At 41.7% G+C, this 72,089-nt stretch overlaps 3 protein-coding genes across 21 annotated transcripts in view; 1 reads left to right on the top strand and 2 right to left on the bottom strand.

The window, feature by feature from the left end:
- abhd12 (abhydrolase domain containing 12, lysophospholipase) overlaps window positions 1-3,718 on the bottom strand; it is a 28,328-nt gene extending 24,610 nt beyond the window's left edge. Inside the window, exons 1-2 of one of the 2 annotated variants that reach the window (XM_081721432.1) lie at window positions 3,600-3,718; window positions 2,460-2,616 (exon numbers count right to left, since the gene is read on the bottom strand). In XM_081721432.1, the coding sequence (XP_081577558.1) occupies window positions 2,460-2,614 (155 nt within the window). In that variant the 5' untranslated portion in view covers window positions 2,615-2,616; window positions 3,600-3,718. Of the gene's footprint in view, window positions 1-2,459; window positions 2,908-3,599 lie in introns of those variants that run through there. The other variant, XM_027024591.3, reaches the window with a different exon arrangement.
- An 11,978-nt stretch (window positions 3,719-15,696) lies between these two features.
- On the bottom strand, window positions 15,697-53,365 carry hspa12a (heat shock protein 12A). Of its 8 annotated transcripts, XM_027024581.3 has the most exons (13): window positions 53,107-53,365; window positions 52,960-53,013; window positions 41,030-41,106; window positions 39,826-39,953; window positions 36,806-36,992; window positions 36,585-36,689; window positions 36,081-36,197; window positions 33,399-33,570; window positions 27,712-27,798; window positions 23,932-24,036; window positions 23,196-23,454; window positions 21,098-21,201; window positions 15,697-20,516 (listed from the first exon to the last, which is right to left on the bottom strand). In XM_027024581.3, the coding sequence occupies exons 2-13, from the start codon at window positions 52,997-52,999 to the stop codon at window positions 19,885-19,887; spliced, it is 2,013 nt and encodes a 670-aa protein (XP_026880382.2). In that variant the 5' UTR covers window positions 53,000-53,013; window positions 53,107-53,365; the 3' UTR covers window positions 15,697-19,884. The 8 variants fall into 8 exon arrangements, with proteins under 8 accessions (XP_026880382.2, XP_035388449.1, XP_026880383.2 ...); XM_035532556.2 differs by having other exon boundaries at window positions 52,960-53,364; XM_027024582.3 differs by lacking the exons at window positions 52,960-53,013; window positions 53,107-53,365 and adding an exon at window positions 52,415-52,813.
- Window positions 53,366-68,289: 14,924 nt separating this feature from the next.
- Window positions 68,290-72,089, top strand: part of eno4 (enolase 4) — a 12,842-nt gene continuing 9,042 nt past the window's right edge. For 6 of the 11 annotated variants that reach the window (XR_014125584.1, XR_014125583.1, XM_081721700.1 and 3 more), the window contains exons 1-4: window positions 68,290-68,542; window positions 68,798-68,926; window positions 70,776-70,960; window positions 71,146-71,333. Coding sequence is in view for 9 of the 11 variants with exons in the window: in XM_081721700.1 (XP_081577826.1) it covers window positions 68,351-68,542; window positions 68,798-68,926; window positions 70,776-70,960; window positions 71,146-71,333 (694 nt within the window). In the remaining 2 variants the exon portion in view is untranslated. The remainder of the gene's footprint in view (window positions 68,543-68,797; window positions 68,927-70,775; window positions 70,961-71,145; window positions 71,334-72,089) is intronic. The other 5 variants (XM_035532951.2, XM_081721697.1, XM_081721698.1 and 2 more) reach the window with 5 other exon arrangements.

Genomic DNA, 72,089 nt, shown 5'->3' with positions numbered 1-72,089 from the left:
TATACATATTTCCATTATACTACAGCCAATTATTTTTGCTATATAGGATATAGAGGGGATAGAATATTTATATTATATACAAATATTCAAGATGTGGGTAGAGACATACAAGATATGGTTGTATCTGTACAAGGTTACATGTACCAGCTTGGCAAGGTATGATCAGTTCAAGCTCCTAAGACGTCCAGGATTTATTGTACCATACATGAGCCAGCATGGAGGTGAGTGTAGTGAAAGGTCTGTGGTGGTAGACAGTGCAGTGAGCTGTATCGTTAAAGTTCACGTAAGTAAAGTGCAGAGTGAGGGTGTGTTGAAGATTGTCTACTGGAGATGAGATGTGGGAGTGACGGGCCAAGACCTCTTTGAAGCTGCATTGTGAAAATGACCAAGATCAGAAGAATTACCCAAATAAAACTAAATGCAGATGGCCTTCCTACTATTTAATTTTTTTTTATTTCTGTGTAATATTCCATTTGAAGGCGCTACAGTGTTTTGGGTTTTTTTCTTCTACAAAGGCTGTGTGCACAAGGAAGACAATACCACCAATATGGTCACGTGATGTTTTATGCAGATGAAATTTCAATGGTTAAAATCAGGTCACGTTACTTTCCACCCTAACGTCTTGTTTCTCTCAAAAATGTCACAATCCAGACAGAACGTTTGTAGTGATGTCCATTACCCATGAACTATATTAAGACTTTTGCTGTGTTTTTTATGTTACTCAAGGGTGGCACTTTTGTTCCTGTTATTTTTAGTAAATTCCGAATGTGGGTTCTTCCCACCTGGCCTGTAATTCCTGACTGGGCTGTTTCACAAATCCACATCCCTCACGTAGCACACTGCTGCCAACTCCAGCAGAGCCCCTCCTGCAGGGCCCATGTGCAGGCTCTGCCCAATCAAAGGAGAGGATTTAACAAGAGCAGCAGGAACCATGATGCCAGCGTTTATGCTGAGTAAGCAAACTTGAGCAGCCATACTGAAATAGCAGACAGTACCATTCTCTCGTTCTCTCTCCTTATCCTCTTTAATTAATTGATGAGACCAGTCAGGCATACTGGGGGACAGAATGCATTGCTGTGGTCTTGAGAACTAGAGTCCTAGTGCAAAGCCACAGTGGTATGGTGCATGCAGTCGTGCCACCTTAGTGGTATGGTGCATGCAGTCGTGCCACCTTACTGGTATGGTGCATGCAGTCGTGCCACCTTACTGGTATGGTGCATGCAGTCGTGCCACCTTACTGGTATGGTCCATGCAGTCGTGCCACCTTACTGGTATGGTCCATGCAGTCGTGCCACCTTACTGGTATGGTCCATGCAGTCGTGCCACCTTACTGGTATGGTCCATGCAGTCGTGTCAGTAAAGCTCTGTAATGTCTATCTGCTGCTAAAATCTCCTGCTAAATTAACACTCATGCCATTAAAGTCTGGAAGACTGAGCCATCAGATTAAAGAGACAGACAAAGGACCCCCTTTCTTGCCCAACATATTGAGCTCATAACGAGAAACAACAAAATCTTTGATTTAGTGGAATCTATTTGCAGAGAGATAAAATGAATAACTACATGTTTTATATGTTTGCGGACAAATTAAATGAATAATATACAAACAACTATGGTAAATTATGAATAAACAAGATAATTGAATCAGTTTCTGGTCATCATGTCAATTTAGACAATAAATTTAGAAAGTCAGTTTGCTAATTCCAAATTCCTTTAGATTAAAACAATTATTAAAACATTATTTAGTGCTGCAAAAGTACATGTATATGATAATCACATTGTAATTTCACAAATTTTGATTTTTTTTTTTTAAGAAAAACTATTTTGAAATTTAAATTGAACATTTCCAATGACAACCAAAAAGGAATTATCTTCAGCAACCTGGACATCAAAAAAAGATTTAATATTTTTGCAAAATACTGTTTCGTATCACAGGACAAGCACACTCCTGTGGGGCTACAATTCTGCTTCTTTCAGTTTCAGTACTACTGAGAAACCCAATTACAACTATTTAGATTTTTTTCCTTTTGAATCCTGACTGTACCTGGACTAGACATCACACAGCAAGCATTCAAAACAAGCTTGCTTTATCCGGCAACCTTTAAACACAGCATTCAAATCATTTGACCCTCAACCCCACCCCCTCCCAACAACTTGCTGAACTCGCTCTCTCAAAATTGGGAAAACCAGTCAAGTGTCTGTGAAAAGTAGATAAAATCACTGACCCTACCAATTCAGCATAATATATGGCCACCCATGTCAAAGCTACAGAAACCTGTTCTCTGGAGAAACTGGTAACTATTGGAACTGAGAAAATTGTGAATAACCAAAACAACGTGTGATGTAATTTCAGCGCCACAAGATCAAGAGACACATCTTATACAACACTACTGCCAACTCAGTAATATGACTAATCGAACAGCATTCAAGATGGTCGTGTTTGTGCTTTGGCCGTCATTACCTTCCGAATTTTCTTCGCATGGTTTTGTCAGAATCTCCCGGTTCCGTGCTAGCGTCTCCCTTGTGACACTGCTTTAATTTCGGACTGCTGTCCACCAGTGTCTTCGTAGCGGAGCTGTCATGGTCTGCGTTGGGCGAGTTATTTCGCCTTCGCATCACTGAAATTTTGAAGGAGCGGAAGAGATAAAGATCAGATTAAAACTGGAAAACAATAACAACTGTCTAAAGGCAGTCAATCTGCGTAGATGATCGGGAAAGAAGCAGGTGGCGATTTCAAACTGGATGACTCGCCACCCTCTGACAATGATACAGCCGGTTAGTACGTCTAAATGGCTCTGCCTCCTCCACAGAGAAGCCGACACTCAGTACTTTGCTATCTGGCTACATTGTTATCTAGCAGAAGTCCGACATCTGCAGCGACCAGCTGATCAAAGTAACCTTTCCCTTAGGTTCCCGAACAGCCAATCAGCGCTGACCATCTGATCAACGTAACCTTTCCCTTAGGTTCCCGAACAGCCAATCAGCGCTGACCAGCTGATCAACGTAACCTTTCCCTTAGGTTCCCGAACAGCCAATCAGCGTTGAGATGTGGCGGCTATGCTGGAGAGTGTAACCTAGCAATAGCGGTTGGTTCCACGAAAAGAGACAAATGGTAAACAAAGTTGGACACGTCAATCTACTGATTTTCAGTCCATTAAACATTAGGCACGAAACGTAGCTAGGATAACTACCTTACTAGTTGACGAGTGTAAACTAACAAATTTACGAGCCGACAACCGATGCTAGCTAGCTAGCATCGAGCTAAGTTAACTGCTTTCTTAGACAAGATGGTCATATTCGTGGAACAGCAGTAGAAGTAAGCTGTTGGCTTGGTTAGCTAACTAGGTGATTCAATAAACATTAGCTGTTATTGGTTAGTGTTTTGTTTCCTGACGTGAGGCCTTTCCCCTAAAACAAGATAGATTACCTGCTAGCTAGCTAGTTAGCTAACTACGTTTGGACGAAAACGTCTTATCGTAACGTTTCGTTTGCTAGCGAGGATATACGGCTTATCTTGTTAAGTGTAAGATCTTTAAACGTATAAATAGACATTTAATGAAGTATAAAGTCAATGTTTCTGCAAATAAACTAAAAACCAAACCTGTTTCATTTGGTTAGATTTCATCGTTTGCTTTTGTTTGTCCAACAAGTTGTACCATAGTTTCCTCTCACGTGACAAGTTCTGTCATTGATATGTGTTGTCGTCTGCTTTCAGCGCATTTATAAATGCTGATATCCAATTGTGACAAGCATGGAAAATCCAAAATAAATAGTGTTAAGGCCTAAACATAATTAAATAGAGGAAAAAAAATAAAACGTATAACACACTTTGTCCCATTTCATGCTTAGGAGATATTTTATTTCAGCCTGTGTCCTTTGGAGAATATAGAAAAACGTTAGCCCGGTTAGGTTTGTTTTACTATGTTTACACACAGCTAATTTGGATAGGTATGCAATTTAAAAAACTAGAAACAATTCAAAAGGTGTTTCGGATAACTAAATATTGAAAAATATGTTTGTTTTTTCAAGCGTGAGCCATACTAAACCCCAGCCTAGCAGACGGAAGTGTCTACATCAAACGAGACAGATAATAAATAAGTTTATATTTCACCGTTGCTGAATACAAGAATGGGTTATGTTATTTTTATAAGCTTTTAAATAACAAGCTGACTTTGTCATTCTCTTGAATAACTCATTACTCTTCTCATTACTTTAGCTCAGTGTCACAAAGATAAAAATAATAGCTATCTATTTACAGCAAGACACTTTTGTCCAGAGAATCTTACAACAGAACTTGTAAAGTTCTTTGCAACAGAAATCCTTATGTTGCTACATTAGGTTAGAGTCTAGGGATATCATTAAGCAAGAACATTGTCAGAGAGAATACACACAAGGAAAGTACATACATGAGCTGTTTGTTTGATTTGTTAAATTCCCCACTCACCATCCAGGCTTTTTCCTTCAAGTTCCCACGACTGCACTCTTCTGGACGGAGATCTTGGATGTTCTTCTTGGGATGCTTGCGCCATTCATTCCAGTTTGGGAGTCACAGTCCCTAATGCTCAAATTACAGTGAGAACCACAATTGACTTCACTCTCCACATCTTTTCTAACGCTTCTTTCAGCCTTTGGTATTTCTTGAGCTTTACATGTTCCTGATGTTGCTATCACTTGGGATTGCCACATCTATCACTACAGCCCTCCTTTGTTCGGTTTGGTTAGCCATTACCATCTCTTCTGTATGTATCTGTAAGTCCCATGGGTTTTTAGCATGGTCATTTTCCATTACCTTTCGGGGTGTATCCGACTTAGACCTTGGAACTTCCAGAACATTCTGTATACTATGCCAGCCCTTGGTTATGGCATTCCCTGTATGCCCTGTCTACTAGTATCACCAGGACATCTTTGTACAGCCTGCATCTGGGGGTCCTGCCTGCTGGGGTAGATCCCACACTCTACTGATCTCTTATCCAAGGCTTTATCCTGTGCTGCCATGATTAGTGCCTCTGTGCTGTCTTTCAACACAGCCTTTTCCAACCATTTGTAGGATTTCTTCATATCAGCCACTTCCACTATTTGCCATTGGTACATAATGTGCCAGGGTTTATCCTCCCATGATGGTCCCTGCTTCTCCTCATTTCCATCCTCCTCTGGTTTCTACTGTCTCAGGTACTCACTAAGCACTTTGTCACTTTGGACCATTATCTTGGTGTATTCCTGGCTCTTGGTTGTTTCATCCTGGATAGTGGCTCTGATGCTCATTAGTCCTTGGCTCCTCTCCTTCCACTTAATTATCTTGGTGTATTCCTGGATCTTGTTTTTTTCATCCTGGAAAGTGGCTCTGATGCTCACTAGTCCTTGGCTGCCCTCCTTCCACTTAGAGTAGTCTCAGAGTGCTGAATTTGGGATGAAACCCTCTGTGCATTGTGAGGAGTTTCCAGGTCTTGATGTCAGTGGCTTCTATCTCCTCCTTAGGCCAGTTTATTGTGCCAGCATGGTATCTGGTGACTGGCAGAGTGTAGGTGCTGATAGCTCGGCTCTTGTTTCTTCCATTCAGCTGACTTTTCAGGACTTGCCTCACTCTTTGTAGGTACAAGTTACCTTCTTGTAGTGCAAATCCCTCTGTTCGAGCTACTTTCCCTGTCCTTGTAACCATACGACCACACTTACCCTATCCAAATGACATTCCAATGTCTTTGCTGTATATCCTAGTGAGATGGATTAGTGAGTCGATGTCTTGTTCCCTTCTGGCATACAGCTTGATGTCTTCCATGTAGAGGAGGTATCCATGGCTACTCATGGTGAAGATCCTGCACTTGATGGTGACTTGTGCTATTAGCTTGAAGTTGGCCTCTATGGTTGTCTTCCACAGCCCCATTGAGTTCTTGATGAAGGTTCTTAGAAGTCTGTTGATGTTATACAGCCTCAGGCAATCCAGGATCCATGTGTGGGGCATTGAATCATATATTTTCTTGTCGTAAATCCAGTTGGTACACAGCTTAGTCTGTCTGGTCTTATAGTCTCAAATGAATGTTTTCTCCACCAGTAGATGGTGCTTAGCTCCTCTGGTGTTCTTTCCAGTGCCTTTCTGGGCCCTGCTCCTGTATTGAGCCATGTGCCCACTCATCTTAACTGCAATTATACCCGACCAGATCTTCCATGTTGTATAGAGGCTGGTCCCTTTAGTAACATATGCACAGAAAGGTAGCTGGTTGTCCAAGCCAGATTTCTGGAATTTTTAGACAGAGTGATCAGAGTTCTCAGGACAGGTCCAGATCTTGATGTGGAGCAATATCAACAGGAATATGTAATAACATTATTTTGATTCAGTGTTGGATAATTGGCTGCCATCCATTACAAGACATTAGGCATGCCAACAAGTTATTTAACCTTAATGCAATGAGTAGCTTCTTATTTGTTAAACAACCATGTTGAAAGACACAGCCTGTGGTCGTGGAAAAGATGTTAATCTGTTTCAGAAGGGTCAAATTATTGGCATGCATTAAGCAGAGAAAACATCTAAGGAGATGCTGAAACTACTAAAATTAGGCTAAGAACTGCCCAACATATTATTAAAAAGTGGAAGGACAGTGGGGAAACGATCGTGATCGGCGATCACTTAAACGTGTGGTGAAATCAAATCGTAGAAAAACAACAGTAGAACTCATGGATATGTTTGATATTGAAAGTAAGAGCATTTCCACACGCACAATGTGAAGGGAACTCAAGGGATTGGGACTAAACAGCTGTGTAGCCTTAAGAAAACCACTTGTCAGTGAGGCTAACCGGCAAAAACAGTTTCAGTTTGCTGGGGAGCATAAAGCTTGGACTCTGGAGCAATGGAAGAAGGCCATGTGGTCAGATTTACCCTGTTCCAGAGTGATGGGTGCTCCATCATGCCTAGTGCCTACCATACAAGCCTGTGGGGGCAGTGCTATGATCTGGGGTTGCTGCAGTTGGTCAGGTCTAGGTTCAGCAACGTTATGTGCCCAAAGAATGAGGTCAGCTGACTACCTGAATATACTGAAGGACCAGGTTATTCCATCAATGGATTTTTTTTCTTCCCTGATGACACGGGCATATTCCAAGATGACAATGGCAGGATTCATCAGGCTCAAATTGTGAAAGAGTGGTTCAGGGAGCATGAGACATCATTTTCACACATGGATTGGCCACCACAGAATCCAGACCTGAACCCCATTGAGAATCTTTGAGATGTGCTGGAGAAGACTTTGCGCAGTGGTCCGAATCTCCCATCATCAATACAAGCACTTGGGGGGAAAAATGAATGCAACTCTGGACAGAAATAAATGTTGTGACATTGCAGAAGCTTGTGGAAATGATGCCACTGCGAATGCATGCCATAATCAAAGATAAAGGTGGTCCAACAAAATATTAGAGTGTATGACCTTTTTTTTTGGCCAGGGGGTGTCATCCTCCTCTGGCCCAGTTACAGTCTATACTCAGTCTTAAACACGTTGCGTAGCTGTTCGTTTTCCAGGCAATAGATGGCAGCATGACCCAATTTTCTCTTGTATACCCGCGTTGGTCATGTTTTCTTTATTTTTAAAAACGGGGCCGATGTATAATAATTTTACGTGTGAGTTTCAACTCTTGGTATACACAGCTCAGATCAGATTTAATATCTGGCATGCCTGTTACAATTTTTAAAAGAATCTTCAATAGCAAAATCCAAATATATATCACTGGCACAAGAGAAATGAAAAGCAGCTCGAATGAACGGTGTAGAACCGCTAATATAGCAACTTGCACATAGGCTGTAAACTATCCGTATATCTCTGTATCATTCTGTTCCTAAGATCATATTTTGTGTTATGGTGTGCCGTCGTGTACTTTTGTCATATTTTCCAGATTTAGCCTGCTATTTAATTCTCCTTCTTTGATCTTCTTTGAGGGCTGGTAATCAAAATATCTAATGGACATATACAATTCCCTCACAGTGACAGTGATATTTCTGTTTTTGAAGTGACAAAATGATCTTGCTGTCATGCCAATACCATATAATTATGTTGTGGATCCAAATCAAAAGCAGTCCTGCTAAGTGGAGGAAGATGGGATCTGATTGAGGTGACCGATAAGGAAGAATACGACAATAACCTACTCTACTAAGTGTAATTTTGCTATTTTAATACTTCTTTACTGAATTCCAAAAACATAACACCTCTTGCCATGTTCCATGGCCCTATTCATCCATCCATTCATTCGTTCATTCCCAGATTCCCCCTTTCAAACTTATTTCCCCGGAGTTTCGCTGACTTTGGAGTGATTCTCTGATACGGTACTTAATCAAACCGAGGATGCTACACATGTCACCAGCGAGTTTGTGCATCATCCCTCTTCATCACCAATTCCATCTCCTCCGCCGCCGCCGCCTGCTGACAGCTGGCATTGTACAGCCCTGACATGTTTCCCTCTATTGCCGATGACGGGGGCGGCGCTCGCTTTTGTGCCAGCACCAGTCGGCGTTAATTTACATATTAAGATTATGCCACTTCGCTTCACATCTCGGCGCAAAGTGCAAGCCCTGCCTAATGTGTCACGCATGTGAGTGTCATTTCAAAAGGCTCCGCGCGGGCGCGCCGGCGCGCGCGCGTCCGCGTGTTTTGAGCTCCCTCATTATTCTGTCGCGAGCGTTTCACCGCTCTATGAAGTGCTGATTGCCCGTTCTTTGTTTTCACATTCATTTATTTGAATACCCACCCTGTAATCAAGGTCCCGAAAATAAGATATTAAAAAGGCGCGCTGGCATTTTCACGGTGACGCTAACAAAGTGCATTCATGTGAGCGATGACTTTTACTCAGTCTAACCATCAGAGCTTACAATACCCATCGGAGCAGTAACAAGTCCACGGCGCCGACTAGAACCGTATTATAGCATTAAAACCCGAATTAAACACGGACACGCAGTGAGGAGGGGGAGTTTCACATCTGATCAGTCATCTCTCTCGCTCTCTCTCTCGTTCGGAGTCATGCTAATGATAAAATAGCTCACTAATTCCAGTAATTACAGCGGTCACTTTGTGGGAAATGTAAGACTGACAGCATCTCATTGTCGAGTTCTTTGGCTTCCTGAGACATTTGTGAAAACAAACCCCGGAACTGAGCTTCGAGAGAGAGAGAGAGAGAGAGAGAGAGAGAGAGAGAGAGAGAGAGAGAGAGAGAGAGAGAGAGAGAGAGAACAGCGAACCAACTCAAGATCATAAAAAAAAAATTTAAAAACAGCGTGTTGAAATGACCCCTCATGACCGATAGAGAAACTTCGTGTGTAGAACTGAGTTGTCAAAACCATACAACAAAGCTTACTATGTAGCACTGACTCCGTAAGACAATTCTGCAAAATGTGGGGTATAGAAGTGACTCCAGGGAAATATTTCTGAACAGTTCTGAGGACAGTTTGTTTTGTAAGCATTCTGTAAAATCCAAAGACTGAAAGCGTTGAGACTGGGGTGAAAAATGAGACTGAGGTGAGTAATTCAAATGCCCACTATGAACTATGAGGAGACAGGACCCCATATCCTGTCAAAAGAATCATGGGCTGCTGAAAAGTCTTCCTTTATGGAATCGAGGATCACTTATATGCAGTTTTTCTATTAGCAAAAGTACTTGTGACTACGGTTGTGAAAAAATAAGTACACCCACAGTGTGTGTGTGTGTGTGTGTGTGTGTGAGAGAGAGAGAGAGAGAGAGAGAGAGAGAGAGAGAGAGAGAGAGAGAGAGAGAGCGCTATTTATTGAGATATTCAGTTTTCCAAAAAGACACATTATTTCTAGAAGTGGAAAATAACTGAAAAAAGACCGACTCCAGGTGAAAAGGGGAGGAGAATAATTAGACATAAAAACATATCGCCATGATGGTGAAACACACTTTGCACTAATTAATAAAAAAAATAAATAAAATAAAAACATGTTGGTGAAACACACCTAGCACTAATAAACTAAACAAAGAACCACAACTATCTGAACAAATCAAAAACACTTAATGTGAAACTTAAATGTGAGCATACACCAACTAGAACATTTAATATAATTAAATATAATCTTCAGAGATGCACAGCTTTATGGGAGCTTTCATTGTGCCCCTCTCCTGTTACCCGGACTGGTCCACAGCCCGTAGTCGGAGGCAGATGTCAAGATATGGTTACTTACTAATACATGATCTTCATTAATATGTACAGGCAGATAAAAGTGATGTAACTGATGAAAAAAAACCAAACCAAAACAATGTATAGCAAACTTTGCAATAATTTATTCATCCACAAATGAACAGAAATACAATTTCCTTCTTCAGGGAAAATGAAGTACAGCCTTGGTTCTAATAGCTGGTATTACTCTTTTGGCGGAAACTAATTCATGTGGGTATTTTTGTCTACCTGTCTGATACTGACTAAGAAACATTTTTGTTCTTTTCTCTGTGCAAAATGTTTTTAGCTGTGAGAAGTTTGAGGGGTTTTTTGTGTACACAAGAAGTAATTAATGTAATCAAATAAAATAATCAAATAATGTACACCATGAGCTTTCATGTATAAATAGTCCTGTGAAACTGTGAAAGTCAATCTGATTGGAAGGAAAAATGTTGTAAACCCATCCATCTTTTTACCAAAAATTACAACCAACTTGTATTTGAACTACTCGTCATCTTTGTCAACTGTTTCGTGGTGTTACTGTGGTGTCACTCTGCAGGTAATCTATTCTCCTGGACATTGAGTCTAGAAAGAGTCCAGATATTGCTGCCTGGTGCATGATGTGAACATGCTGGTATACAATGTGATGTGTTTTTAGCTTCTGGGTCAGTCAGCAATGCTAAGCTATTTGGCTTTCATCTTAACACACTGTAAAAAGGGTTTGTGTTAAACCAGCAATCATAAAAAAAAAAAGTCATTTCAGGGTTAACTAATAAAAAGGTGAGAAATGTATGCTTGAAACTGCTGGAAATGTGTCAAGCAGCCACTTTGGAAGACCATCATGCTATTGGTGGATAGAGGTGTGTGTGGTGGAAGGCCATAATGCTATTGGTGGATAGAGGTGTGTGTGGTGGAAGGCCATAATGCCATTGGTGGACAAAGGTGTGGGTGGTTGAAGCCTCTTAAAGGCCGTTTGCAGAGTGATGACCTCTTCCTGTCACCGTAGCAACAAGGCCCAGTTTCTGTTGTGATGTTCTGTTCTGATGTGATGATCTCATCTCATCAGTTCCTCACCCACCCTTTACCTTATGTATCTCTCTCTCTCTCTCTCTCACATATCTTCAAAACCCTGAACCCCATGCGCACACATTCACATTTGCACATGCATTACACATGCATGTACACACAGAGACATGGCCGCGCACACAAGCACACACTCACCGAGCCCTAACCTGTTTGGAGGTTGAGTGGTCCTCCAGTCGTGCTCTGTTAAAATAACCGAGATGCCTGTGTTGATTGTTTCATCTGAATCTGAGCGTCTATGCTTTCTTCCCCTTCCTGACTGAGGGGGGCGGAGTCCGAGTGAGGGTGCTTCACTCTGCCTCTAATTACTGCAGAGTTTTTACATTAAAGCTTTTCATTAGTATAGAGAGACAAGGCATCACAGGGATTAGTCAGGGAGAAAAGCACTCTCAGCATCTATAAAATGACCCAAAGATAGAGAAAAACAGAGAGAGGATCAGTAGACATTTACTAGCACCCTTGTTCTCTTGTTCTACACACTGATATGAAAGACCAAACAGTCTAATAATGTAAGTGTAGCTTCAGTTGTAAGTTATTAAAGGGTCTTTGACAAAATAACTTACATCATACCTACTGCGTGGTATTTGGTGGGAAGTACACTGGGTATTGGTGGTTTAGAAGGGTAAATGAATGCATAATGAGCTCCAGTTTGCTGAATTTCCAAACACTGTGGGCGGGGAGCTGAACACTGGTCAGGCTGTTCTGCATTGGCCACTGGAGGGCAGTGTTGCCTCACATGCTAATAATAAACTAACGAAAGAGTTCCCTACAGAAACCAAGAAAAGCCTTAGGCTATCTAAGCCATGAAAATATTTGACTCAGATTCTTCACAATTTGAAAATTGCTGTTTCTTTCCTTATTCCCCTGGATTCCAATCTGGACAGGAAGGTCTGTGGCACTGGTTGAATAAACAATAACACATTCCTCTTTAAACTGGGAAATTGTACAGTTCATCTTGCAAATTGAATCACACATTTTTTTTTACAGGACACAGGAGTTAAGTACACCACTTCTGCAGACTACATAAAAACTCCATTGAACGGAGCAGGTTACAGTTCAATGTCTAATACATTACCACTCGCTGGTGAAGAGCCCAAAACACACTCAATGAAAACAATTGAGAACCTGTAGAGACCTCTCATTTTACTTAGGGGGCCATGGTGAATGGAAACACAGCATTTAAACCTTAAAATCCAGTGCAGTTATCCATTTCAGTCTGCCTGTCACTGAACTAAATCAAAGATCAAATCAAACTACAGAAAATGCCTTCTTTTGCTCCGTTATGTCAGAAAAAAGGCAGTATATCTGTTCGATTCAGTTTTGTGTGTGGAGAATTCATATACATTAGAACATTTCCATAAAATTTGCTCCACATTCCTAAAAAGAGAAAAATGTTTCATGTTCAATTTTTAATCTTTTCAAACATATCATTCAGGGTATTAAAAAACTCTATCAACTCAAAAACTGTACTTATGCTCTGATAGCCTGACACCCACCTCCCTGTAACCATGCTGTGGAATCAGCCCATCCATTGAACACGAAGGTTTTTTGTTTTCCAGAAATTCACAGCTATGATGGGAGTGATTCAGAATTTATTAGAGTTTGCAGATTTCCTCTCTAATCTAGATACAGAGAACATCGTCATACTACCCCAGTCTGATGCCATCACAGACCATTCCCTCATTTCATTTGAGCAACATATGAGCCACAATATAGTAACCTTGCCTTGCTACCACACCAGATGCACGATCACGTCAGCCGCTGCGTTTAGATTTATTGCGAATCTCCCAGACCTCAAATGACTGAATGCTTAGAATCAGTATTCTGCTGCACACTCAATGATGTTGCTCCACTTAATAGTAAAAAATTAGGGACAAAGAATCAGTACCTTGATGTAACGATCACATTCACACTCGACCCTAATGGAAAATAACCAAAATAATCCTAGATTTCTATTTAGTAATTGCACATCTAACTAGGTATAAAACTGACACCAATGCTCAGATTACATCACACAGTAGTAATGGGTTATTTAATTTCTTCAATGAAAATTAATCACATTAGAGATAACATTCAGAGTATTAACGTGACATCAGGCAGCTACTTAGAGATCAGAACAACCAAGCCAAAAAAGACTCTAGAATCCTTTACACCTATCCAAGAACCTGAACTTGCATCTCAGATCTCATGCTCAAAATCCTCCACTAGATTCACTGCCCACCCACTTTCTTAAGAAATCTTACTTGAAGTAATTGAACCTTTACTAAATTGAATAAACTTCTCCTTGAACATTGGCTACATACCTAAATTATTCAAATTAGCAGTAATCAGAGCAAAACCAATCTAACCTAGGCCCATGTCAGCTGTTATATTTCAGGCCAATCTCAAACCATTTATTACCAAGATCCTAGAAAAAGATGTAGCTCAGCAGCTAAGCTCATACCTGAATCAGAACCAGATGAAGTCTTTCAGTCAGGGTTTAGGCTTTATTATAGTACAAAAACAGTACAGAGACAGTAGTTAATAACCTGTTGTTGTCTTCTGACAAGGGTTGTCTCTCTGCTTATGTTGCTTGATCTGAGGGCTTATTTGTTCATTTTATTATTGTTTATTTATCTTTATCTTAAAACTATTACTATTGTGGTGACCGTTGTGGCCACAGGAGGACGGGCACCCTCTTTGAGTCTCGAGTCTCGAGGTTTCTTCCTCATGCTCGATTAGTATTGAGGTCAAACTCCACACTTGACCCTGAAGCTCCATCAGCTGTGTTCCATCAGTTCCGTTGATGTCCAGATGGCTTCCTTCATGGGGTTTCTGAGAATATAGGCACCTTTCCTTCTGTGGCTCCCAAGTAAAAGAATCCTGAGATAGACTGTCAACACATTCCAGCAAGTCCTTTGATGTTAACCTGAATACTGGAAAAGATTTTTGTTCACAGCATTGGCTGATGGGGATGGCATGCTCGTAATAATCTAGAATTTTTGTAGTACAGAATTTTTTCTATTTGTCAAATAATCTCCCTTAAAACTCAAAACTCTCAAATTGTAAAAGGTCAGGCTACATGTGTTTGAAAAATAAGGAGACTAGATAATTGCTTTCTAATTCTTCCAAAATCTAACAGTAAATTGATCTAGTTGGATTTACTGCAATTGGCAGTAATGGTTAAGGCCAGACTATCAGTTTGTCATTTTTATGTTTAGCTGTGCTACTGTTCAGTGATCGGCTAATTCAGAGCACCATGGTAACACATGGGTATCACACTGGATTTCTTCACTGGCTCAGACTGTGCTCCCTACTTACTTAAAGAAATCTACTGTTGTAGACTTAAAACAAGAGCTCCAGCATGTTTGAATTACTGACAGTAGCACTTCAAATGCAGCAAATGTTTTGAGAGACTGGTACAAGAGCTCAACTATTCCAGAGACCCAAGATACCCTGCTCCTATCCTCACCTATGCAGTTTACATGCTGACCAATCAGACTCACTGTCCTCTAAGACGCTATGTGACGATGCTGTTTGTTGACTATTGTTTGGCAAAGGTGGTGTGAAAGAGCAAATTAATGCATTATGGATAACGGGTTAACAACCTCTCCCTTAGTGTCGCAAAAACTTGTGGACTTCGGTAAGAAAATGCAAAGGCACTAAAACCGCTTCATCAGAGATAAAACACCATTGTCCACTGTGCGTTTACCCAGACAACTCAGAGGAAGGACTTAACCTGGTCTCACCACACCCACCTGCTCATTAAGATGCAGTAGCTTAACTTTCACTGCAGGTGGAGGGCTTTTAAAATCTCACAAACCTTTACACTAGTACCATAAAGAGTGCACTGGCCGGACACATCACAGTCTGGTATTAGGATCACTACCGAACAGGCCTGCAAAGCATTGAGAAGCGTGGTACGCTCAGATGAAAGCGTTATAGGCAGGATCAGCTTTACCTAGTCTGTAGGCCATCACAAGCAGAGATCATTACTTACCAATGCCACCCACACAATTGTTCCAGCTGCCATTAGATGAACACAGCAGCAGTAGTGTAATAGAGAGTAATAAAGTGATTATGAATGATTCTGAACTACTGTGGAGTATGTTTTTCTACCATGTTTAAATTTCTATTGCACAATTGGGGTCTAAGAATTTCCCTGAGATTTATGTTGTATTTCTGGTATGAAGTGTTTGCAAATAGTAATTTATTAGATAAAAAGGATGAAACTTTTCTGCCTTTGCAGATCACATTTCTGTGCGTTTGGTGAATAAATTCTTCAAGGTTCGTTTCTTTCGCTTTACATTTCAGTTTGGGTCACATTTTATCAACAGTGTTGACATAAAAATGAGGTCCCATCATCGGCCTACTCAAATATGTAATACAAGTCCAAACTTTGGTCGGGGTATGGGCTCGTCACCTCACTGCACAAGAACAGCTGCTGTTAATAAACATTAAACATTACCATTAAAAAAAAATACATGGACAATAATCACTCTTACACATACATTTTATTGGAGGACAGTTTTGGTACTTGGCATTGATTGTAATACAGTTGTTAACTAATTGGGTCCAAATGTTGGGAGAAGTGGCTCTGTGATCATTTAAATCAGAACAGAGAACACAGCATACGAGTCCCCACAGGACACGAAGAGACAAGTAACAGGATTCAGAGCATCCATTTCGGCTTGAGAGGGTAGCGGCCACCGTGCCTCCACCGCCGAGAGAAGTCCAGTGTTGTATCTGTTCAGATCTGTTTTCTGTTGGTAGGTTCTGTTCAAGTTATGTCAAAGCCAGTAGAGCTTTCCATGGTTGTTTGCTGCTGAAATCCAATTACATAAAAACAAATAAAAAACACCCTACTTTAATTTTGCTGTCAGGGACTACGCCTGCCTCTTAATTCAAAGACATTTCAAAGTGTCAGTACATAGTATGGCATTTAAAACAAAATGTAAACATAGGCTTAATAATGCTCTTTAACTATATAGGCTAAATATAGCATTAGCTAGAGTACAAAGAAGCCATACATTGTGTGTTGGCTAAAAATGATAGCATAGTCGCACCATTATCTGGTAATGTGATGAAGAATCTGAGCATCCTTCCTGGAGGTAATCACTTTTAGCTCACACCTTCTGTGTATATACACAGACCTGGATGTGTTGTCAAGCAACAGATGTGCTGCTCGACAGCCTTGCGTACGGTACGTGGGTGTATGTCCATAAGTGTCTGGAATGGGTGTATATGTGCAGGTGTGCGAAACAGGTATACATGCAGGTGTGTGTAATCAGATGTGCAGTTTTCCTCTGCTTACATGCGTGCATGTCCAAGCTAAAGACCTCACTTCTTGTTCAGTCTAACATGCACTGCTGATGGGAAAAGAAGAGGTAATATCTTCCTGTTTTGATTTTTTCAAATTCACACACCCTCCCTTTCTAAAGCATACACAGTTCTTCACACAATGAAAAGGTACATTTTCAGTCTCCTCGTTTTGACCCTTCTTTTCAGTCTCCAATATCACCCATGCAAGTTGTGCCGCGTTGCAAGTCAGATGGCAATAGTGATGTCAGCAAGTGAAGCCTCTGTAAATATGCATCATTTAAGCCAAACGCTAGAAACTGCAAGATGTCAGTGTGATAGTAAGGGAGCTTCCCCATGGTGCAGATTTGACAGATGGAGTTTAGCCAGTAATGTGTTAATAAAACTGTGTGTCTAATTCTTTTTGCCATGGGAGTGTCTACACACATGTACATGGTCCCACCTAATGACAGTTAAGGACTGACGTTAGAAGTTAAGTCAGTTTAGTATAAAATTCTATAATTACAGGCAATATATTGGTCATTAGGCTATATATTCACTTCAAAATGCAGCGATGGTTAGAGGCAGTGGTTCCAAAAAACACTGCAGTCTTGCTTACAATCTAGCAGATACACAAAAATGCAAAAGCAGGAAGCAATATGGTTTGTATCAATACTTCTATCAAATATTTCTTCCTAATTTTTTTTTTGTGAAATATGAAGCTTCACATGCTCAGCATATTGTATCTGATAACTAACGTTTTGTCTTTTAAACTTTTCAATACACAGATTTCTTCAGAACTTCTGATCTTAATATATTTGTATGTGAATGGTTTAAAAACACTGCCAAATCCTCCGTGTCTATTGTCTTTTTTTGTTTTTTTTTAAGGATTGTAATTCTTTTTTTTTTTGCTAAAGCTGGCACAGATATTATACGGGTAGCACATCACAGCTGATCTCAGGGGTGCAGAATGACCTAGAAGCGTCACGTTACGCCTTATTGCTTATGCGTTTAATTAGGCAGCAGGGGGTGTTGTGTGGCTTTGTCACCAAGTGGGGGCGAAAGAGAGCAGCAGTACCCATGTTTCTCCAGTTAAGATATTGCTTCTGTTTTGCTTGTTAACATCTACAGAGCTCACATGCAGCTAATGAAAGGCTTCTGCTGTGCTCCTGACACAAATGCTCCATTAAGTCAGTGATGGTAAACAGCTGCTAAAGCTGTTAAGGTCAAAGGTTTTCAAGTCTTATATTCTGGAGAGACACGGGTTTGGAGACACATGTATTCACTTGTGCATGTGCAATCAGTGTTGGGCTTTGTGTGTTTGTAAGATGCAACGGCTGGTGAGTGAAGGAGTCCACTAAAGCGCACACACACACACACACACACACACACACACACACACACACTCCCTCACTCTCTCTCTCTCTCTCACAAAGCTCTGAAAGCTGCTAAAACAGCACTAAAAGTAACTCTAAAAATCTGTACATTTTAAATACTGTATTTACACAAATTAACATTTTCAGCCGTTTTCTCTCTTCCACTATAATCTGCTGATTATAACAAAATTTGGAAAATAGCAAAAATAAAAGCAAATATCAGTGTCTTTTTGATTAGCAAGGTGCTAAAGGCAACAAGCAAAATTGGGATGGTTTTGAAACCCACATGTATACATGTGGCTAGCAGCTTTCGTCAGACTGCCTCTCCTGAAGGTGTAGGCTTACATATGTTCACATTCAAGGATTCGTGTTTCCCATAATAGGCCAAGTATTGATCTGGTAAGGTAAAGGGTTAGTGACAAAATAAAACACTGAATAGCGCCATATTCTGTGTGTGTGAAAATGGTGTGTGTTTATTAATGGCATTATGTAGAGGCCTGTGTGCAAAGTTGCGGTGTTCTGAGCAACACCGGACATCATACCGACATGAGCTCCGAGTTCTATGCAGGAGAAGATGAGACAAAATCTAAAAATCAAAACAACAACAACAAAGAAAAAATATTGGAAAAAAAATGCTAAAAAAAGCTGTTCTGTCGCCATAGCGTTTCTATGCAGCTGCGTTAGCAGGAGTATGAAGAAAGCTATGGTCATTTTTTCCCCATCCCTTGTTTCCTAGTGCCAATGACACCACACACGTTGAAAAGATAAGCTCACAGTGGTACTAGTGGCTGTTTCTTTAACTGAAATATGGGTGCAGAAGAAAGGCAAGACAAAGCAGCACGAGACCAGACTGGAAAGTTGGTAAGGCTCTGGTGGTTCTGTTTTGGGTTGTTGTTGTTTTTTGTTTACTTGATTCAGGAGCTTAGCTGGTCTGTGGCTGTGCTTCAAAGTTGAAATAAAGTTTCTAACTTTTTAAAATAAAAGTTTAATTAAAACAATTAAAAACTGAAATAACCCAAAGATTCTAGTGTTAAGACTTCTGGGATGGAGGGCAGACTTGCCAGCCTGGCAGAGTGTGGAAGACCATGGGGGACATTTTATGAGTGACCTGAAGGAACCTGAGGACACATCTGATAAGTGCAGATAAAGAACCTTCTCTTAACCTTCTCCAAAGCTTCAATCGATTGTCCCTTCTGCTTCATACAGAGGCAGATAGACTCCCCAATCCATTTTTTTTTACTTATCAGATGCTTTATCATCAGATGCTTTGCTTGTCTGATCTTTTCCATGAAGTCTGAATGGCAAACTAAATTACATGCAAATGTTTTGAAGCACATACACACCCCCCAGTCATTGCAGTGAACACTCAATTGTTTTTAACGGGACTAAAGTGCACAGTTCCGATCAGGTAGGTTTTAAAAAATGCCAAAAAGGGACAAGCCTGCAGCTGTTGGCTGAGTTGTAGACCAGCTGGACACAATTGCATGTGAACTAGAGCTTAGGATGCACGAAACACAGCTCAGACAGAAGCTTGACTAGACAAAGCAAGCCAGAATAAGCATTGCTTTCTTTATAGCAGTAAACTGTTAAAAAGAAGGAATAAAAAAAAATAATTAAAAAAAAAGGCACCGGCACAATGGTCAGGATAGGGTTTATGTCACTGTGTGCTATTTCACAGTAAAATGACCAGTATCAAATACTAACACCTAATACTAACGATCAACATTTGGTAAACTTTCCCCAAATTTCGAACATATACTGCAGGGTGTTGGCTTACTACTGGTCATTTTACTGTGAAGGACTCAAATATCCCAGTGGAAACCAACCTCCTCCTTACCCATCTACTTTCTGACCCTAATCTAATAACTCTTTGACGAGCTGGATCAGGTGTTTTCTCATCAGGCTGATACTAAGCTCTGATGGAAAGTTGATCTCTAGGAGAAGGTTTGCTGACCACTGGAGAATGTGTTACTGTGACCTTCCTCCATCAGCCTCACTCCTCCTCTTCCTCACTGACTGAGGAAGTCGATGCTAGCCTTGACACTGCGTGATGTAGCCACATCGATGGCCATGGCGCGGATCTCCGTGTCGCCGAACTGCATGAGCGTCTGGATCTCCCGGCGTGCCGCCGGACTCTCCGTGCCGCTCACGTCGAGACGTAGCGTGCCGCACTTGCGCACGCCGGCGTCTGAGATGAAGCTCACTGCCTCCTTCTCGGAGCAGTACACGTGTATGACGATGACCTGCTGCGAGGGCCTAGCAGGAGTGTAGCTCCGCTTCACCGTCTCCCCTAGTGCCACCGACTGGTCAGCCGCGATGAAGGTATCGAAGACGTCGGTGCACCAGCGCGTGCCGTCCTTCACCAGCATCTTCTCGGGAGGGTGCTTGCCGTCCACGAAGCGGTTGAGAACGCCCACGCCGTACGTCAACGGGGAGCGACGCACCCTGATGACTCCTGGGTCGAGCCCGAACAGCACCGCCCCCTTCAGGATGGTCAGGCCCACGTCATGTGGGATGATGACGCGACTCCGCTCCTGGAGCATATCCTGGACCGCCTTTTGGAGGAGTGGTGATTCAGCGAACCCACCCACCAGGAAGAGGAACTTGATGTCTGTTACCTCAGGCCTATCAAACAGCTCATCTGAGGAACAAGGGGGGTGTAAACAAGAGGGGGCAGCACAGTATGTTCATGGATTGGTTTATTTCACTCGTCACATCCAAAGTTATTTCAGTATGTAATAAATGTACGAAAGTGTCCCTTGATTTTACCTCTGCTTTACATATACTCCAGGTTAAAGAGGTGCAAAGCAGATGTAAAGAGGTGTTCCTTCCATCATCTTCAGATGGTTTACAGAATGGTCATAAGTGTGCTCACACACACAGGCATGCACCAACACCCACCTCTAGCCAATTCACATACAAGTTACACAAAAATGTTTCGGGAAACGTAGTATTATTGCTACTGCCTGCTTGGATAGAAACTCCGGCCTTGGTTCCTCTAATGCCCATGCTGTGAAGCTCCTCAACATAGATTCAGTGTTGTTGGTGATGGGACATTACTGCAGCATCACTACAAAACATGCTACTGCCCCATTATTCAGGAAATGCAACTTTTACTCTCTGGCATTTAGTTATTTAAGACGAGCGCAGCAGGCTGAGCTTAGGAGGTTGGGCTCAGCTGGGTTTAATAGGAGTCTTAAGGACAGACACGTGAACACTTACTAAGGTGCTGAATGATGTGATCGATGGTGGGCTTGAACAGAGCGTTCATGGCATCTGGGCTCATTCTCAGCATGCCTTGAGAGGACCACTTAACGAAGTCCACACTGAGGAGAGAGAGAGAGAGAGAGAGAGAGACAGAGGATGGGTGTGTGTGTGTGTGTGTGTGTGTAAGGGAGAGAGAGACAGAAAAGGTAAAAAGAGAGAGAGATTTCCACCATTTATAAACACGCAAAAAAAGAGCAGTACATTTCTGGATGCATTTAAAGACCAGTCCCAGAGAAACACTATCTTACTGTACTACAGACCTAAGACCTGAAACCCTGAAGAGAGTCCTCCAAGTCAGTTGGTTCTAAGCAACTACTAATGCAGACCAACCTCTCAGCGCTGCTTTAACACCAAATCTAAAACTAAGTCAGATAAAACATTGGGACATTGGTACTATCAAACTAAAGCTCAAAGTAAATTAGAGTGTTATCGGGCCCTAAACAGTGAGTATGAATTAGCAGAGTATTTCCTTACTGTCAGAGATTCAAAGCAGCGACGCATCCTAACCAAGGAGAAGCTCAGTAATCTTAGTCTAGCTATGGAAAAGAGCAGACGCAGAAAGACCAGGCTGTCCAGGACAGAATACATGGCTGAGACAGAGATGCAATTTCTGTGAAAGATTTAAAAAATCTGAGATATTTTCACAAAAACCCAATCCCAAATTTCAAGAATATGACCCCACACAGAAAAACTACAAGTCTTTTTACCGGACAGGCACACCAACCCTTCTTGCAAAATGTGTAGCAACATGGCATCATCCGAGAGACAGTTAGTGACAACCTCCCCTCTAGACATGCACACCAACCCCTACACAAAGACACACACACAGTCCTCTTTGCCAAGGATGTTTACGTATTAACTCATTATAATTTAGGTAGAGGAACGGACGTGTGTGTGTGTGTGTGTGTGTGTGTGTGTGTGAGTGTGAGAGAGCGAGAGAGAGCGAGAGAGAGGGGGGGGGGGGGGAGCATGCCACCACTCAATAACAACCCAAAGAAGAAATCACACAACATGCACAAGCACTCGCATCATTACCCACTTTAAAGCTTGTTGAGAAATGCGGCAACACTACAAGCTTAACAGCAAATGGAATAACCTTGTGTGTGTGTGTGTGCGCGCGCCATTCTGGCACCAGCTGTTTGAAATGTGAACGCCAGTAGAAAACCCTCCTGTCTGGGTAGATTTTGGTTCCTAGTCTTGATACAGGACTGAGTGCAACACCACTTCTAAAGTGAAACACCACCTAAAGGGCAGCTGTAATACCGCAGTTTTCCAGTAGCACTGCATTCCTGTCTGTCCTCAACTACGCATGTAAAACCTCTCAAAATAAAGGGGAAAAAATAAAATGTGCTTTCGGGTGTTTCAGGTGTGCTTTTAAAAAGCAGAGAATAACTGCTGTTTCTGACTTTCTAAAGTCTTAAAATAAGCGGCATGTCTACCCCGATTGCTTGAGAAAAGAAATGCTACCGTTTCTGTTTTTCTGGCTAGCAGCATTCTAGAACTTCAAAACAGTTCCTTTAAATCACACGGTAGGTCACACTGGAATACTATTTTTACAAATATATTAGGCAAAAACTGCTCAGCTCATTAGCTCATTGTCGAGATGTTCATTGGGTTGATCCCCTAGGACTGCACTTGGAGATGCCTCGTTAGCCTTAAATGGGTGACCAAGGTAGCCTAGTAGACAGCAGCACATGATACCGCTGCCTGCAGTGGATTTCTGATTGTTTGTTTGTTTTATCATGTTGTCCTACTAGCCATCACCATTGGAAGGCCATTGAGGCTTTTCTCATATTAATAATCATTTTTTGATCAGTGAGTCACACTACTAAAAGCAGGAGGAAATGCTTGATGTGATACAGAACAAAATTAAAGAGTCAAAAAACAAAACAATAATAAAAAAAGACTAACTGCACCTTTAATGGTCATGCATTCAAGAAACTTGTGGTCAATATTCAAGTTTAACAGAGCAGAACCAAATGTAAAACGCACTAGGCATTAAAACCGACCCAACTGCCTGTCCTGTCCACTTGCTTGTGACCCACGTACTTACTTGCTCTTGCGAAGGGCATGTTCCACACTGTGGCCTCGGAACTTCTTATAGTAGTCGATGAAGGAGAAGGGTAGATTGATGTTCAGGGGGTTGGTCCTGTCAGGAGCTGCAGCCCTCTTGCGAGACTCAAATGCAATCATCAGGTCCACCCACGCAGCCGGGCGCTTGATCTTAAACTGGTCAATGAAGTCCTGGCCGAAGATCTTGCAAAGCAACTTCTCAAACTCATAATCAATGCCAATTGATCCATATGGTCCTCCTGCGCACGCACGCACGCACACGCACGCACACACACACACACGCACACACAGAGAGAGAGAGAAAGAAAGTAAGAAGATATGAAGGATCAATACCAATTGGCTCACTTAAACAGGATATAGCATAATGCATCAATACAACAAGATGAAACAGAAAAATAGAACAATATGTAGACCTGTATTTAAATCGCTCAAATCATGATATTCCTAATTACTCCACTAGTTTACAAGATTCGTCTTATTGATTAACTTCACTGTCCACCAGTCTTTGGATTCTCCATTTAAATATGGTGATTAAATTACAGATAAAATACAAACATAAAACATTTAATCAGCTAACAATAAACAAATTACCAATAGTGCATGACCCTCACCACCCTCATTCTGGCTGAGTGCTATATATTCTTATTTTATGCTACAACAGCTTGTAGAGCAAAATATGATCCCCATCTGAGTAATGTAAGGTCACCTGTTCTCACCTGAGGCCTTATAGAGCTCCTTCAGGTGACCCTCTGGCATTCGGATCTGATGCACTGTAAGGTCCACTGTGCCTCCTCCACAATCCACCACCACATAGCGATCACCTGGAGACCAGCAACCAACAGCAAACGTGAACCAAAGTCACCAAAGCCAGCCGGGGGAAACTGATCCCCCTTATTGGATCCTGCCACTTCAGACTTGCTGACATTTTGCTACATCCTTGGCACTGTAGAAGCTCTGATGACAAAGTGAGTGAATATGACTGGACCTTCACCTGGCTTTTCCAGGAGTCAGAGCTCTGGGCCTGGAGTCAGCGCTCTGGGCCAGGAGTCAGCGCTCTGGGCCAGGAGTCAGAGCTCTGGGCCAGGAGTCAGAGCTCAGCACAAGGGAACAGGACTGCACTGAACATGAAACAAAGATGTGCACAGCCAAACCTGTCCCTGGCAACACCTGACTGTGTCCATGGCAAAAATAATTTTGGTACCTGAACAAGAGACATTCCCAGATTTTTCATCAGAATAACAAGATAAGACACAGATTAGATTTTTCTTTTTTAACTGCCAAACCCCCAAAGGGATGATTCTGATTGCTGATCATGATATTGAGGACTCCAAAACGATTATCGAAAGTAGGGATTGCAATGACTCATGCCTTAGGGGATGGGGGACACTACCATGGTGATGATCACACGGGATTGGGGACAGTACCGTGGTGATGATGGTCACAGCAGTTGGGGGACACTACCATGGTGATGATGGTCATAGGTGAAGGGGGATAGTACCATGGGGATGGCACTAGTGTGGTGGTGATTGTGGCATTGGGATTTGGGTCTGTCATTCTGCACAGTCAAACACGGTGGTGATGCATGCGGAAACCACAAATATTAACTGATGATGGCAAACCTACAGGAAGTGTGAAACCACCCTAAAATAACTCAATGGCCAAAGTATGTGGACACCCCTCCTAATTACTGAGTTCAGGTGTTTCAGACACATACATTGCTGAGAAATGTAGAAAATCAACCACATAGCCATGTAATCTCTGTAGACAAGCAGTGGCATCGGAATGAGTCATACAGAAGAGCTCAGTGACTACAAGTGTGGCACTGTTATAAGATGCCACCTTTGCCACAAGTTCTGCCCCGCTTGATCTGCTCTGGTCAACTGTAAGAGCCATTATTATGAATTGAGCCTCTGAGCAACAGCAGCTCAGCTACACAGTGGTAGACCACAAAAACTTACAAAGCAGGGTCATTGGGTGGCAAAGCACGTAGCGCATAGAAATTTCATATCCTCTATTGCATAACTACTACAGAGTTCCGAACAGCTTCTGGAAACCAAATCAAAACCTTTCTAAGATCCTAGCTAAGCTGTAGCTCAGCAGCTAAGCTCAGAGAGCACACAACATCATGGGGCCAAAGATCAATATTTTCTCTGATGTGAAACTGCAGTGCAGGTTATCAGAGATGACGCAGTAATTTGACTGCATCAGAACTAGATTTTTTCCACCATGGTTTAGAGCTCCTCGTGGCACTGAGTGTTGTTAGAGTAGTTGGTGACCTGTTGCTGGCTTCTGACGAGGGTTGTCTCAATGCAGTATTTGATACTACAGAGCACATTTTACTAGAGAGGATTGAAAATGTTCTTGGGATCAAGGGGACAGTCCTTTCTTGTTTTAGATCTTACTTAACTGATCATCATCAGTTTGTAAATATAAATGGTGACTTTTCAACGTACATCATGGTTAGTTTTGGTGTCCCACAAGGGTCCGTTGTAGGACACCTGCTTTTTTTCGGGGTCAAATTATTTGTAAACACTATTCTAGTTTCCTCTGCTTTGCTGATAACACACAAGTCTAAGTCAAAACAGAAGACATTTATCAGCTTATTATTATTATTATTATTATTATTATTATTGAGGAATGCGTAAAGGACATCAGATACTGGATGCAGAGAAACGCTCACCCTTAATTCTAACAAAACAGAAGTACGCTTATTAGGGACACAGGTAGCCAGCCAGCAGTAAGCTCTTTGATTATGTAATAAACCTTGATGGTCTCCCAATTACATAATTTCAACAGTTCAAGATTTTGGTGTTATTATGGATCCCAGTCTCTCATTTGAAGTTCATGTAAATAATATTTCATTGACAGCTTTTTTACACCTGGGGAAGATTGGAAAAAATAGAAATATACTAATCTTTACACGATGCATGGTCCGTGCATCCTTTTCTCACGTCCAGATTGGACTACCATGGCTTACCATCTGGTAAGTGCATAAACAAACCTCAGTTTGTTCAAAATGTAGCAACTACTAAACTTAAATTAAAAAGGTTTTGATAATGTCCGTCTTGGCTAAACTGCACTGGCTCCCAGTAAAATTCTTTACTGATTCTAAAATACTTCTTATAACATACAAAGCACTGAATATTCATGCTCCACAGTGCCTTGGTGATCTTTTGGTCTATTATGATCTTCCGTGTCTGCTTCATTCAAGAGTGGTCATCTCTTTATTAGTCCTATAATAAGGAAATCAACCTCAGGGAACAGAGCCTTTTCTTATAAAGCTCCGAAGCTGTGGAATAACCTTCCTGTCAATGTTCAGGAATGAGACATGGTCTCTATATTTCAGACCAAGCTGAAAACCTATTTGTTTATTCAGGCATTTTGTTCAACACCCCTCATTTTACGTAAAGGTACATATCTGGGGGTTATGGGGAACTGAGAGGCGTGGTACACTGGGATACAGCAATGCTGTTATTTCACCTCGGAATGCTGATATTCCAGGGAGCTCTAACGTCTGTGTTGACTTCGGGTACCATCCTTTCAGCTTTACTGCCACAGCGAGATCTCTGGAGGAATAATTATTCTTCACTATATGGCAGCCTGACGAATAAACCTGGGTTTGGTGGACGTCAGGAGGAGGACACCTACCGGAAAGCAGAGTGCCACCGGTAACGTTTAAATGCCGGAGGAATTAAGGTCTGGAGCTGCCTTTCTGCGACGGGCAAAGTTCTTCAGACCCGCTGAAGGCAATGGTTTGGAGAAGACCCTTTACTGTTCCTTCATGATGTTACCCCTGTGCACAAAATGAGCTCCATAAAAGACGTGTGAAGGAATCCCGTGGTCCACAGAGCCCTGACCTCAACCCGACTGAACACCTTTGGGATGAATTTTGACGACGATTTTGAGCCATGCCTTCTCATCCAACATTACGGCCTTATCTAACAGATGCTCTTTTGATTGAATGAGCATGTAATCCCTCTACACACTCTAAGACCTTGTGGAAAGCCTTCTCAGAAGAGTGGAGGCTGCTTTAATTGCAAAAGGGTGGCTAACTCGGTGTTAATGCCCATAGTTTTGGAATGGGATGTCCAACAAGCTCATATATAACGATGGTCATGTGTCCACATACTTTCGGCATTATAATAGATTTTAAAAAAATTTATTTATATCAATCAGTTTATGGGGTATCACTGTCATGGATGTGACAAAAAACAGCATCTACATGCTGTCGAGACTTTAGCTTTGCTTCTTTGACTTAGAACAGAGAGGAATGTGAATATCCTCTGATGTATTCTAGTAAGGCATGAAAGAATCCATTATTACTGAATAATTTATCACTGAATCATCTATTATTGAATCATTTATTATTGTGGGTGGCTACATTTTGTTTTCTATGAGAGCAGCAATAGAAGAAGAATGAGCAAAAACAGTAACTCAGCAAAAGCGTGAGAAGAATGAGAAGCAGAAACAGAGTGAGAGTGTGATGCAGACTCTACCTTCACTGAGTTCGGACCACAGCTCCCCTATGACATTTTCCACCAGAAAGGTGCGACTCTGCCGGTTGCGACGCACATGCTCCTTGGCTGGTTATTGACAGAGAGAGAGAGGAAGTGTGTGTGAGAAGCTGGAAAAGTGATGTGAAGCTTTGCGAGTATGCGCACGTGTGTGTGTGTGTGTGTGTGTGTGTGTGTGTGTGTGTGTGTGTGTGTGTTTGTTTGTTGAGAGAGAGAGTTAGAGACATTAGTAGAAGCAACAGGATGGCAAAGAATTGAGAGCAGACAGGAATTGACATCACTTCCCCTACAGGAGACGGCAGATTTGCCCTCTAACCTAAACCTAGCTACCTAAAACCCACCTTACCTAGCCCTTAGTCTCCAACTCTCTGCACCACAGAGCAGATCAAGAGTACATGCTTCCCTGCATTTCATATTCTTTAAAACTTACATTTTTAGGTTTAGCAGAGGTAGCTCAGAGGTTGAGGTACTTGATTTGTAATTGGAAGGTTGTGGGTTCAAGCCCCAGCACTGCCAAGTTGCCACTGTTTGGTCCTTGAGCAAGACCCTCAATTGCTCAAATTGTACTCAGTCACAATTGTAAGTTGCTTTGGACGAAAGCATCAGCTAAATGCCGTAAATGTTAAATGTAGCACAAGTATGGGATGGTTCTTTACGTTCATTCTTTCAGTGCGTTTAAATGCATTTCTTTCATTCATCAGTGTGTCTCCGGCTGCATTTCTCTCTCAGAAGCTTGCTGCACGCGTGCGGTGAAAAGCTCCCAATTTCCCTCACTGGGGACACAAAAGAGGATGTGAACAGGACGCTCCGTTTCCTTGCTTACACGAACGTAACACGCATCACTTTGATGCTCTTGGTACAAAAATAAAAACCTCCTTCTTAGCTGCGTACCACCTTGTCCAAACAGGAAGTGCGTTTTGGAGAGAGAGCACAGCATCATGAAGCCAAAAGGGCAGTATTTCTTCTGATGTGAAAATGCAGTGCAGGTCATAAGACCCGTTCCCAAACCACTGCCCTCTGACCCGCAACATGGGACAGGTTCTAGCTCCCGGACAGACAAAAGGAAGTAAATACATGACAAGCCTCACAGAGCAGTGCTCTTCACTATAGCAATGCTTTGTAATCATCCTGGACTCCATGGTTTTGGGATTTACTGGAAACGTCAGTCTCATCTCTTCAGCCACTATCAGGCCCTTCATAAGTCAAAGAATCAAATTTATTTATTACATTACTGACTCCAACCAAATTACTGCATCAAATTACTGAAAATGTAATTACTGAATTGAATTACTAACTACAAATCAAATCAAATCACTGCATCAAATTAGTGGCTACAATCAAATTACTGCATTAAATGACTGACTACAATTAAATTACTGGCTACAGTTAAATATTACTGCATTACATTACTGACTATGATCAAATTATTGCATCAAATTACTGACTACAATTAATTTACTGCACTGAATTACTGGTTACAATCAAATCAAGGCATTAAATGACTGACTACAATCAGCAACGAGGAGGACAGGCTGTATTCACCAATCTTTTGGCTTAGGTGAGCATGAGTCAGTCATACAATTAGGGTTGCGTTACTGCAGTATACAGTGACATCGGGGTTAAATTACACTGTCTGATCAGAAATGTGTGCCACAATGTGGGTAAAAGAGGTATTGGGTGAAATGTGTATGACTCTGGAAAAAGACAGAATATTTCCAAAACATTTATGGACATTTAAGAACCCGAGTGAAAAGTGAGCTGCTGAAATCTAGACAAGGACATAAAAGAGAAAATGTCAGAGACAGAGACACAAAGTGGGAAAGAGCAAAGATCTTTCCCATTTTTCCCCTCTCAAAGCAGGAGAGGTCCTCTCTACCCAAATCATAACTCCATTTTTAGAGCACCACATGGCTGGTGTTGTTGCCTTCTTCTGGAAGGTTTTGTTAGGGGACTCCATCAAGAGAGTTCCCTCTGGACTAAATGACCCCGCTGCTGTTTCAGTTTTTCAGCTTGTGAACATCCTCTGTGTAAGCGCTTAACAAACGTGCTGTTCAGTTATGCATTGAACGAGCACATTTGTAATTACACAGGAGTCAAAATGTCCTGTGCCAAACCATTAGTGTTACACATAAGGCCCAGCGCACTCACTTCACAACCTAACACCCGAACCTCGCAAACCCTTCACATCGGTTATCATATAGGCAGCTGCCCTGTTCAGTACTTCACTGAATCAAGCCCACAACACCTCAGACAGAATTGTTATCTCTATGAAATAAACTCTGATTACTTTCAGAGTGCAGCATATCTTGACTCAGCGTAGTTAAATTAGTGCACTATGGGACCTGTAACATTTTTTTTAACCTACACCCGCTACAAATTTCCAGTCTCGCAGTTCAAGCCATCTACTGATATTTATAGCTTGCGCTTGCTCTCCAATACACTGCTCTTCATGCGCATAATCACACTATTCGTATCACTGCTGGGCAGTGTTAATATCTATGCGCTTATTCTTGAATAAACATGATCATGAGCCAAGCACCTGATTATGTCTGCATGTGTATCTTCCCTGTGACAAACTAAACTTATATGCAGATAAAACATGCTTCAGTGACCCAAACCCCACACATAATATACAACCAGCATCTTCACTTACCCACTGTCCAAGGTTTTGCAGAGTTGGAAGGACATCATAAGTTGCTCCACGCACAAATTTAATGCAACTCGCATCCACTGCCCACAATTGTCACCAGGGGATTCTCTGTTTCTCTAAATGTTACCAATGAAGCCATTGGCCCTGTTTTCATTGCAAAGCTGCTGTTGTGTGCTGCGATTCCTCTTCCTGTTCACAAATAAAACTAGTAACCATTCACCTTCTCTCTGGTAGCGTTTCCTTATTAAATGCTTTCCATGAATCACCTGAGCCAAGCACTGCTCACATCTTTATACTCAAATGTGCTCCTAGGCAACTCAAAGTTTAGCTAACATTCAAAATGCATAACATCCCCTCTGTTGAATTCAGATTCACATGGTTCAGCAAGTCCAGCTAGACACAAATTAACTCAAAAGAAGAGAGAATTCAGCTGTTAAAAATGCAGTCACATCTTGTCGGTGTGTTTTTCAAATGGGAAATGTTTACACTGCAGCATTGCAATCTCCAGCAGGACTGGATCATAGCTGTTATATCACACTTGTATGTTTTAGAGAGTAAAAAGTTCTAAACTACACAGGAAAACTGTTACATGGACACTGGTGATAATATACCCTCAATTATGTGTACATTGGTGACAACCTCAGTTATGTATACACTAGTGACAACAAGTGAGCTTGTGTGTACAGTGGTGACAACCTCAGTTATGTATACACTAGTGACAACATAAGTGAGCTTGTGTGTACAGTGGTGACAACATAACCTCAGTTATATGTAAAGTGGTGATAAACTCCGGGGTGGGGAGAAAGACACATATAGCAGACATTAGCGTGAAAAATGTTGCCCGAGGGTCAGCACTGAGTCATCAAGGATGTGTCCTTCCTTAGTGCTCTTCTCTCTTAGACCAATGACTGTAGAAATGACAGTGGACTTTAGGAGAAACCCCTCAACACCCCCTCACAAAATCCAAGAGCACTGGGTCCACCATGGAGACCTTCAAGCTTCTGGAACTACATCTGCTTTGACCTGTTAGTATTCATCATTCACAATGCAGCCTTTTGACCTTGACTACTCTGTTCTTAATATGACGGCCATATTATTTTATCAAGACCACGAGGACAGATGCATGCGTACGGCACACAGAGAGAGTGATGCAGGAGAGTGAGATGAGAACAACATGGAATGATGAGTGAGCGTGAGACAGGGAAACAAACTGATGCGTTTCCAATAGAGGAGGCCAAAGAACCCGAAGTGAAGGAAGTAGCCCCACGTGCCTTCTACCTCCCTACGGCATCAGATTCACTAGTCATCACTGGAACCATATACAACTCACCTGATGAAGAGCCTTTTCTTCCAATGCTTGGTTAGCCTGGTATCTTGTTTTATTTTAGATTTTGCAGAATTGTCTTATATTAATCGTCTTTATTATCTTCATAAACTAATATTTCCTATGGTAAGCATCAAGATTGCGGAAGAAACCCAAGTATTATCTGAATATTGCTGTTTTATATGCAGCTTTAGGACTGCAAGTATAATTTCTGCTCTTTCAGATGTACTGGAGCCGCAAGAAAAGCTAGCTGAGATTAATGGACCAGCACTGCCCTGATTCATAACGACCGGCATCAGCTTGTAAAGCGCAAATAGAGAATTCTCCATTACTGGTAAGGTGAAATGTGATGTCCCACAAGGCTCTGATCTTGGACCGCTGCTCTTCACCCCATACATGATCATTCACAAATATGACATTGCTTTTTATTGTTATAGTGATGATGCACAACTAAATGTCAGCTAAACCAGAGAACAGTCAACAACTTCATGAAACATGAAATGTGTACAACATATTAGAAATTGGATGCTCTGAAGTACTCCTACTTGGCCCAAAAGCATCTAAGAAATGATAAGCCTACATGTTTAATCTCGATAGCTTTCCACTTGCTCTTACTGCAGCTGTAAAAAGTTCAGGGTAACTTTGATCCTGACCTTTCTTCCAAAGCACACCATATAAAAAATACTGCAAAGCAGAGAAATATATTGATGCTAAATGATGCAGAAAAATAGCACATGCCCGTGTTACCTCAAGGTTAGACTACCGCAGTGCCTCACTGTCTGACAGTTCTGTTAGGTGTTCCAACAAGGTCCAGGTAGTCCAAAATGCAGCAGTCAGTGAACTCTCCACAATCCACAAGCTTGACCATATTAGCCTTATTCTATAGACTGGCTGCTGAATTAACTAACTTTGAATTGACTATGGGATACTGTCATCAACCTGTAAATCCTGAAATTATCCCCACCCGTACCAAAGAGACCTCATTGTTCAGTATGATCCACTGTAAACACTATGATCTCAATGCACAGACTCTATAGCTAAACCTAGCACATGAAAACCACAGCTGGGCAGTTTCTCTGGCAAAGCCCCCTTAGCTCTAGAAAAATTTCTATTCCTCTTAGAGAGTTTTTATTAATCACTGTCGCCCCTGGGCTTGCTCACCAGGGGCTTGGACTGCTTTGTGACATCTGTTGTAAAGAGCTATATAAATAAATTTGATGCGATTTGAACGAGCTTCCCCCATCTGGACTACCTGGACATGCCTGACCTGCAATTAACATGGATTCCACAAAAAGGGGGGGAGACTATAAATTTGACTGCCTGCTACTGATAGGCAAAGAATCAAATTATGGTACTCAGCACCACCTTTCAGCTCCTCCTCCACTTCAGCACCGTGTGGAGAATGGTTCACGCATGAGCAAACCAATCACTGAGCAAACCAATCACTACGGCTTTATTTTAATATGCTAATCCGGTCACTATCATTGGACAAAACAAAAACCAAATTCAGAGACCTGTACCAAGGTGTATTAAGGACGGAAGTGGTTGGTCATATAGCTAAAGGAGATTCAGCTTGCCAGGTTTTCCGATTCTTCGTTCATGTAAAATTCGCCAAAACAACTGTGCGGAACCGTGTTAGGGAATTTTTTTAACCTTAAGACGCAAGTGGTGAGTGAGAGTGTGCGCAAAACCTACCTTGGGTCATCCCTGCCCCCACGTTCTCAGTCGGACTATAGCCATTTATGGACATCTTCGCACCCAAGTCAACCATCTGGTGGAGGCGGAGCTTACGGCAGTAGATGGAGGCGGCCTCGGGTTCCAAAGCGATGATCAGCTGATCAGGGTTGTCTCCGGTAGCCAGTCCTGCCTGATCACAGAAAGGAAGAAAACATACGGACCACTTATGGAAAAATAAAACGCACACAAACCAATTCATTACTAAAAGTGACCAGACGAATATAACAGAACTTTAGTGGGTGTCGTGCACCCATGCCCAATTATGCAGAGAAGTCTCCAGAGAGAGTAGTATTTGTAAATCCATATCATGTTTAAGAAATAATTTATTGGAAAATACTGGTCATTTTCATTTCTGCTTTCACTTAAATACCCTCATTGTTTGAGATAAATTTGAGATACTTTCACTACTCTGTTTCACTGGGGTTTCTTGTACAGCTCTATGCATTGGAGCAGTGTGGCCATATATTTTTATCTATCACACCCCATCACGTTTCTGGTAGTGATGCTACAGCAGCAGACTCTTTCCACAGAGATGATGGAGAGTCCTTTCACTACTTAATGGCACCTTCATACTCATGTCTGATTTCAGAGTAAATGGAGACTACTGCACAAGGGAGTGAGACTACAAAATCACCATGGATTTAAAAACAACAACAACAACTTTCTGAATACATAATCTGACAGGTCATGCCTGTGTGTGTATGGTGTGAGAGAGAGAGAAATAAAACATCCTCAGTTTTTTGTCAGTACATGGAAGGCAGCCAATATCTAAAAAGCTGAGTCACTGCAGTTTACCAACCCCCCCCCACAATGTCTACCAAATCAGTTCCCCTCCACACCCATTCGCCCACACAGTCTACCAACTCCCAAACCCCACAATGAATACATTCCCCCAGCGTATACACCCCACCCATGCACATACACTGTATACTCCCCCACACACAAATAAACACAACCTGCCACACACACACACCCAAAACCCCTCCTTCCCCCAACATTGTATACAACCCCCCCCCACACACACACACACCCACCCACAATACAACTGTTACTTTTAAAGTGAATTTCACTACAGATTACATGCCCTTTAATGCAATTAACATATAGTCTCTCTCAAAGTGAGTAATATGCTAAAACTTAAACATTGTCCAACACTCAGAGTACATTTAATTGCATATATTCTGCATTTATGTATCTGTAGTGCAAGACATTTTAAAAATAACCTATCCAGTGCTGCACACTGTGAACAATGCCCCTCCTCCAGAGTATACACCCCCCACGCCCCACTCATAAGAATGCCTTTAGTCAGTCTTAGTGCAGATTTTCCCCTTACTCTCACACTCTACCTCTCTCTCTCTCACACACACACACACACACACACACACACACACACGGAGACCTACTCCCTGCAAACAAACCCCCACCCCCCTGGAAGTATCGAGGACAGTGCCACACCTCTCCATCACACAGACAGACAGACATGCGCAGACACCCACCCACCCTGCAATCCCCCCCCCACCCCATTTCAGGAACAGTGCCGCACCCTAGACCTCTCACACACACACACTCACACTCACACTCACACTCCCTGCAATCCTCCAAGTTTCAGGAACACTACCACACCTTAGCCCCACCCACCCCCCATCTGTATCCATCCTTTCAATTAGCAGCCCATCCATTCCTTCATTTACAAATTCACCCATTAATTGATTCACTGGGTGATTTATTAATTAAGTTACTCCCAGTGTGTTTTTCCCCCAGTGGGTGTAATATGGTGAGTTGTCTCATCATGTACTGCTAAAGTGACATTTCTTTCTCATCCTTTGTTCCACTCTTCCTCTCTCCCTCCCATTTCTGCTCCAATTCTGTTCTCTCTTCTCCATTCCTCCTCCTCCTCCTCCGACTGCTCTCTGTATTTTCTCTGTATTCCCCTTCCTTTAACCTTGTGTCTCCTGTACAGTCCAATTAGCATCTCACACACACACACACACTTTACTGCAGACTCACACACAAGGCCTTACAGCAAACACACTTTACTGCAGAGACAGACACGCGTGCACACGCGTCCATACAGAATCCCCTACTGTAGACAGACATACTCCTCCTTCCTTCCATTGTTCTTTAATCCCTTTCCCACCTTCACCACCACGTTTAACACTGATATGTGTGCGTGTGTGTGTGTGTGGTAAAAGCATAATTCCCTGCACTTCAGTGCTGTTCTTTCCTTCTCTCCCTTGTTTCATTATTTCAGCACTAGAGGGCGCTTTATGATTAAAGTATCCATGCACAGCTACTAACATTTTTTAGTTGCTTTTGAGAAGCGTCTCGTTTTTGTCCCATAGCCTGTGACTTAATGAGTGAGGTAATCCTTTTCTGAATTTACCGTAATGACAGACAGAGAGGGGACCACCACACTACCTACACATTTACAACATCCGATTCCATTGCGTGACGGAGAGAATGCATGCAACAGAACGCATTTGTGTGTGCTTGTGAGAGAATGGGTATGCGTTTGTGTAAATAAACATAAGCCAGAAATAAAAAATTAGAGATTCATTTTTGTGTGTGTAGGAAAGAGAAGCTCAAGAGGACTAAGGGGTTACACGGGACAAATCTGTGTGCGCGCGCATGTGCGTGCACCTTATATGCCGCCTCCCTCATGAACTGCTTTGCTGGCATTTTCCAGATGGCAGGAACAGTGATAACCCATCTAACATCAGCATTATCAAACTCCGCCCCAGCCTGGTCACTCAGCTCCTATAGTCAATCAAAGCAAAGTGTTACAGAGAGGCAATCATCATCATCATCATCATCATCATAACAGCAAAACAGGCATTTAAAAAGAAGCAGGGTTTTTTTTTGGGCCAGAGTTTAACAGAATCCTAACCCTAGGGTATCTGATTTTTGAAGGAAGATGATTGAAAACCAAAATCACAGCTATATCAGTTAACATTGAAATAAGGTTAATTGTCCAACAAGTTGCAGTGTAAACATCCTTTGTAGTACCGGGTGGCACCTCTAATTTCCTCTACTTCACTAAAACCTACTCTGATAGTTTGTTAAAATGTCCAAGCCAAGCACCCAGCAATCACACCAGTAGTGACGCCACAGCACACAAGAGAAAGGTACAAAATGACTCAGCACTTTAAGAGCCTGTTCCTTGAAGAACGCCAAAGCATAAGCAAATATGTCCAATGCCTTCACTTTCTTCCCATTGGTTGCATGGAGGTCAGTGTCAATGGACAGATTCTGGAGAAGAAAGCAGGACACACAAACAAACAAAACTGTCAGTGCTTGGAGTGGTTAGTGGAGCTGGCAAAGTCAACCACCCATCCAAACTGGTATACATGTGTGCGTTTCCTTACCGCAGTTGTATGAAGTTTCATTTTAAACTTCTCTAGGTAGAGCCATTGCTTAGACTCAGTGGGGTCCAGATCATGGTAAAAATCTCTTGCTGCATAACCAAAACTATGGAACTTCTTGTCCGGTGAGAGCAAAATGGTAGTCGGTGTCTTCTGATTGGACACTCCTGGATCTCCGCCCTCCCAGCGTCTAGCAACATAAACACACTGACCAATCATTATACCAGTACATGGCTAAACAACCAACAAAACAGGGTTCAAAGAAGCAGCATCTCAGAATTTCTTCCGATACCTGTAGCACCCCACAGCAACACACTCAAAACAGCACAGAACTGCCTTTAGAGCCGTTTTGGCGTGCCTCCATCCCTGAGAACACCCATCAGTGCTTGGTTTCTCAAACCTTACTAACCATGGACACTGCCCACTTCAAAAGCTTAAGGGGATTAAGGGAACACAAGGGGCATATCTTGTGTAACTTGTAGAACTAAAAACATCATTTACCTGTTTACTACTTGTTCAACATGAAACCCCATTTTGGCTTACTGAATGTTTTTGTTTAATTCATATATCTGCTGTGAATCAACCACCCTTTCTAGTCTTGAGCAGGGTAGCTACACAGCCAGCCTAAACTACTAACAGAACCAGCTGCTAGCAGCAACCTTAACCATGTATTCTGATCCAGGTCAACCCTTTACACCCGAAACGGTCCCAGGTTTAACTTTTACCAAAAGGTCTCTTTAAAGGGGGTCAGAGATGCTGACCCTAATTCACCCTGTCATTCATCCCCACCTATCCTTAGGATTAGATTTCAGATTAGGGTTCGAGTTAGAGGAGGATACATGGAACGAGAATAATATCCTGGTTTTTTTTTTTTTTTTAATTATTCAGAGACTACTGAGAGCAGAAAGGATCATTACAGTTAGACGGCTCCTACCGGCAAAACCGTGTCACATGGAATTTGTAATATCTCAGCCCTGGCATGGAAATTTTACTCCTGGATGAGCTGGCCTACATAACAGTTTAATCTCTATACACACACACACACACACACACACACACACACACACACACACACTACAGTTTGTATTACACTACTGTGTTTAACAAAAAATATATATATATATGTTTTTATATTGTATTGTACAGCGTTTATGTAAAAGTGTTAACCCTCCTGCCCCGAAATACTTCATTATTTCATAAGGATCAGGGCAGTCTCCCGGGCAGTCTCTGATGCAACTCCACTCCCTTCATCTCACTCAGTAGCTCCATATATTATTTAGTAACAGACCTCATTTGTATCTGGATTTTTATTTAATAGAAGCTAAAAAAAAAATAAAATAAATTACCAGGGTTGACAAGTGTGTGGAAGTAAGAGAAGAGCCCTCATGTCTGTACCCCATGCTATACCAAACTTAATTTCGTTAAGATTCAGGGTTACAGGTCAGAGGTTAGCGGTAATTGTAACGCCATTATGGGCTGGAGGAGAGAAACACTAAATATGTAGATGTTTGGAGGAAACCCAGCTTTTCCATCTCTGGGTGTTGTGCAGATATGTTTATTTTATTTTTCACCTGTTTTATGAACTCTTTTACCCATTTTCCTCTGTAGGATGCTGTAGCGCTCTGGAGGGTAAATGTAGGTAATGCGGTAAATGCAATGTAATGCAGGTAAATAAATGGTAGTGCTCACGCGCACACGCAAGCATGCATGCGTGTGCGCACAAACATAGGTGTGCGCTCACACGCGCAAGCACGCGCGCTCGCGCGCTCGCGCAGGCTTCTATATATAACATTTAAAAGGGAATGCGAGTGCCTAGAGAGACAAACGAGAACGAAAAAGGTAACGATTATACCAGTGCATTACTGAGCGGGGAGGAGGCGAGAAAGGGACGGAAAGTGTGAGATGAAGGGAGACGGTGAGGAAGAGAGGGAGAGAGAGAGAGATGGAAGAGAGATTAAAAACAGGGCAGAGAGACAGAGATGGGGAATAGCAGAGGTACTGGGATCTGTAAATGACTGACACATTCACATTATATTACATGTCTCACATGTACAGCATTGGCCAATAACCTTGTCCCGAGCGTTGGGTGCAGGCACGAAATTCTCAGCAACGAAACGGCCAGAACAGGGCCCAGCGAAATGCTACTCTGACCTTGGTTGCTAACAAATATTTGTACCATTTACATTAAAATGGAGGAGCAGCTCGTGGTTGCTGTCTGAGTTTCCAGTGTTTGATGAGTACTTATTTATAACGGGGACCTCAATATAAACACTGAGATGTGGATTAAAGTGTCTGACAATGTTGGAATACCAAGTGAGCTGTATTAGTTGTTTGCATAGTTTTAAATGTTATGCCAATCTAGAAAAATCAATGTAAAAAATGCAGGCTAGCAGGTCAGTTAGTATAACTTAAAATGTGCACCCGTTCTAAAAATGTTTTTCATGTGACATGCTAATCTGGAGTCATCCACCAGAGACCAACTGCTTACCTGGCGATTTTATCGCAGACAGTCTGCACATACAGAAGTGCTCTGTAGTTTCTATCAAATACGTATCCTCATGTGAGCATAGATAGGTCAATGTTAAGAATACTGTCACACCAATTACCCGGCCAGAGTGGAACTTTGTCTGGGTCTGTACAACTTGCCTCATACACGTTCCCCAGACACATTTACACTGACGGTATTTGATAAATGCTCTTGTCCAGAGAGACTTGTAAAAGTGCTTTGTCATTTAGTCAGAATACATCCTAGCCAGTACAGTACGTTAGAGTCCAAGATACCAATGAACTAGAATGCTGCTGAAATACAGGGATCAATGCCTAGAAGTGCAAAACACACAAGTTCTCTCACAAATATCACACATATCGCTCATATCGGGCACCTGCCCTGGACATATAGAGGGTGAACACTGGAACCACCATACCCCAAACAACCCAGCGCCCCTGTGTCTGCCTGTCTCTCGAATTTTTTCTCTCTTTATATCTCTCCCACCTCTCTCCTTCTGTTTTTCCATCTTTCTCACCTCATGGTGTGGATACACTCTGGCTCCTTGACGAACGCGTAGGCATAGCCACTGGAAGTGGTGCCAAAGTCGATGGCCACCACCACCATGAAGGAGTGAGTGGCTGGCTCATTTGGCTCCGTGTCCTTCTGCAGGGTGCAGGCGTCCAAGACGGAATGAGGAAACATTATAAAACATTAGAACATTAAAATGAGCTTTAAAAATCAAGCCTCTGTGGACCTAAAAAACATGACTCAAAACACACTTATAATGGGCGGTTATCAAAGTAGTAAACAAACTATTATGTGACACTATTTTTAGAAACCACTTTCATAAATTAAGCTCTAAATCTCCATTATTCATGGTTTTAGAGAGGGAGCTATTTGTCCATAAGGAAGAATCTGTGATCATATGCTATTGTTATACTAAAAACCGGGGTTTTGGTTTAGCATGCGTGAATGCTCCAGAACCTCAGCAAGAGAGAAAGTAAGTGGACTTGCTTTTTGTGTTTGAAAACTTAATAAAACTACACAACAGCTTTGGAAAGACACTGTCTAATATCAATCACTGGAAGGTATTTATTATTAGACTCTAATGGCTATAGTTTTTAATTGATTTTATATCATGAGTTTTAAATGTTGACGGAATTCAACAACTTAAACTTCCATTACAAATGTGTCCCAGTTCTGTTCTGAATGCAGAGAAATGGCAAAATCTTTGTGGAAATCAAACATATGCTACAGATGTAAGGAAGAGATCAGGTTGAACAACACCAGAATATTCCTTCAATAATAACGCATGAACTAGGGTCAGGGCTAGAGTTAGGGCTAGGATTAGTTAGTTCAGCTGCTAAATGACCTGCTATACATCATCTCAGCAGCAGATAAAAAGCCCAGGCCTGACTCACCTGTGTGTGTTGGGGAGAGGCGCATGTGTCTGACTCACCTGTCTGTGTGTGTTGGGGAGAGGGGCGTGATGCCTCACTCACCTGCGTGTGTGTTGGGGAGAGGGGCGTGATACCTGACTCACCTGTGTGTGGGTGTGTGTGTGTGTGAGAGATACCTCACTCACCTGCGTGTGTGTTGGGGAGAGGGGCGTGATACCTGACTCACCTGTGTGTGTGGGTGTGGGTGTGTGATACCTCACTCACCTGCGTGTGTGTTGGGGAGAGGAGCGTGATACCTGACTCACCTGTGTGTGGGTGTGTGTGTGATACCTCACTCACCTGCGTGTGTGTTGGGGAGAGGGGCGTGATACCTGGGTCACCAATACTCTTTGCTGGCGATGGGGCTGCCATTACATCTGAGGCACACAGAGAGGAATGGGATTAAGGACTTTACCGTATACCGACATAAATACTGCATATTAACGCACAAACAGCTTCCAGATTCGACTGTCACTCCAAAGGCAGACTCCATACAGTCCAGTTCCTGTTTTTAACCTTAAACTGCTATCCAGAGTGACACACACATCCACATGAACACACCAGACAAAACACAGGAAAGAGGGATTACGGCAGCCAGGGACGGAGGCTACCCAGATTAAACGCAAAATCATTTGCAGATAAAACATAGTCGTTCCTAAAATTAAGTGGGCTGGACAAAAATAGGTCCAACCAGGGAACGGGAAGACGACATTTATGATTTTTTCTAACAACGCACAAGCTTTGCGTTTTAGACTATCTGATCATAAAAACATCAAATCTTTTAAAAGCTTTACCCGCCTAATGCAGGCACTCTTCTCCACGCTGACATTTGAATTGAATTAGAGGCTGGATTTGTCCAAAGCCATCACGCTCATTAGTGCGGCCTAATAGCCTCGCTAAAACACTCTAGCGCCGCGCTCTTACAGAAGCGCCCCGGACGCAAAACGAGTACCGGGGTTTATTGCGCGGCGGGAAGCCGCCGGATCTCTCCGTCTTCCCAAACGGTTGTCCCTTTCCCCAGCGCAACCCCCGCTGTGCCAAAGCGTGGCCCGACTCATCACGACGCTCTTCGGCGCGTAATTACGGGCTGAGAGACTGGCTACCTGCGGCTAGCGCGCTTTCAGCCGTTCAGCCTTTTATTTAATTTTTTTTTTATTTCAAATATATATATATTTTAAAAAAAAAGAAAGAACGAACGGTACAATGAAAGATAAAATTCTACAGCGAAGGTGTAAAATGATTGCCTGTAATGATAAATGTCTGTAAGTGGAGTGTTATGCCCAGAAACATCCAGATGAACGTCCCCCCCCCCCCGCCCCACTTGATCTATTGTGAGATCTACTTTAAAAGAACTTAAGTTAAGTTTGTTTACATGACAATGCGACACACATAACGGAAATGTCATTATGGTGCGTTTAAGTTGTGCAAGAGTGATTACCCCAGCATCGACGCGACCCATGTTCACGGCAGCTAATTGACTACAAGTTGATTAGATCTCCAATTATCCCGTTTGTGTGAACAGATTACGACTACTCACATTTTTGGCCCATTATTACAGGACGGGCAAAAATTGGAGGCCGTAAATAAGCCACATTTAAAAAGCTAGTTGTGAAGGGCGCTACGTAACACTATCGATTCCGCTTTTCTACTGCTTTTCGATTTACTTAAACAACATATAAACATTTGCTTACGAGTAAGAATTCCGTCTACAATTTCTGTCAACAATGTCTGACCTACAGCTGGGTAACCAAAAAAATAATAATTGTTCAAATTGACATGAACAAACTGACTAGGCTAAGCAGCACCGCTGGTATAGCAAATATATTTTGTAATGAGGTGAATCATCTTGAAGGTAGGACGGATACCATCTGACAGATGTGCCAGCCAGAGAAAAGGAGCAGGCTAAACTCATCTATTATGTGCTAGACCTACTTTTCTAATGAGTATAATAAATGCAGTGCTACTGCTTTATCCACAAATCTCATCTATGGCCTGAAATCAATGCAACAGACCAATTCATTTTATTTTTTTTTAAATGAGGAGAAAGGAAAATAGAAGAATTGAGCTCTTGCATCCAGCGGAACAAATTTTACAAGCATAAACAAGAAAGAAAAACTCAGAGAGAGAGAACAAAGCAATGCTAGGAAGTGTTCTGTAGACTTTTTTTTTTTGAAGATCCCTTCTGATATCAGCAGCATCTGGGCACCTCTCTCTCTCTCTCTCTCTCTCTCTCCCTCTCTCTCTCAGAGAGAATGTTATGAAATCCACAGATTCACTCAGACTCACACACAGAAGACACAAACACGCGTCAGAATAGAACAATGTTATGAAACACACACACACCCTTGTACTGCCTCATCCCCAAACCCAATAATGGAAATTGTATAACTTTAAAACTGACTGATATAAAACAACCTAAAGCACTCATGTTTGGGGAGTGTCTTGCCTCTCCATGGTAATAACATTCATTTCAGCTGCTTAGAATTCCACACAGAGAGGGTCTGAACATTGACCTCTTTTGCTTCCTGTTAAAATGTGTATGGCATTCCATAGTGTGCCAGAGCGTATGTGTGTGCGTAACTACAGCACCCCTATCCCAAATCAGCAGTAACCGTAACCCGAGCTACAAGGTGAGCACAGAACAAAAATTATTCCTCAGTTGACAGCTTATGTCAACTTGGTAAGGTTACTTCATAGTGCTAAAGTCTATGTACAGTCCCCCGCCCTGTGCTTGCTGACGGCATGATCACTGCATTGCTTTACTAGCCTATGACTCAGATAAAGAACTGAGTTCCATTCTGTACAGGACTGTATGCAGGTCCAGTGCAAGGAGCAGCTCCACCACTTGCTTTGATTTTTATGGCCCATTACAGGAACATCTCAATAATGGCAATAATGACTAATGAAGTTCACTGCTACAAATCCCCAGAGTGAGAGAGAGAGAGAGAGAGAGAGAGAGAGAAGGAGACGAGGGTGCGGTGCAGTGGGGGAGGGGCTGAGAGTGTGGTGGTTGGTGAGGGAGCCATTTTTGTCTGCCATTTTTTTTCCCTTTATGACACAGATCTGACTTTTCAGGGCTGTGAGGATACAAAAATCTCATCTTTTCAAATCAAATTCGACTGACTTTCTGGCTTTCGAAGGCCAAATCCGCATGGATGGATGGATGGATGGATGGAGAGTCCTTCCATTATGAAACAGTCTTCCAGCTTTAAGTGGGACTCAGACACACTCCTGACTTTTACTCATTTACTTAAGCTTTTGGTTAGCTTCCTCTCTATAAAACGTGTAGATTCTGGGGCCCCCCCGGGCACAGAGGTTTCTGCTGATGCTGTCTTCCAGCCATTTCATGCAATCACTCGGGTTTGTTTCAGTAACCTGTGTGGAATGCAATGTCTCAGAGAGCCCTCAGGACTGTGGTCACCCTCTGGTCTTCCCTTCTAGTTCTGCAGATATAGATAAACCTGCCAGAGCTGCATGCTGGTCACTGGCACAACTACTGTTTGAGAACGGTTCATCCATTGTTCTTTATAGATCTTACTAGCTAGATCATCCTGTTTTATCTGCATGTTACTGCAGAGATGATGCCAACATTGGATTAGACCTGCTCATCAGTGAGGAAGAACCTGACACCATAAAATGTTCCAGTGCCAGCAGTAGATGAACAGACACTGCCATAAACATCCAACTAATGGATGTAGAAACGGAGACCCACCAGAGTAGCTAAGAGTCTCGCACCTATACTGAGAGAGCTACATGAGCTATGTAATAAAGCACAGGCTGTTTATTAGCTGGGCGGCCCAAAGAGGATGCGTTTCCTCAAGTCTTGGTCTTACCAAGGTTTCCTCTTTAATTCCACCCAGGGAGTTTTTCCTTGCCACTCTCACCTCTGGCTTTCCCATTAGAGATCTGGGTCCATAAATCTAAACTTGCTGTGACAACACATGTTGTAAAAACCCAACAAAAAAAAAAAATTGACTTTGACTTAAATATACAGACAGAACAAGAGAGAGGAGGAAAGCTCTCCATAAATAGCAAGTGGTGAAGCTGTAAACACACATACAGACAAAACAGGTCAAATGTACCTGTAACTAAACAATCACTACAAAACTTCTGCACAAAGTTTTTTAGCATTGGCATGGTGAACCCATCACATAGACTTTAAGGTTTTTATTTAAAAATACCTCTGATAAATATATAAAAGGTTTCTTGCCAAGTTGGTGAACATATTTAAATAGAGCATAGCAAAAAGCCCAGAACAATAGGGAAAGACATCTGAAAGAGAGGAAAACCAGCAGGTCACTGTATGTGTGTGTTTATATATATATATATATAAAAACATACATACATATATATATATATATATAAAAACATACATACATTATATATATATATATACACACACACACACACACACACACACACACACACACACACACACACACAATATTATATATATATAAAAAATATAAATATAATACATACATACATACATACATACATACTACACACACACACGTACATACGTGAAAATGTGCATGTGTGTTTGCCACTAAGAACATTCTTCAGGTCCCTTAGGGTAAAAATTTCCTTCCTGAGGGTCTGGTTTGGCTTCACTGGTAACAACAAAAGAACTAAAACACAATAGTACAAGATGGTCTAATCCTTCCATTTTTATCCAAAATCATTCCAGCCTTTATCCAAGTTCTATAGTAGTCATACAACATGTCACATAAAATCACAACACCATCACCGTAACATCTTGCAAGATATTCTACTCTTCTAGTATCTCCCACCACTCCTAGATTTCCAGATTCCTGAACCTGAGTGGACAGCCTGGATCTTCCCAAGACGCATTCAGATTTCCAGCAATGCGAGAATGCCAGTCAGTACAGCTTCACTTCCAAAGATCTCTCTCCAGCTCACAGACTCTCAGACGCTGCTCCATCCAACAATCGACATCCCTGTCCACACAGAACGGATCAGCTTTCATGTGTCCTGAAACCGAGTGCCCCAGGGACTCATCACAACCGGCCCGAGCTGGACATGCAAACCTAATGTGTCTGAACTTTTGGCATCACGTAATTTTTCAAGGGATCCCTGCAGTAATCCACCTTCATCAGCTCAGATGACTTGCATTGCTGATCAGGAGTCATTGCACTATAATGAGGCCAGGTTTCAGTGCTGTGACAAACCAGGTTCTACTGAATTATGTCCCAGCTAAAGTGAGCAACAGCATCACCCAGCCACAGGTCTCTCAGAGCTCAGCATGGGCCAGTTGGATGCTGTTTTAGCTTTGCAAAGGTAACTGACCCACCTTACTTCACTAGCAGTTGAGATCTGAAAAACTCCATAAGTTCTAAAATCTGCTTTCTTAGAGCACATAGTGGTGGCTCAAAACCCCAAATAAAGGGCCAGTTGTGAGCCTATTCCTGTCACCTAAAATGGCCCTAGACTATTTTAAGGACAACATGCTAAATATTAAAGAATGTGAAAATAATCCAACTGTTCACCATCTCTTCACCATGGCGACATGCAAGTGTAGAGTACAACACATGGGGGGCCTCATTTTGGATCTGACTCAGAAAGGAATGACGAAGCTGGCACAGATATCACAAAATAGAAAGCAAACACGAATTTCATATGAATATTCCAATCATACCTAACAGTGGCCCTGATAATCACTGTATTTTAAGTCCGTCATTGAGATGCGAATCAAATGATGAAAGTAAATGTTTATTTTTTCCATTGAAATTACATTCTGCAACCGTGCAGCAATCACATGTTGACGTTTACCACCATGAAAAGGAACAAGGTTTACCGCATGTGCTGTCAGAAAAAGGCCAACGTAAACACCATGTGAGATTTAAAAAAAAAAAAAAAAAGACATTGAATTAATGAATGAACAGCAGCTAGTAAGCCAAAGGAAACGTGCGCCTGTAAACAAAATGTCAGCTATGCTAGAGAGCGAAATCTGGAAAGGGACAGAGTCTGATTGGAGGAAGCCAACGCTCTGGTATCTGAGCCGCCACAGCAATAACATCCTCTACACAGAGTGGAGGACTGACATTCTGGAAGCTCCCACTTCTCCACCCACGATCCCCACCTTCTACAGACTGACTCACTGTCTGTGTCTCTGTCTCTCTCTCTCTCTCTCTCTCAGCCAGTGAAGTTCTGCCAATACCTGTATCATGATGTAATGTACCATAATTCCGCCTGTTACTGTCCCGAGGTCATTTCGTTCACTTTGCCCCGCCCACCCACTAACATATGATATCGTGACTTTAGGAAAAGCTGCAACTGTCAACATGAGCATACAGCACAGTCTATCACTCTCTCGCACATCAACTTAGAGCAGCGCAGATGGTATAAACTGGACTTGTCAAAAAGCACAAGTCCAAATCAGACAATTTTCTTGCTTTTGTAACTGTATGCTGAAAATCAGTAGATTTAACTGCTTGAATAGTTGGGGGGAGTTGAGCTGGAACAAAAAAACAAAAACAAAACAAAACTTGGAGCTCTGTAAATTTTTTGGAAGGCTTCTAGAACACTAAAGCTTTCTGCTTTCAATTACTTATTTCACACACTCTCTCTCTCACACACACACACACACACACACACACACACACACACACACACACTTACTTTTGTTTTTCTTAGAGAGACAGAGAGGAATCATTACTTGTTTACTATGAGAGGCTATGGGATAAGCCTTGTATTTTAAGCATGGTCGACCGAGTAGCTACCAGGGTTTCACAGTATCCGATTTTGTTGGTTGCGTGAAATAGTGAAATGCCTCCCAGATAACAGCATAGCTGTGTCTTACATAGGAAACAAACATGTGACAAATCACTCCGATGCCATGTCGGTGTCAAACATTGTACTCGGATCTCCCAAATTGTTTGCGGGCACTAAAAAGTGGAGAGAAGTGCAAATGAATTGCATTCAAGGTACATTTGCCTTATTGAACTGCCAACCTGTGCTTCCCGAGGGACTGTTTGTGCCATAACTCCCTTTTCAAGAGCGTGTCCGTCTATCTGTCATACCAAAATAGCGATTGATAACTGTCAGTTAGATTTCCTTTTCTTGCAGTAGTAGACAGTTCTTGTCAAAGCAAAAGGCACCACACTCTCCCTAGAGAGTCTGGCAATGTCGGACTAAATAACCAAAAACCCACCAAATTACCCAATTTAGGTTCTACCAATTTAATACTACGCAGACAGCAGTGATTTTTGCTGCAGTTATCCCATTTTTTTCATAATTTCCAGGGTTAACTAGCAGGTAGTAAACATGATGCGAAGCATATCACCTATTTGCATCTGCTGATGTTAGCTCGTTAACAATAGGTTACGCTCCTTAAAAAGTCAGCTAGCTAGCCAGCCACAGTCTGGCTTACCTCTGTTTTTTTTTCTAATTCGATGGAGAAGTGTTTAAGGATGAAATATGCATGAATGAGACAAGTAAAGTAGGTATTTTAAAATGAAGGAATCCTTCTTCTGTTCGAGACATTTAAAAAGTCCTTTAAAAGTGGTCCACTGGTGACATGAGGAACTTTTATGTAAGATTTTTTCAAAATTACTTGACTTGTAAAATGGTTCACATTGTATCTGCAAGGCAGGAATTACTTTGTAGAAATAAAAAATAAGGTTTCTGAAAGAGTGCCAATGACATGTGGTGTCCACCAGGGTTCGATTCTTGGTCAACTCTTATTTTAGAAGATTTTGGGCTCTCTTACCACAGCTATGCAGACATCACCAACACTCAGATTTACATGGCCCCCTCCCCAAACTAATACGGTCCCCTCAGTTCTCTTTCTAAGTGCCTTGGGCATATCGCTGACAGACAAAACTTTCTGGAGTTGAAAAAAGATAAAACAGAGATTATTATATTTGCAAACATTGATGAGAGGCACAGAATACCTGCCTTTTTAAACACATTTTTAAGGAGATAAAAGTTGAATTGAAATAAATGATTAGATTTAAACAGAAAACTAAAGTTAATTTATATTCGACTTTGATTTAATAAATTGTTTTGGTTGTAGCAAGCTTTATTCCTTCTCTATGTGACTCACTTTGATTCACTGCCGCGTATGAAAAGTGCTACACAAAAACTTGCCATGCCTTGCCTCGCCTTTCCTGGCTCTCTCCGAAGCAGATAGGATTCTGTTGAATATGTCAAAACAAATTAGCCAATTAAAATGCATCCTGTACCCTGGTGTCCAACATCATCTTCATCCACTTTATACCATTTCATTTCACTTTAAGACTAATAAGGAACGATGGGTATTGTATGCATTTAGTGGAGTAAAAAGTTTCAATTCTTACTGCGAAATGCAGCAGAGTGAATTGTCTCCAGAAATAGAAATACTCAAGTATAAATACTTCAAGACAGCACTTTAGTACAGTAATGAAGTACATGTACTTCATTACTGTCAGCCATTGATCGCCGTCGACAACTCCACCCACCCCTGTCTTCAGCTATTGTAGCCCACTCGACACCAAGTCAACTAAGTAGTGCATGAATTACCAGTGATGAATTCAGATGCTATGTGCTTGGCTGTAGAACGTCTATTAACTTTCTCCACATTCTTCTTTGACCCCTCAGATCCATAAGCTGTTTTCATGCACAGGATCATTTGCCAATTACTGGTAGTTAGTTGTTTTTCCACACCATTCATCATTAAGCCCTTGAAACAGCTGTGCATGAAATGAGCAGAATGACCGTTCGGAAAATCCATTGGCATGCTAGACCATTCATCACACCACATGTAAAGTCAATAGTCACCCATTTTGTCTGTTCCAACTCTCAGCTGAAAAGTAATGCGAAAATCCCTATACCTGCCTGATTTATACCACATGCAGCAGTCACATGATGTTTACCTGAAGATGAGAATTGCACCCAGCAACTGGCAACTCCGTGTGGATTATTACATTTTGGAACTGTAACGACTTAAAATATATTAAAACAAACTGCTGGAGTTTTGAGGTAACATGGTTAACTTCTCGCCTGTGTTATTCTGAATCATCATCTTTTTTTTTTTTTTTTTTTTAAAATGTAATGCCCCAAAACATTGTAGGGTATAAAAAACACACAATAATATAAATGTGACTTGTTAGTGGGCTCGTTTGTATATTTCAGCCCTTACTGCAGGTCAGTGTTGCAGTGATAACCAGCAAACATTATATGTTGCACCACTAAAGGCTTGTCTGTTTAATCCCTGAAAAGGCACAAGCAGGATTAAAAGAGCAACCTTAAATGTACCAGGGTCATAGCCATACAGTTTTCATGGAAAAACCTGACGTTATGGGAAAGCCCACACCGTTCTTAGATTCGCTAGTAGTTAGTCCATCACGTCCAAAAACCAGGCCAAGTCTGCCATAGATCCGCTTCAGATCCACCCCACATCCTCATGTAGCAAAGTCACTGTTACTATAGTGACAGGTCATTAAATAACTCGCATGATAAACGCATATTTGATCAATTAACAGTGGACTAAACAATTACTAGCAATAAAACTTATAGCAAATAAGTTACAAGTTGCCCTGAACCACCATGCTCTAATTCTGCTGGGTTATGGAATGTGTATCAGCACATATAAAGCTCACAGAGAGCCACACCCTGAAAGCATGCGCTCACACACTGCCTTGCCCAGTGCTCTCATGAGCGTGTGCGCCTGTGTGTTTTAAAGCGTGTGTGTAAATGGCCACACCCTACCAGAGAAAGTGGAGATGTCGACTCCGTCACAAATCTAGGGTGTGTGTATCCACAGTCAGTCCCTACCAGACAGGAGACATCAGACCATGCGTGTGAATGTGCATCTGCACTGCATGTTTTGTGTGCGTTCGCGTGCACACATCCTGCATGTCTTTTGTATGTATTCATGCTTGTCCGTGTGTGTGCATCACTGCTGCAGTGCTGTTGAGGTCCCTTCTTATCACACTTGCTGACTCCACAGTCCAGGGCCTTCTCTGTGTTCCGGCCAGTAAACCGTCTACCCCCACCCTAGGACTAGCTGCCTCTGTCCAGACCCCGTGCAGGCTGGTTTGCAATTCCACTATGCCCTTATAAACATACATAAAACAGCACCAAGCCTACGCAGATGTCCTGTCTGATTTGATGTGACAAAGAAATAATACTAAAGAATCTCACACCTAACAACAGCTCAGACACAGTTAGCTACATGGCTAACACCAGGATCCACAGTAGTGGCGGGCTTCAGGTCACTGTAAGTGCTGGCCTGCACTGTTAAATTTCAGTCTCACCAGACTGACTTCCTTCATTTTTGCATCTCTGAACAGTGTTTAAAATCCTAAAAGCAAAGACCACTGATCACTTTTTGTTATACACATCTCAGAGGATGTGTGGTTTTTCATGTCCTATGGGGGAGGAATGGATGCCTACACTGGCTTTTAATAATATCTTAAATCACCAGAGGACCCATTTACAGTCCTTCTGCAGTGGTTTAAACTGTAATATGCATAACTGAACTTTACGATATTATTCCATATCGTTGGGCCTGCAAATTTCAACGATTGCAGACTGGGCCTTAAAATTACAATGGTTTTTTTTCCACTTAATTTTCCAATAAGACAACCTTTTTCACGTTAAATATAAACATCTCGGTGCTTCAGGCAGATCTCGACTTTTTTCTTTTACATGGAGAGGAAAAAAAAAAAGCAACACACAAAATATCATCTGATTTTGCAGAAACGCACAGTTTGAAATGATGTTGATACAGGTTATAAGTTCCTGCTACACGCATGAAACGCAGCGAACGAACAGAACTCGGCGCGCGCCAGGCCTGCTACGTGAGGGCACGCGCTACCCCCGCAGGCCATTCTTCCCCCGGGGAACAAAAGCACCTTTATACCCCGCCACCCGCGACAACGTGGGAACGGAGGGCAACGGAAAGCAACGGAGAATGTTCAACGGAATACAGAACGCAGACGGCGGTTACCGACGTGCAAAACCGCCACGCGCTAAGGCGATTCCCGATTTAGACAAATGGCCCGCCGTGCTCGCGCTAAAGGCTAGCATGCCAATGCACGGCCACATAATTAGCGTGCGGATGTCACCTTTTAAAGCAGGCCCACGACAACCACACGCAAAATCCGGATTTAAAATAGCAGGCAAGCCAAGGGCACGGGGCGCTGGCACCGTGAGGTTTCAAGGAACGGCATGCAGATTAATCCAGAGCGCAGTGCATCCTTTACAACGGCCCCGTACATGGATAACCAACCGTTCTAGCTTCAGTCACAGAGCTCTAGGAATGACATTCACATGTCCAGTCCTAACCACGCAGTACATGCAGATGCCACTGCCCTGATGAAGACGCCGGCGCCCCTCCCGAATTACATCACGCTCGCTGTCGGACACTTTAGTGTCCTTACTAAAGGACGGTCACGTATCCGTCCTGCGTACCAGTGTGCAAGCACTCATCAACTCATCAAACAGAAACGCAGACCTTAAATATGAAGAATATACTTCTGATGTAGAACACTGCAGCTAAACAAAATACCGTTGTGGCGTTTTCATACCCGATATGAACACAGTCGTCTCGTGTCAACAGATTTCTCTGCAATGCGACTATTCCACATAGAAACAACGGAAATGTTCTCGCAGTGGATTCATAGGCTGTAAGCCACTACGTTTAGCTCGGTTTCGCGGCTCGTAGTGTGTGGGTCCTACCTCTTGGCGGCTTCACCTGATGATGATGATGAGGCGTGCAGACTTTTGCTGCATTGACTCAAAGCTCCCAGGAGACCTACCACGTGACTCGACTCTGCACCGCTACAATCGCAGCGACACTTCCACACTGCGATGTTAGGTCTAAGATGCAAGAACGCCTTGTGCAAAGTTTACGCCAAACTCCGCAAAAACCCAAACAAAACAAAAATCCCGAAACAGACACGTTTGCGGTTGTCACGCAAGAGAGTCGGATGGAGTCCCTGCCTCTTCACCCACTGCGGAACAGTTGCACACTGCAGCTAATCTGTGCCTGTTCCAGGACTGCATCCGACCGAGGTTCTCGGAAAACCTCAGAAAAGTCGGAGGCCGGCTAAAAGGAGCCTCGAAAGTTTAACAACACGTTAAACAAGAAGGCCCAGTGTTTACAAAACGAGAACACGCGGTAGCGGGAGGAGACAGTGGGCGGTCGAAGCCGACTGCATCACTGATGAACAAACATCGCAAGTTTCACAGACTGTGGAATCGTGTAAAGTATCTTTTCTTACCTGTTATAATGTCGTTTAGCAGCGTTTCTCTGTCTGCCATTATATCCTCAGGTCCTGTTGCCCAAAAATCATGAAATTACTAACAGCAGAGCGCCTTTTCGCCTTTAGCGTGGATCATTAGATATTTTTACAAAAGGCCACTTTTACATTTGAGCGACCCTCCCTTTGCCGCTTGCTTGCTCGAAGAGCTTCACTGTCGCACGCCGTTAAAGGCGAAGCACTTAGGCTATCCACGTTTAAAGTTAGTTTGGAACAACCCTTTTGGGCTTTGTAGACGTCTGGCACCTTGGAGAACGGAAATGTGTTGATCGCGACTTTCCGCCTGCTGCCTCACCGTCCCGCCCCCTGTTCGACCCCGGTTCTGGGGACCTAATGACTATTTCCATTCGTGGGTTAAAACTGTAGCTCGACCGCAAGGACGCCAGAGTAAACTATGCACAATATAGACTAAAGTACGGCGGACCCAAACCCTCCACTAGCTATGACAAGCACTGGGTTCACTTTTAGAATAACCTCGGCACCGAACGCTTATGCGTGAAGTTCGTCTCCGAGCGCCTGAATAAAGTCTTCGGTGCTATATAAATGGGTTATAACACGCTGGGTAATGATTTCAAGTGAACCTACACTTTTGGAGAAAAAGGGGTGGAAGATCAAGCAACAAGTGCCTGGTTGTGAGGACCGCATTTTCATATTCACACAAAATGAAAAATGTTGGTTCTACATAAAAGAAAATGGGTAACTGGGTCTGTACTGACAAAATATCTCATAAACGACAACATTATGAAGGCAGTGGAGGCAGAATAAAGAAGAAACAAACAAGCAAAGAATACATAACAATATTAATAATACTCATCCTATTAGTTTGTTTTCCTGTGAAGGTCTTATTGTTTTATTTATTTATTTATTTATTCATAAATTGTAGTATGTATAAAGTATTTTAGCTTAGAACAGCTTATCCTCTTATCCATATAACTGCTTTCAGGTGATCTAGAAAGTGCTCCCACTATCCATGAAATTGCATTCCATTTTTCTCTTAGTGTTAGCCATAGCCAGTGGTTCTGATTTTAATCTAAAAAAGTGAGGAATGAACTCCTTACATGGTAAAAAAAAATCAAGAATAAAACAGGCATATACAGAGAGAGAGATTGAGCTAGTCTTGATTCCAGTAGTCATTCCAGTGAGACCCTGAGCTTGATCTGATCCACTGGGTTTCTTTGTTGAACCAAGTGGAATCTGACCTGTTCCAGTCATCATGGGAGAGAAGTCCTGACTGACGGAGCCGTATGTGGGTTAGCAAAAACAAACAAACAAAAAACCTTCAAATCAAAGCGAACTCTCGTCCCTGAGAATAAGTTAGAATGAGAACTGAGAAAAAAGAAAAAAAACAGCTCAGGAGATCTTTTTCAAACAATAACAAAGAAAAGTAAGGGGGAAAAAAGGACAAACATTGAAAGTTACACAACAACAAATCCCCAAAGAACAGCATTAGTTCCTATTAAAGTTCCAGTGGTTTCAGATGTACCACATGTTGAATGAACTCCTCCACTCTAACTGGACTTATAACATAGTGGGTGTTTGTTCAACACTGAAGTTTTTATGTCTTTGTTGTTATGTCAACTCTGGACACAGCTGCTTTGTGCTGATGGGAGGGAGATTTTGAAGGAGATAACTGATTATGGTGACTGCAGCCATGCAGCTATAAACCAGCTCATTGCCCCATCTAGTGGTCACTCCACATCTGACCTGGAAGACCCACAATTATCAGCAAACCAGCTATAGATTCCAGAAAGAAATGTCTGCAGCACTTCATTCAGCCGTTGTGACAACACCAGCTTGGGTAGAGCCATGTACCTTGGGTACAATCATCACAAATTAGACCCACCTGTTTCTAAGATAAACCTATTCCCACTTTTAATAGCTGCATGTGTCTTTATTAGGTACATCTGTTTTCATTAGGTACACCTGGTTTTATTGGGTACAGCAGTCATTATTAGGTACACCTATCATTATTAGGTACACCTGTCTTTAATAGGTACACCTGTCATTATTAGGTACACCTGTCTTTAATAGGTACACCTGTCATTATTAGGTACACCTGGCTTTATTGGGTACAGCAGTCATTATTAGGTACACCTGTCATTATTAGGTACACCTGGCTTTATTGGGTACAGCAGTCATTATTGGGTACACCAGTCATTATTAGGTACACCTGTCTTTAATAGGTACACCTGTCATTATTAGGTACACCTGGCTTTATTGGGTACAGCAGTCATTATTAGGTACACCTGTCATTATTAGGTACACCTGGCTTTATTGGGTACAGCAGTCATTATTGGGTACACCAGTCATTATTAGGTACACCTGTCATTAATAGGTACACCTGTCATTATTAGGTACACCTGTCATTATTAGGTACACCTGGCTTTAATAGGTACACCTGTCATTATTAGGTACACCTGTCTTTAATAGGTACACCTGTCATTATTAGGTACACCAGTCATTATTAGGTACACCTGGCTTTATTGGGTACAGCAGTCATTATTAGGTACACCTGTCATTATTAGGTACACCTGGCTTTATTGGGTACAGCAGTCATTATTAGGTACACCAGTCATTATTAGGTACACCTGTCTTTAATAGGTACACCTGTCATTATTAGGTACACCTGTCATTATTAGGTACACCTGTCTTTAAAAGGTACACCTGTCATTATTAGGTACACCTGTCTTTAAAAGGTACACCTGTCATTATTAGGTACACCTGTCATTATTAGGTACACCTGGCTTTATTGGGTACAGCAGTCATTATTAGGTACACCTGTCATTATTAGGTACACCTGGCTTTATTGGGTACAGCAGTCATTATTAGGTACACCTGTCATTATTAGGAGCATTATCATAATTAGGTATGCCAGACCACCTATCATTATTAGGTACACCAGTGTACACCTGTCATTATTAGGTACACCTGTCATTATTAGGTACACCTGTCTTTAATAGGTACACCTGTCACTATTAGGTACACCTGTCATTATTAGGTACACCTGTCATTATTAGGTACACCTGTCACTATTAGGTACACCTATCATTATTAGGTACACCAGTGTACACCTGTCTTTAATAGGTACACCTGTCACTATTAGGTACACCTGTCATTATTAGGTACACCTGTCATTATTAGGAGCATTATCATAATTAGCTACACCAGACCACCTATCATTATTAGGTACACCAGTATAAACCTGTCTTTATTAGGTACACCTGTCTTTATTAGGTACATCAGTACACCTGTATTTACTAGGTACACCTGTCATTATCGGGTACACCTGTTCTTTTTAGGTACACCTGTCTTTAATAAGATTTAATATGGATCATAGCCTATCCCATATCCTCCTGTAGAATAAGTTGTTCTCCTGTGTTCTGCTCAGTCCATGTCCAGCCTTGTTGACGTTTCTGTCTCTGCACTGATAGACCCACACAGCATAGTGCTGCACTGCTCTCAGAAATGAGCTGAATGCTTAAGAACTCATTTTAGTAGTTTATATATTGATAAACATATTAGATTTACATGTCAAGACTAACGGCAGAAATACAGAGTTGTAAATTAATGAATAATCTGCACTCTGTCTCGCTGAAAAGGTAATGTGCATGGGTCTTAAGTGAGCTCTTTATTGCGGTTATGGAAGACAACACTGGCTAGTTAGTGGCTATTATCACATCTGAATGGGATCCATATTATGTCAATAGTTTTGCATGAACTAAAACCACACTTGCTGACATTTAGCACTTTGCCCTGTAGAGTGCCATAGCCTGCCCAGACCAAAACCATGAAGGTCTGAAGAATTTTTCTAAATGACCTTTTTTGAACCACATTTCCACTCTGTGTTTTTGCTCCTTTCAAGTGCATTGGTGATGTTTACTGACAGCTGGTTGAGGGCACTATCAACGCGTGCAGAGATTGTTTCCCATTTCCCGCAGAGACAAACAGTGAAGAAGACATTGCATTGTAACCTTCAGTTTGACAGTTTGTAATTGTAGCAACTGATATTTATAGTCCCTAGGATCATACTACACTCATTTGATATTCATTCACATAAAAGAAAAAACTTTTTTAAAATCAAACAAGAATGATCATGTGCTGCTAACTACTTTAACTCTAAGCCAAAATGACATAGTTCTTTTGGTTAGTTGTGGTCAGCAATGAAATGCTCTTCTGCGGTATAAATAGACATGATGTATGATAAAGTCAAGCATGCAGAGCGTGGCAGGAGATATAGCAGTGCAACGTGTTTATGAAGGCAGAGGGTCTTCTCTGCAACCAGAGGGCACTGTAGGACAGTGTAGGGGGAATCCAGAGGGCTGGGGTCCTGAATCCAACCTACATTTATGGGAAGTCAAGTCAACACAGATGAGAAGAGAACCCCAGGTGTAAGGACCAATAAACAAATGAGCAGACAGCAACAGGTGGAAACGCATGTTATACATCATCATAAATTCATATCTTACACACTGACTCACTGTGAAGCACTGCCACTGTAGCAACCCTAATTACAGTACAAATAGCTGATTACAACCTATTAATAGTTCTATTATGTAATCATTTTCAGATGTTCTATATATCAGTGACCTTTATGTGTTCTTTAGGTATATACCTTTTATATAACTGCTTTTCTTGGTTTCTGAGCTCCCTTTTACATCCCTGAGGAGAGCAGTATGACGACACACTCTTTCTTCCGTAGTTTAGCAGCTTCTGAAATGAAGTTGGCATGATTCTATTGTTCTCTCTGTGTTGACATTGGTTGCTGATGTGTATGTCCTCATCTGCTCAGATTGGCTGTTAGACATGAGATAGAGAGAAAGCGCAATGATGCCTTAAGTACTAAATGCCTACAACTTCAAGTGCTCTGAAGTCTCCCAGACACATCAACATACAGTAGGGTATAGTAACAGCCTGTTAAATGTTCACTGGAACTATGCCGATGTCACGTCTGCCTCACCAAGATCAAGGTAGCCATATGTACAAACGAGTGATGTAAAGGCAAAGAGGTGTTACTGTGTGCTGAGTATATACGATATTCCATGTCCGGTACAAGGCCGCTCAGTAATAAAGGAGGCCCTCAGGGTCCTTCATTACTCCAGAGAAAGACAAGGGAGCAAAACTAAAGGCTAACTAAACAGGCAAGGCAGAATAAAAGTCGCTAGCAGAAGAACGGATCACAGCAAGGGTAATAGGTGTCCTGCCACATGTACACTCACACAGACACGAATCTACAGAAGAAGACTGGAAGACATTGGGGTTTACATTAACAGGGTGATTGGTAACACAAAGGATGGAGCTGATGGGCATAAAGTGGGGCGGGGCTAATAACTGCGAACGTGGTAACCTGGGTGGGGACACACACATGGGGCGGAGACGGGACTGACAGGAAAACACATGCTGGATGTAAACAAAAGACACAAGCTAAACAAAGGCCAGCTAGAACTTGAACAGGAATGAAAACATTCTGGGAATCCGGGACGGGAGAGGACCCTAACAGCCAAGAATGTAAAGACACTGTTAGCTTTTCCATTCACAGCATCTGAGTACATTTACATATCCACACTCGCCACTCACTTTATTAGAAACATTTATTTATTAGAAACACCGTGTAGGTGTTTATAGTCCCGTTGTCATTAAACACAGGATGAGATGTCAAGCATCCTGCATCAAACCATTAGGGCTTCACATAGGCCACGCCCATTCACGCCACTCATATTAAACATCTAAGAACCAACTACCGCAGAAGCTGTTCACAGGGACTGTCAGTAAGTAAGGTTGTTACACACTACATCCCATCTGTTGTCATGCATAATTTGGACCAACCCTACCCCTAATCCAGCTCTTCACTAGTGATGAGGCCTGATACACTTAGAGCACTGCAACACCCACTACCAAAACACTACCATGCCACTTTCACACTACTACCACACCACCATCCCCTGACCATCTCGTCATCATCCCAACAACACCACCACTATCCAGTTCATCTGGGATAACTTGGTAACTGCACCACACTATACCAATAAGAGTCCTTGAGAAATATTCCTGTCACATTTGCTTACATCTGGGACAGGTAAGTCACTGTAGATAAGAATGACAGCCAATGCAACACACGCTACAGTGCGACTACCCTATTAGTGTCACTGCACTGCTGAAAATGGTCTACCAACTAAATAATATCTGTCAGCTGTGATCCTGTGGTCAGAAGATGTTGGTGGGTGGTTGATGAAGTGTCTATTATAGCAATAACTAAACACTTATTTAAAAGATGCATATGCAAAAATATGTGAGCCTAATAAAGAGCCTAATAAAGTTGCTAGAGAAAGCACAATGGGTTTGTTTCTAATAAAGAGAGTATTAGTGTACATTAAAAATAATTTAGCTACATTTCAATCTCAAGTGTAAAGCCACGAAACGCCTCGACCTAAAGAGAGGACTACGGACGCAGAAAGCTGCAACCCCGCTCCGTTCTGGCGCTGCGTTTTCACCTCTGCGGGCTCGGAACAATCGGATGCGCTTCGTCGGTTTTCGTGTTTGTTTTAAAAATCCCCAACAAGCTTTTATTCCTTTTGGAACTAGCGCTCAATGTATTCTCCCTAAAATGTTTAGAAACTGTGGTATCGGCTGACAGACACTTTGGTTTAACCGTGTGCAGCATTTCTCTTTTACTGCATAGTTGACAATGTGCCGTAGACGAAAACAAAAAGCACAGACGTTTTTGTACTATCGATATACAACAAAATTGAGAAAATAAATACCTACCTACATACATGCATACATATATACATACGCACACACATACATACACATATATATATAATCTATAAATAAAACATTTCTAATAGTATTTGCGATATGTGTGTGTAATGTTATCTTGTAATATCCTGTGCATTTGTGATATTCATATTTTATTTATTGTTATTGTTTATAATGTCTATTTAACATGCAAAGATTAATTATCCTGCCACATCCCTAAGCCACTACGCCAGTGCTACATGCACCAGCAAATCACTACTATAACACTCTAGTGCATATACTGTGTCACTACAATGCCACTACAGCAGGACTTAAGAAATGTATACACCTAGTGTAATCTACAATTCAACATTATATTAAGATAGTGCTAAAGGGGAAAATGCCTTTTCTCTGTCCAAATAAGAGAAGCAGACAGATCAGTCCACCAGTGTTACATGATACACCACGAGCTTCTGCTTTCCAGTAAAAAAAGCAGGAGCGGAGAAACGTTCGACTGGCTGTTTTAAAAGGTTCTCAGCTTAGTAGCTATAAGGTGGTTTTACACCAATACAGGCGATCCCAATTCGTTTCGTTTACACGCATATCAGTGCATATAAACATTTACACATGACAGTTTGTTGAAAATCAATCAAGAGCTCATAGTTTCTTATCATTTCAAGTTTTAATAAAGCGTTTGACACACAGAAACAACAAAGCAATCGGTATTAATTTAACAACTGTTCATTTATGAACTCTAGACTTTCGTCAGACTCGAATGGATACGGTAGGTGGTGATTTGTCACTCAGTTTAACTTAACAGAAAATAAGGTGACGAGGTCACGAGGTTGGTGTCCCACAAAACGTGTTGGTAGTCAAGAAACATACTTGCTCGTAATTTAGCTAGTCTGCTCTACATGATTTAACATTGCAATTCTTAAAGAAACCGTGCCTTGGTTTATAGACTAAATCAAAATTCCTTGAACTGGGTTAAACACTCCAGCACGACGCTGTTACTGCACCTTTCAAAGCTTTCCACGCACAGCACAAGAGGTTAAATGACACTTGTGTCTTACTTTGGTGCCGTTCTCAGGAGGAAAACGTATACTCATACGGCTATGCGAAGGTCAAGGGTTTGCACTTACTTAAGCATTAGCCAGATGGCGACAAGAAAAGCTACAAACGAGTAATACAACACCGCGCTGCCAGGGCTCAGGTAGCAGAGCGGCGCTAAGAGCCTCGGCCACCGTTGCTTTGCATAACCCCAATAGCGGGCGACCTGTCCGTGAACTCTCTTGGAGAGCTCGGGAGAAATACTTAAACGATATCGGCCCCGCTAATTAAGAAAGTCTTAAGTTGTGCTTTGGCCAACCCATTAATCTCCCACTTTCAACGTACCAGGAGTATCTTTCTGCCAGGACTGACCGTGCCGTTAGAACAGTGCTCGTCGGCCTGTTTGCAAATGTTCTGCTGGCTTCAATGTTTCTGGGAAATATTTACTACTGCTTTAATGTGGGTACTTAAAATACCGTATTTAGAGACCGTCGTGGAGTCGGTGTGGAAAAAATGTATTGTGAACGTAATGAAAAACAAATAATATAGGTAGTTTTTTACCTTCTCAGAATGGTATACGATGATCAAAGTAAACGCAGGACTTTGCATTGTTGAACCTTATTAAAATGCATTGTAGACCTAAAATTGAATTCAGTTACTTATTCAAGCTTGTGTTTAAAATGGAAACAAATTAGACTATATGTTACTAAATTAGACTATATGTTACTAAATTTACGCTTCATCAAGCACATCGAGCTTTGTCTGGGATGAGCTAAATTCCTTATTAGTGGTAGGCTATATGTCGTAAATAACGCAAGAATTTGCACGGAATTTCGGATAAATGTAACAGATTTCATTATAAAGATTAGAATTACACCGAGTCAGATTAGTATCCAAGTGAATACACGTTTTGCAGCTCTTCGTAGCTTGCTGTATAATATATTTAGACAATTCCAGGACACATTATGACCAGAAGCCTGTATTTTTGAAGGACTCCATACACAGTATGGGTTATCTGCAGCAAATCTCAGGAAGGGTTTTGGCAACAAATAAATTGATGATAAACATAAAGACGCGTAGGTCTGTCCTTCATTTGGAAACTATATTTAAATTTTATTTTGGTTTGTTTGCTTGTTTGTTTAGCCTAAAGACTTATTATTACGTTATTTCTTTATATAGCTTATTGTTTAGAAGCTGCTACATTTCCGAAAATGTGTTGAATCACATTGTACCCCAAGTGTTGCTTTAACAATTTCGTTCGTTTGTTCTTTTTGTCCTGTGTGTAATTCATTCAGGGTGAACTAAGGACAGATAAACAAACAAAGGAAGAAAAATAAACAAACAAGTCCAAAACATTTCGAAATAATTCGCAGGTAGTTGAGTAAATCTTCAGTAAACGGTACCCTATCAGCGTTTGCCGGCTCACGATCGTATTAATACAGAATGAAACGCTAGTTGAGAAAAGCCGTTGTGTTCCAATACCCCCATTCATCAAACACCTGGTCAAGTTTGAAAACACGGACAGGACGAGCGAGACGCTCCGAGGCAATTAAACATTACAACCTCCCGCTCGTCAGGCGCAGCATCTGGCAGCTTAAGGTTCGGAGAAGACTCACTAATTAGGTGGAAATGGCCTTTTTCCTCGTGACCCAGCGGGACCCTTGGCAAGCTGTTTAACATTATTAGTTAAGCAATTAAAACGTGTGAATGCAAATCCGCGACCCGCGCGTTTTAAGGAAGGCCCGGCGGTGGCACAGACGCGCTTTATCTTCGTGTTTGTTACGATCCACAAGCTGAACACTATAAGCGCGGGTCACAATGCGTAATGGCGAATTGACATAACAATCGTGCAAACGGGTGGGGTAATTATACGTTATCTTTATGGGTGAGACCGCGACAAGTGCGTGAGCTCTCAGTGCACTGTAAAGGACCCACAACACAGAGAGGAGGCCTCAAAGTAATGCACACAAATACTCCCACATCTTACAAATTCAACTGTGCGGTGAGTATACGGGTGCAGGGAAAACACTAACACGTAAACTCAATATAAACGGTTTGGTAATTCAACTCAGGTAATTAATGCTCGTTGAACATTATTTGCGGAGGGGAAAAAAAAGGAGAAAACGATATCCACAAGTAAATAAGAGAGAAACAAGACCGCGCCAAAATTTAATTGGAGGGGGTCTGACACAGTGCCAGTCACATGTCTTCCCTCAGTGTGCTAGTTCACCAAAGCCCGGGCGCCCAGCTGCTACCGCGTTAAAAAGTCCGTTCGACCTTGTCAAGGCCCAGCGCTCCCCTAAAGCAGGTCTACCCAGAGCTGGCAAAAAGACCGCCGGCGGAGTGCATGCCCATTAGAGGCAACCGGGCAGACACGGCTATTGTTTTGGGGAACCGCTCTCCTGGGGACTTGCGCAAAGATTCTCTTGATTAGGTGAATGAAGTCTTGGTGTGCCTTCACAAGGTCCACCAATAGATATCGCATATAGTTTCTGTTCCCAGTGTAATTGCCTCGAGAAAGATCGCTACAGTGCCACATGCACTTAAGATACTTTTCATTTTGCTCCTAAGGCAGTGGCCAATGGAAGTATCTTCTTCGGAATGTAAGTGAATAGAATCATTCTTTTACATCTAACAGGTGAATGTGTCTCTGAAAAGGATTTGTAAAGTTTAGCCGCACTTCTTATTTACCGAAGAGTTTTGCATCGGCGTAGTGGAATCAATGCTTTATTATCCAACTGCTTTCAAGGCCAATATAACGCTCTCAATAAATATGTACAAATTTGTGGTCTTTTTTTTTTTTTTAGATTTTTATTATGTTTTAAACGGGATCGCTAGTCTGTAACATTGAGTGGCTTTTTCAGTTTGGAAATTAATATTTATTTCAGTGGGTTAGTTACGCTGAACAGGGAGAGGTACTGATATGGCCGGATGGTGGCGACAATAACATGCAGTGGCACTCTGTGTATAAACCCTTAGTTAACCCCGCCTGCTATGCATATTTAAATAGCCTAATAGGTTAACCATATTCGCACGGGATGAAGTAGTGCGTCCGGAAGCGCATTTAAGCTTCGAGGACACTCATTTTTCTGAATATAACTCCCGTTACCTACTTACTCTGCATGAACTGCACTTTTTCAGAAGAACAGATGCCCAACGCAGTAGTCCTGTGTGTGTGTGTGTGTGTGTGTGTGTGTGTGTGTGTGAGTGTGTGTGTGTGTGTGTGTGTGTGTGTGTGTGTGTGTGTGTGTGTTTTAGCCCTCTCTGTAAGTCTATAGGCAAAGCGAGGAAAATGTGCATATCAATTATTCCTGTTTACTCTGTAAACTGGTGCATTTCTCCTCCGTCCGTGGACATGACAGCATGCAGGATCATATTAAGTCATATTTTGTCAAATGCTGTTCGTGTTTGCGCCATCCATTCGGCCAGCCAAGCCAAAAAAGCCCAACGAGCATAGTTGCTTGATTAGTTACGCCGGTGTCTTCTGTCTGTCCTCTTTCTCTCTGTCCTGGAGCATAAGACTTGGCGTGATGCATGCGCAAATACCCTGTTCGCCCTCTACTGCGGTCTTAATTCGGCTTTGCATTATAAAGAGCCAGACTTGTATGGCTCTTTATAATAAATTTGCAGGTTCCCTAAATGTACAGGTTCTCTAAAAGGACACGTTGAGAAATTACTTTGTTGAAACGCCTTTGCGTACCCATGCAATACTTTTTGGTCTCCACAAACTATGGAGCGAATGATGAGATTGGCAGATATACGCTCGTCCTTATTTCTGCCTACACACGTGCGCTTTACGCCCCTTTTTAACAGTAACACTTAAAGTACTGTTTTGATTAATTACACGTAAAAACTAAAACGTAGGCCTTCACTACACTCAAGCCATAATGACATCGGCCAGATTTCTACCTCTTTTCTACAGACCCAATTTATTATGTACAGAACGAAATTAGCTCTTTCGTACAAATTACCATCGTAATAAAAATAAATAACTGAAACCCAGGAAGACTGCAAGTGAACCCCAAGTGGCAGGCATAGCTATTTGGGGTTAGCATAACCAGAAGCACTTTTATCGCAGTGGCCGAATTAAAGCACAATAATTACATTTAACATATTTTAGGATATTAATAGGCATATCTAGATATGTTCTACCAGTCATCTGGATGTCACCAAAATATCAAATGAAAAGGAAAAGAAGAATTACATAGAGAAAAAAAATAGAGAAATTATTTCTCACGTTACAGCGAAGCTATAAACTCAAATGAGTACTATTTCGGACGTTTTCCGGTGTTACCCGATGTCACCACCATCTTTCTTAGGATATTTTTATCTTTAATGTGAATACAGAAAAAAAAAACGCTGCAGCCCTTCGTCTGTTAGTGAATCCGCTTTGCTTGAATTCGATCCCATCAAGATAATACATTTTCAAATTTCTAAACTCCCATCACTAGGAGTTAATGCAGATCTCTTAATCTCGGGGTCGGTGGGATAACAGTCTATGACCGCCGTGTCGGAGTCTACGACATACTCCGTATGATCACTTTCACTGTCTTCGGATTACAAGCCGTCCTCGCTTGTTATGGAGGCCGAAGATTAACTGACTATATGATGGTGAATCAAGGGCTAAAATTTGACATATGACTGTCTCGACATATGACTTGCGCTTAAACGAACGAGCAATTAAAACACGCCACGTGACGAATGGCGATATAGGCGAACGCGTCGGGCCTTCTGCGGAAATACTGCCGTAATTAAAGCCCGAGTAATCTGGAATGGTGTTATGGTGGCAGCTTCTGTTTTACGCAGTGAGCCCCCTGCATCTTTGCCATTAACAGAAGGAACATATAACATAGACTGTTCTTGCACACACACACATACACAAATAATAATAATAAATAAATGTTTTATATATATATATATAAAATAGAGCGAGTGTGTGTGTGTATATGTGTGTATATATATATATATATATATATATATATATATATATATATACACACACACACACACACACACTCTCTCTGTCTATTTTATATATATATATATATATATATATATATATATATATATATATATATATATATATATATATATATATATATATATATATATATATAAAATAGACAGAGAGAGAGTGTGTGTGTGTATATATATATATATACACACACACACATACATATAAATGGAAAAGGATGTTCCAAGACAAGGTTATTTATTGAAAATGTCGAGATTAAAAGATGACGCTAAAATGTCAACCTTAAGATGTTTTTGATCAAACAAACTATTCTGAAGCGCGGCTACACTCATTCCTATAACGATATTAAGTGAATGACTGCGGAAGGCCGCTATAGATTTCACGTAACAGTGTCATGGAGCCGATTTGCTGTTCACCTCAGTGACAGTATTTAACCGACATGTTTTAAATGATAAACTAACAGTAGTCTACTTGTCCCCGTTTAGTAATTTTGCATTTTTGTCAAACGAACTAGGGCCATTTAAACATGTTGTTAACATTACAATCTATCTAATGAACAAATAAATAGAATCTGTTACATTATTGGTTATTAGTTACTACAATATTATACTACACGACTCTTTTTCACTTCGTCGCACTCATGGATTTGCGCTAACATGTACAGCCATTTAACCATACGCGTAAGCTTACTTTCCCTTACCAATTAGGGGTAAGGCTAAACGCAAAGATGCTATATCCTACGGAGAATTGAAGGGCACAGTCCAGCAAAGAGCGGATGTTTAAAAACATCATTCTAACATTTTGACATAAAAACATTTGACGATGAGCAGAACGAAATATGTTGTCTCGAGTGGCATTTGTTGTAGACCTAATGAAATTTGATTTATCGATCCGTTGAGAGTCAATATTTAGGACAGTCCTCTCAACACCCATCAGAGTTATTTCCATTGTACTAGTGTTGCACAGAAGCATTATCATTGACGAAAGTACTGCTGTACGAAAATGGCATATGGCCTGCTCATACACGAAGTGCAGGCTTACGGATATTTATCATTTCTGCTATTCTATTTTTCTTTTTTTAACTGACTAGGCTATTTAAATATCATCATATAAGTAGCCCATCAAGATATTATTATTATTATTATTATTATTATTATTATTATTATTATGACTTTTTTATTCTGCGTTTTGCTTTCCCTCTTTTCTGACAGAAGGCTAATAATTGCCATTATGCTCATAATTTAGACTTTTAATGAGAATTTAGACATATATATATATATATATATATATATATATATATATATATATATATATATATATATGTTTCGAAATATTAAATTAGTTTTATATACTGTATTAAGTCTATGAAATTCCTGTGTAAATCCTGATTTTAACCTGATTTTAAACGATTAGTTCCATTTCAGTTTGGTCTGTTGGCTTTAATTTAAAGTGAATTCAAATCTTAATAATTTACATTGTACACCAAAAATAGCTCTAGAAAGTCCCATTAAGTTGGATTGTTCTGCAAAATATTATTAAAAATTCTTGTTGCATCGATGATGCAGTCCAATGTCTTCCGTCAGTTGGCCAACAAGTGTCATAGGTTGAGTTTACTGACACTTGTTTATTTCCTAAGTTCGGTTTACTTTATAAATGGTTTAAATATCATTACGTTAATTTTTAAATAATCACAACAAGGTGCTAACTGTGTGATCGATTATATTCTTTACAGTTGATTAGGCTAAGCAGAAATCATAACATTACTTTAAAATGGTGTGGAATAGATTATCTCATTGAGAGTTTCTACTGGTGTGGCGCAGGCAAAGTCCACCGTTAGTAAAGTCCTGTCATTTATCTATGCACCCCGTAAACACCGCTGCTTTACCCGCTGTTAAGATACTGAACAGTGTGTTGCTAATGCAAATGTGCATTTGCATTAAATTAAGAATTTACATCAGGCTTTTTCTGACTACTAATCACTAATTTATGTAACTGTATTTTGTGTTGTTGATGTCAGATATAGGTAGATTTTTAGTGCATTGCCAACCTAAGGATTATTTTGCCTGAAACTTTACAATTTATTCTTCATTCTTACCAACTGTGAGGAGATCCGTGTGCAATATGTGAAACATTTTAATATCTACATTAAGTTGAACACGTTTCAGAGACGTCAGTCATTGAAACTAATTATAGGGCAATCACACCAAGCGCGATGTGACGGTCGCGAATTTATTAACTAATTAATTATGTTATTTCATAAGATAGTGGCGTGTGCCACTAAATAACTTAAAATGGACAAAAACCTTACAAAATGAGCCACGTTGAAAATTAAGATCCATTCAAACTGCTAATATTTTATAATTTTGTACGTCTGTTTTTTAAATAAATAAATACAAACCTAAAACATCAAGGTTTTAAAAAACTAGACTATAACTACAAATGATTAAAAATGGTCTTACGCTTGAACGGAACTTTCAAATTCTCGCGATGTTACAACAGATGTTGCTGAGCAACCACGGTACAAACAAAACTGCTGAAAGTGAGCCGCGGAGGCTGCGCAAGTCTGGAAGCTCTTTTTAATCATAAAGGAAAATGTCATTTAAAAAGTTCTTACATTTCGATGGCAAAATATCAAAGGAGGACCAAGAGTTTTACATCTTAAAAAATAAAGCAGCGGAGTATTACAGAGCTAACGGCATCCCTCAGAAAATAGAAGAGGTCTTAAACGAGATGTTTTATGAGAAGCCAGATGATATTTATGGATATCTGGTATGGAAACACGTAGTACGTTAGTTTGTCATATGCTTTTTTTTTTTTTTTTTCTCGGACCACGTTTTTTCGTTCAGTCCAAACCGCTACTTAAAGCTAGTTGACATGGCTAGCGTTACAAAGTTTGATCTGAGTCTACAACAGAACAGGCAATGTTAGAAAACGGTTAGCCAACTCTCTATGAATTTGAACAAACCCCGTGGAAAAACTCACTGAAAAGGCGTTAGGGCAGTCTGGTTAAATCGACTGACCTATGTTCTGCTTTGCCAGGCGAATTATTTCTCCGGTTTCTCACGGCCCCCCGTGATCCGCGCGATAACGGGGAGAGAGGTGTGTGACGCGCGAGGTGAGCCCGCGCTTCGGGCAGACGTGTATTGCGTCATCAGGAATGAGGAGAAGGTAGGCTTCGCAGACGTGGGATTGGGAGAGGGGCGTTTGTTTGTTTCATTTCACGTAAAAGACTACTCATACGGTGAGTCTGGCTGGTTGGGGTGAGCAGTGGCCACCCCCAAAGCTGAAATGAAACCTACGCCGCGGGGTAGGCTTCACCAGACGGCTTATACCGAGAGACAGCCTGGCGGTTTTCCCAGTCGTGGCCCAGGAATGCTAACACGGTAACATGGGCAGTGATGGAAATTTCCAGCACCAGGACTGGGAAACACGGGGCCACGCTGCGGGTGTGCGTCTTCCGACCGCTTTGGACACACATTCAAACTGTGACCTTTTTTTGTCCAGAGTGTGTACAATACAAAAACTGGCAAAGGAAAACGCACAAATGCAAGAATACTCAAAAAGCACCGCTATGAATACTTTGAATAGACATCAACTTTCACGTACATGCATGTGAATGGACAGACGTACATACACACCTACAGACACAGTATTCAGCGGCGGTTTGTCAGAGGCAAGGGAGGCTGATCCTTGAAACAGACTGAGCTCTAATGTAAATGTAAAGAATGCATTTAACATCGTGTTATTTCTATATGGCTTATGTTAGAAAATGTTTACATTTTACAATTTCGTCCTACTACAGTAATCGGATAAAGGAATAGCCTAACAATGGCCACTTAAACTGAATCGTGGCAGTGACTGACAGTCTAGTGTCTTCTGATAAGTAAACTGATCTATTAGGACCAAAATTAGGAGGCAAATTCTGAAATTCCATTCACTAAAGGGGTCCAAAGGGAGATGATACATTTGTCTCCTTCCACACTGATGATCAGTAATATTTCAGGTACAGTAAGGCTGTTTTATATATTCTGTGTTATACCCTGTGCTTTTGAAGATACTGGATGGGACCATGGTCATTTGACAAACACAGTTTTACTGTCTCTTTGGTTAGGTAACACAAGTAGTATCCAGATTTCAGTCATATTGAACCACCACTGACTATTTTGAGAGTAATTATTGGAATGTGATGCAGAAGTGCACAGGGAATCAGAGTTCGATTGAAAGACTTGGGTGATCTGGGGTGTAAGTAAGTTCATCTAAGGAATACAGTATTGTGGAACACTGGGTTCAGCTTGTGATCTCTGACCTCTTGCAATTCCTGTGTCAGTGTACAATCAATGCTGGATTAAACACCGTGGAGGCGCCTAGGCAGTCGAAATCTCAGGGCCCCCTTTGCAAATTATCTCCTAATATGTTGGTTTTTTTTTTTTTATCCATTGTCGTGGGGCCTCTAAATGGCTCGTGGCCCATAGGCCAGTGCCTGCTCTGGCTATTTGGTAATCTGCACTGTGTACAATGGAGGGGAACACTGAGGAGTTACCAGACTGCTGTGGGACAAGCACATTCTCATATGAATAAGAACAGTGGTGGTGGTGGGTTAGTCTGCTGTGAGATGACAGTCAGAGGTGTGTGTGTGTATGACAGTCACGTGTGTATCAGAGTTGGGGGGCGGGGGTGTTAGTGCGGCTGTATGTGAGGTGAGGCACTCTGGGATACTTGCTGAACTGCAGCTCTTTGTTGTAATTCTACACTTTTGTATATAGCAGTTTTGAAGTGCAGATTGCTCTAGTTTGCTTTTCTCTCTGCCTCTCACTAAATTTATGCATTGTGCATTGCATATTTGGGTGCATGTGTGCTGGTTTGTCTATTTCAGTGATTACTTGTGAGTGTGTGTGTATCACAGTTGGTTTGTAGTGTAGCGATTGTGTGTTGCAGTTGTTATGTAGTGCACTGATTATCTACGAATTGCAGTTAATTTGTATTGCATTGATTACATGCATTTGTGTGTTGGTTCTAGTTGGTCTGTAGTGCAGTGATTACTGGTGTGGATGACGACGTAGAGGAGTCAGAGGATGTGGTTGCTAATGGTAACCATCAGCAGGTGTCTGTAGCGATGGCACTGGAGTGGATTAGAGAGCATCTGAGCTCCATGCTGCATGGTTTTAACCCCACCCACCAAACGCACCTGGACAAACTACTCAGGTAGGAACGAACACCCCCCCCCCCCGGGTTTTACCCATCTCACTCCTTAATTAGACAGAACTTCTTAACTCTTCTGTATGTGTATGTCTGTCACAACATGGAACAGGAAAATTATCTAAAGACCACAGCACATGGCAAATAACAGTACTAAAAGTAAATTGTGCGTATGCATTTCTGTGCTGCAGTGATTTCCTCTTGGCCCGCTACCTAGAGGACCAGGATGCTCGAAGGGGAGAGGAGAAAAACGTGGAGGAGAAGAGAGAAACCGAAAATGACGTCACACCCCCACCCGCTCCAACCAAAGACAAGAAGGGACGAGAGAAGGGTATAATGAAGAAAGCAATAAGTGTGGAACCAAGACCAAAATGTGGTGGTAAAATACAAAGAAGTGCGGTAGTTGAGAAACAAGTCTCCTGACAGTGACATCCCTAAGCAGATCTGGACCTGATCAATTACGTTTACAGCATTTTACGTTTACCAGCACATCAGTGCCATACCAAACAACAGTCAATGCTACGAGGGCTCAATTAACCAATTAACAAGTGCAATTCAAGATGTTACAAGACGATATGATATTTCAATAAGTGCAGGATTAGGCGTCATTTAAATAATGTACAAACAGTTGAGTCTTCAGTGTGCATTTGGTTCTAATGACAGAGCTTGTCCTGACAAAGCTCTCTTTGGACAGACCTGGTTCTAACAATGCCCTTTGGCTTCATCTTTTGCTGTGTTTTTTGAGGATGCCAGTTTTGTCCAAGTCATCCATAGGTTAAGTGTGTTTGGAAATCTGGGAGCTGTGTAAGTTTGTATGTGTGCTATGGTCTGATGAAAGTGCAACACACAATATACTCTGCTTATATACTCTGCATGTTCAAATGCACATGCTTTGATTTTGATGCCCTTACATTAGCTTAGTTTATTGATGCTTTGGCATGTTTCACCATGTATGATGTACTGGCTTTGCCTATGCTGCCCTCCTGCTGTTCTCATGCTGGTATGGCTGCCCTCCTGCTGTTCTCATGCTGTTCTCATGCTGGTGTTGCTGCCCTCCTGCTGTTCTCATGCTGTTCTCATGCTGGTGTTGCTGCCCTCCTGCTGTTCTCATGCTGGTGTTGCTGCCCTCCTGCTG

This window comes from Electrophorus electricus, chromosome 10 (genome assembly GCF_041902795.1).
Source record: "Electrophorus electricus isolate QZ-2024a chromosome 10, ASM4190279v1, whole genome shotgun sequence".
In the NCBI taxonomy this organism is placed as follows: domain Eukaryota; kingdom Metazoa; phylum Chordata; class Actinopteri; order Gymnotiformes; family Gymnotidae; genus Electrophorus; species Electrophorus electricus.
Note: the sequence above shows the minus strand (reverse complement) of the source record. Positions and strands in the feature narration are given on the sequence as shown.

Excerpts from the sequence above, each read along its gene's own strand:
- hspa12a (XM_027024581.3), bottom strand. The coding sequence starts at position 52,999 with ATGGCAGACAGAGAAACGCTGCTAAACGACATTATAACAG. Across the intron at positions 36,993-39,825 it reads GAGTGTATCCACACCATGAG|ACGCTGGGAGGGCGGAGATC; the intron begins GTGAGAAAGATG and ends TTATGTTGCTAG. Across the intron at positions 23,455-23,931 it reads GGAGCTCTATAAGGCCTCAG|GAGGACCATATGGATCAATT; the intron begins GTGAGAACAGGT and ends GTGCGTGCGCAG.